At 37.5% G+C, this 72,089-nt stretch overlaps 1 protein-coding gene across 1 annotated transcript; it reads left to right on the plus strand.

Annotated features, from left to right (window-relative positions):
- The first annotated feature begins 9,544 nt into the window (after positions 1–9,544).
- On the plus strand, positions 9,545–54,527 carry LOC131050858 (uncharacterized). The gene is made up of 4 exons (XM_057985157.2): positions 9,545–9,717; positions 52,587–52,746; positions 52,829–53,035; positions 53,734–54,527. The coding sequence occupies exons 1-4, from the start codon at positions 9,545–9,547 to the stop codon at positions 53,758–53,760; spliced, it is 567 nt and encodes a 188-aa protein (XP_057841140.2). The 3' UTR covers positions 53,761–54,527.
- The last annotated feature ends 17,562 nt before the right edge of the window (positions 54,528–72,089 follow it).

The following is a 72,089-nucleotide window of genomic DNA, read 5'->3' on the forward strand; positions in this document are numbered from 1 at the left end:
TGGTTATTGTATGAGGATATGTTCAAATTATTTTGGCACGTTTGTTTTTGTCCAGGGAAGGAGCAAAGTAGATTGCATCTAATGCACAACGTGTGTTGAGTTACAAAGTCCGATGGAGTGATGATCATGGAGCGGATGGATTTTTCTTGAAGAATGTGAAGAGATTGTCATGATTTCTAACGGTCAAGATTGTACCATCTTGTTTGTAATCTCGATGATGATAATAGGTTTTTGTTGTGTTACCGACCTAATTGATTTGTATTTAAGATCGATGAAGTTGTTTGTAAATATTGTTGGCAAGATTGATTGAAACCAGTTGAGTATGTAGTTGCCTAACCGGTGAATGGATCTGCACTTTGAGTGAAGGTGGATTGAAGCTTAGAAGGATCTGATCAAGCAAATGTAGTGCTACTCAGACAGATCAAGAAAACTTGTTGCTTTCTAACAATTATAGCAGAAGTGAAATCCATTAATCGAGTAAGCTCTAACAAGCTTGGTTACTCATTAAATCCTCTAACAAGGTGGTCCATTATCTTGGATTCTTAAATCCTCCAGCAAGGTTACTCCTAATAGGGTATTGTGCTTTTCATCAAGGTATATTTGTAAATCCCTTAACAGGATGATTCCTAACCGGAATTAGTTCTTAACATGACTTATTGTAAAGCTTTAACGGGCTTGGCTCCTAATAGGGCGAACTTCAGAAGAGTTCAGATAGCTATCCTTGTGAGTCTCATCTCACCATGGTTTTTACCTGTTTGGGTTTTCCACGTATAAACATTTGTGTCAAGTGGTGAATGCTTTTGTGGTTGTGATCTTATTTGTTGATTTGGTTAACTTCTGATAAGGCATGATAAGTAGAAGCATTGAGAGATGAATATGTTTGGTTATGATTAAGCATTGTTGATGTTTACAAGATTGAAGTTTTTTACTATTAAGTTGTCATAATAGTTAAACTAGTTGATGTTAAGTATTCTTATGAATATTGATCTTGACTAAGATATGTTTACTTTGTTTGAGTGAGTTTGAGTTTGGGAACTTTGTATCAGCTTTTCAATATACTAATTTACCCCCCCCCCCTCTCAGTATTCTACCGGGTACTTGTTCTTTCATCATACCATCAATTGCATCATTTATTATTTTAAAATAAAACTTGACCTATGTGATGGGTAGTTGGGTCTAATACTCTCACACCCTTTTCTGTCTTGGCTCTTCTCCCAACCTACCTTCTTTGTTGAGTCCCAGGTCTTTGCCAGCCCAAGCTACCACCCATATGATATAAGAAGTCATGAAGAACTTCTTTGTTTGCAACATTGTGGTTAACTATTAATGAATATTATCAGAGATAATCTGTGTCCAATCAAAATATTCTTTCCCTATTAAGATCATGTGCATGTAGTAGAAAATCCACAGATAGAAATGTCGGTAGTCTGGTTTACTGAAAGCATGGCTTGACATGATTACTAAATCCTTTGGTGCATTCATAAAGCCTTCCCTCAGGATGTCCGCTTCCTTAAGGCCTATCTTTCTAGGTTCCTCCAACCAAGCATCATTGATATGACATTTATAATTGGAGGAATTCTTATTAAATATGGAGGTTGCCTATTCTTTTGTAGTTTAGTGGACTTTATCCATATATGGGATCCCAAAAGTCATCCCAATCATCCTGGGTGAGAGATCTATTATCACATTTCCTATGACATCAACACATTTTTTGGTCTCCTGATTATAATGTTGAGTTATTGTTAGGATAAGCTCAGGAGATTGTAGGGCTTGTGGAAAGATCGTAGCCTCTACCAAACTAGATCTCTTGAACCGTCTGTAAGGTGCATCTAGATTAGGTCGGGCCACTTCCTTTTTTATTTCTTCAATTTCTATATGACCTATCTCGGTATCGGTCACCCATTATATCTCATTATCTAGCTTCGTTACCAAGGTTTGACCCTGGTACTGGTACTTCATTATGGGTGGGTTTTTCTCCAACTTTATCTCTTCTCTGGTCTTCTTTCAGTTGGATGTAGATGGTTCCATAAGCTTGCTTCAACCTGCAACAAAAGATATTTAATCAACTACCTGATATTTGACAAAGTATGAGAGATTTCGGAACTTCATGGTTCTGAGGTTTCAAGGTCTAAAAGAACCCATTACAAGTGATTTCAAGATTTCGGGGTTCCTGGATCCCGAGGTTAAAAATGTGGGGACAAAGACCTACTTCGGGGTTTCGAAATACTGAAATGGTATAAGGCATCAAAAGGGTTTTTTCAGAACTCCAGGGTTCTGGGGTAGGAAAACCTTCACAAGACTAGATTTCGGAACTCTGAGGTTCCAGGGAGCTCATAACATTTCTTAAGACAGTTTCTGGGATTCCAGGATCCTGAGGTGTATAAGGCAAAATGGGTTTCGAGATTCCAAGGTTTCGAGATCCTGGATCTTGAATTTTTTATGGTAAATGAAATTTTAGGATTTCGGGGTTTTGAAATCTTGAAGGATTCAAACTCTTTCAAAAGGAGACTTTGGGGTTCCGAAGTAGGGCAAAAAGGAAGTTTTAGGGTTTCGAGAACTCGAGGTCCTAGAACTTCAAAAAAAGGTCGAAAACCTAAGGATCGATGAAAAAAATCAATTTTATTGGAAGCATAAAATCTAACCTAAACTCTTAACTACGAAAGAAAGAAACACATAAAAAAATAAAAACAAGACAAAGAAATGAAAGACCAACCTCGAAAAGGAAGGACGATGAAAAATGTGCACCGCAGGAAGCTAGATCATTGAAGGAGAGTAGAGAAATCAGAAATGACTGAGTGTACAAATGAGACGAAATGACCCATTTAACACTATTTATACCCCCCTTTAGGCAACCCTACAATCTCCTCAATGCAAACGACCTTGAGGTTTCAGGATCCCAAAACTCTAAAGTCTGACAGACAGAACACAAAGAAGCTCGGGATTCCAAGGATCCAGGATACCGAGGCTCTGGAAAAAAAAGAGAACACCTCCTCAGGACTCTGGATTTCTAGGATTCAAAGGTGAGGCACAAAACAAAGGGAACCCAAGATTTCTAAACCTTCAAATCCCAAGACTCAAACCGCAAAACAAACAAACAGACTTCAAAATTTCAAGATTCCAGAATCCCGAGGTCTGACAAACAACAAAACACGAAGAAACCCAGGAACTCGGACATTCGAGATCCCAAGGCTTCAAGAACAAAGACCAAAGAAGGCCCAACAAGACTTTGGGATTCCGGGATTCAGAGGTCTTGACAAAAAGAGGAAAAACAAAACAAAGCTTTAGGAGTCCAGAATCTTGGAGTTCCGGAAAACAACAAAAAAAGAAAAAGAGAAGGAAAGGGCTTTAGGGTTTCAGGATTCTGAGATCCTGAAGAAAGACAACAGGAAACAAAAGGGCACTCTGGGGTTTCGGGGTTCTGAAATCCCAAAGTAGCATCACAAACATAAAAGAAAAAGGAAAGAAAGAAAAAAGAAAAAGAAAAAGTGGGACCTGCATTTTCAAGGCAAAGAAAATGATGGGGCTAGATATGCAAGGCATAATATGTCCTACTGAAATCATTCTTAGTTGAAAGTGAAGAGATTTATCTTTTTTGGGCATTTTTTTCACTTAAAATAGATGCCAACATTAGTCTTCTTGAAATGGCCTTTCCAGTTGGTCAAGATTGTTTCTCAATGGAAGCCAAACCCTTTTTAACATTTTCAACAATATCTCTCTCTAGGTGTGAACCTTTCCTCTTTTTCAGTGTTAAATCTACAACTAACAATTGTAATGGATATTTTATTTCATTACTAAGAAGTATAATTGATAACAGTTGGGCTTGGTCAAGTGTATCAAGATTATTGGAATGAAAAATTATTTCCTTTGTAGTTCTATTCATTGACCTCTTAGTAGTATGTCTAGATTGTTCAATATAAAATTTCAATTTCTCCATATCCATTCAAGTAAATGATCTAAATTTCTTTTTTTTTTTTTCTTCACCTCTTTAGCTATATTTATATGCTCATCCATGGTAGAAGGAAGTGATATTGTCCCCTATCCAACATCCACTATTTGCACTTGGGCCTCCTCCCTAACATCAACTATGTGTTCTTTAGCCTCATTTTCTCTAGTACTTAAATTTGGCTCGATTTCTACTTCAACTTTTTATATGTTGAGCCCCTACACATAAAATTCATATATATACACTTGAGAAGAATTTAGAATATTTAACTACTTGTTAGTATATTTTTAAGCACCTCCATAACAAATTGTTAACAATAATGTACATGTAATAGCTAGTAAATGACCACAATATATCTCTAGATGCAAACCTTAATTATTGTTTGAACATGAAGAGCTTATCTAGTAACAATAACATGAACTCAAAAGTTTATGCAGTGATCACACATATAAAATTTTACATACATGGACTCAATCTAAATATCTAAGACTATATAAATCAAGCAATAAATAAATTTTCTCCCCTCAAGAGAAATTGTATCATGTTATAAGTAGTAAAATTAAACATTTGATAGGGATATAGAAGAAACCTATATATATTTAGAAGCTTGGACCTTAAATTTGTACATAGGACATGTAATATTCAAGTTCACATATAGGGATCTATAGAGAGTGTATACCTAGAGGTGAGAAAAAGAAGTTAGAGAGGGAATGAGGGAGGGAGCACGAAAGGTAGGGGGAAGATATAAGGAGGGAGGGAGGGAAGGAGGACCTAGAGATGGATAGAGAGAGGGACCTGTTGACGTGCATTTTGACACACCCACCAACAGTCAGGTAGTTTATGCAAACACTCACCACCTCTCTTGAAAAGTAACAAGTTTAGAATAACTCACTACCCCAAGGTCTCTGCAGTCAGGTCTTGACGGTGATGGATAGCTGAATGGTTGATGTGGTTATACCTGTAAAGGGGCCTGTTGGTTAGAACTAAATCTCGTTGGTCTACGAACGATTGCACTTCCTCTTTTTTTTTGTATTTTATGATTTAAGATTCTGTGGGGAAATAAAATGCGAAGCGTAAGGGAAACAAAAAAAAAAAAACAATAAAAACCAATACAATGAAAACTTAATAAACTATTCAATTAGTTCCCTGCAATTCGAGCAATTATCAGATATTATCCAAGTTAGCATTCAACAACGAACTTCCATAAAACCTGCAAAATCATCAATTTCACAAATCTGTGGACATAGAATCATCAACAATATGGCCTATCACAGTAATTCCCATACACCACTGACGTGCGCAATATGGTTCATATCATAATAGACAAAAAGATTACCACGTTGCTAACTCAAAATAATAGACGTTACCGATTACATGGAACAATTTGGTAGAATATAGATGTAAATCAGGCAATCTACAAGCTTCTTTTCATATTAATCTCCATGAATGTATAACAAAAATAACTCAAACTTCTTAACAATTTGCAAAAATCTCTAAAAATCTCTAAGTGGGCCACAAATCATCAATTTGGGGACCCTTACAAATGAATTCAACTTCTCAATTTATAGAAGTTTTTTCACCCTATTATTTAGGAAATAACTCTACCCTAAATTAAGAACTAAAATTAGGAGTCGCAGTTAACTTGCAAGTTTCTGCCTGGACACTCCACTTAACAACTACAAAATGGATGCTACATGAGCATTCCGAAGACCATGATAGGTGAGCCACATTTTCGTAACCATGCAGGATTTCTTTCAAAATTGGGACTTGAGTAGGAGGAGCAGTTTTAAAATAAAAAAAAAAGCTTTTCTATCTTTAGCAATTCTGTGCCTACCCTTTATTTCTTGGTAAATGCCTTATAATTTTCAATTATACATGCAACTGCTTGGACTGGCAGATTGGCTACATTCTTAATTCTAAATTTATATTTCTTCAAAGACTCATCTGCATGTGCTCCTTGTTCCTCTAACTCCTTTACTATATCTGCCACCTCTTGACACTAAGTAATTAGTTGTGTGTATCTATCCATAAGGGCAGCATCGAACTGGGCAGCAGGTCCTAAGTTTTGTGCCTCATATGCATCCCATTGATTCAAAACTTGTTGCTAGTCCATTATTCCAGTATCAGCTATTCTCAGGCCAAAAGGCCCTAGTATATTCATTACAAAATTCTCATATGACAAAATCTCTCTAAGAAGAGGGTCCCGAATATTAGTCATCTCCTTGACATACTGCTGATACATCTCTACTTTCAGCTCTAGAATGTATATGTAGGATTGTAAATTCTCACAACTATCCCCTCCTAAGATGTCTTCTTGTACTATCAGCTCTTCTCCTAACCGTAGTATCCTTTTCAAAATTCGGAGTTGTTTATTAAAGGTGTTCTCCTTCGGCTCCCATTGTGTGGAACGGGTTGCCAAAGCTCCACCCGCCTGTACCGCTTTATGGTATATTTCTATTGTATTTTATAGAAACAATCTAATCTTGGCTGCATTCACTTGAGTCCACGATTTGGCGGCTGCAGCTACTCGTCTCACCTTCAATAGTGCCTTTACATCTCCTTCTAGCAATGATTAGGTTGAAGGTAGGTCGTCTATCCTACACAAGTCCAAAGGTTTACACATTTCTACCAAGAGGTGTTTATACTGCCCAAGTTGCGCTTTAAGTTCCACATTTGAGCTATGCTCCTTTTCCATGCACCCTCTGACAACGCTTGTGGCTAGTTCCAAGGTATCTAACTCTCCCCACTTGGTCTTCTTACCTAGGTTTATCTGTGATACTTGGTATTTGGGAGAAGCTTGTCCCTCAGCCTACGATGGAACCGCCACATCTGTAATCACTTCACCAGAACTAGTTTTTGATAGGTGATGAACCGTCTTTAACTTCTTAACCTTTGGTGGTTCTTCAGTGATTGCTTGTTGTAGAGTAACCTTGCGGAGCTCTGCTTTTCTCTTTTTCTTTCCAAAGGTGAACTCTAACCATTTGGGTATATCTTCAGCCTTATCATCTTGATGTGTTACAATATCTGCAGTTATAACATGCACCTTTGCCTGCTCCTCTGCTTCATCTCTTGCTTTAGCTCCCATTTGGCCAGGATCTTGGAATGATGAAATTTGGCGGGCTAAGTTAGCTTGGAGAGCTTGTTATTTGTGTAACTCTCCCATCTTACCATTGACCTCCTCATTGAATGCCATTTCTTCATCACCTAGCTCCATCTCTGCTTGCCCAGCTTCTATATCTTTAAGCAGGTCTTCTTGGTCTTAAGAGTTAGAATCAATCTTTCATTCAGGATGTCCTCTACTTCACCTCCTTCTTGTTCACTCCCTAGAGGCTATTGTTGGTTGAGATCCTCTTCCTCCTGGTTAGAGTCAGACTCGACGTTTCTAATTTTCACTTCCTCAGTAGTGGATGTAAAACCTTGCACTTCGGGTTGCCCTATAGATACATTAACTAATGGTGGTGTGGGAGCAGTGGTGCCCAAAGCACTTATTGTACCTTTGGAAGGTGGCTGAGTAGGTACCTCCTCAGTGGCTTCTAGGTTCTCTTCCTGTTCTTGAGTATCCTCTCCTTCAGTGTGGCCTATAGCAGTCCTTGGTGGGAGAACTCTGGCAAGTGGAACCGCGCCTAGCCCATTGGTCACCCCTAGGTCTGCAGCCTTCTTCAGTATTTCAGACTCCATCTTTTCTTGGAGTTTCTTCAACAAGTCCTCAGTGCTTTCTTGAGGCTTTTCTTCCTCACCTGGGTCAGTGGAGGTATTCTACCTTGAAGCCAACCTTGTCTTTCGGGCATATTCTTTATGGCCTCTTGACCGAGGTACCCCCGAGGTGGATTCCTTTTGCTTTGTTTTTGATGCACTGGGCCTTACCCTCTGGCTTAACCATTGTTTAGTCCTATTGATGACTACCTGGGAGACCTTATCCATATCTCTATCCTCGCTTGTAGACCATTTTACTGGGGAGAGGGGCCTCTTGTCTATTCCTGATTCCTTATAAATTGGATCGAGTAACTCTCCATCATCCCTCAGGTCCTTAGGGAGATTAGTCTCAATACCAAAGTCTCTAACCTGTGGCACAAACAACCTATTATAGTTCTTCTCCCTGACCTCAAAACTACCCTGCAAGTTGGCCCAAAAGTCTTCCAAGTTGGGCCTATGCCCCTCATATGCCTTAGGCATAGCTTGCTTAAGTTTCCCATAGGGATCATAAAATTCCCTAGTATGATTATATTCTTCCAGGTTCAAATCCTTAAGCTCTTCCTCGGCCAACTTTGCCACTTGTATTTTAGAACAGGTGAAATAACCAATGGACATCGAGAAGTCAATACCTATTTTGTGTTTTGAAGATAGCAGTGACTAGAGACTAAGGAGTTGTCTTACATACTCCAACATGATTACCCTATCGTTACAATAACGAGGCAGCAACATTGGATTCCCTGTGAATCCACTAACTCTGATGTAAGTGGAGCATGGGTTTTGGATGAACCAACATGCCCACTCCCGGATGATAGCCATGGCTTATGGGCTTATTCGATATCTTGCATCTGCAGTCAACTTAATGATTATAGGGAAGATGAAGGCATCATTAACCCTCTTGAAGTGTGTCTTTTCATTGGTTAGAGTGAGCTGGGAATAATATTCCCATATCTTCTTCTATCCCTCCTTCTCTCCTAACTGCCCTTCTACATGTAGGCCTGGAAATTTTCTGGCTCTGGCAGCTACCCAAATGACATAGGACGTGAAAAAGAACTTCTAGGTATGTTGCACCTCCTTCATCTGCTTACAAATATTGTCAGACAGGATTTGTGGCCAATCAAAATATTGCTTCCCTACCAATATGGTACTCATAAACTGGAACATCCAGGGATGGAAATGCTTGCATTCAGGCTTGCCAAAGGCCCTGCTGAGCATAATAATCAAGTCCCTTTGAGGCTCTTTGAAGTCCGCCCTCAGGACCTCTATAGCTTTGAGCCCTGTTTTTCTCTCCTCTTCCAACCAGTTGGTATTCATGTGTCTTTTGCTGGCTGATACCTTCTCGTTCCATGTTTTCAAGGCCTCTTCTTCCGTTAGTAAGAATGCCTCTTCCCTAGTTGGGATTCCGAAAATGAACCCCAGCATATCTAGCAACAAGTCAATAACAGTCTTTCCCTGTGCATCAATGCATTTTCTGGTCCCTGGATTGTAGAATGGAGCGATGGTCATTATAAATTCTGGTGCTTGTAGCGACTGTGGGAATACAATAGCTTCCACAAGACCAGACCTCTTGATCCTTTGGTGCAGAGCATCTAGGTTGGGTTTATCCAATTGGGTTCCAATATCCCCAATTTCTATGTGACCCACTTCAGTGTCCATGACCCATTTGATTTGATCATCCAACTTCGAAACATAGACCTGTCCCTGATATTGGTATTTCATAGTGGCTGGAAGTCTCTCAATTTCTTTACCTCTCTTGTTGGTGGATGAGTCCATCTAACCACTGGAACCTGCAGGCAAAACACAAATTTTATTCCTCAGTACTAAACATAAATATTGATCCACTTCAGGACTTCGGGGTCCTGAGGTAAGCACAAAGGAAGAAGGCTCGAAACTCCGGGAATCTGGGGTGAAATGGACAGCGAAACCCAGAACTCCGGGGATCTGGGGTGGAACGGAAAGCGAAAACCTGGAACTCCGGGGATCCAGGGTGAAATGAACAGCGAAACCCAGAACTCTAGGGATCCAGGGTTCCGAGGTGGAACAGAAAGCAAAAACTCGGAACTCTGGGGATCCGGGGTTCTGGGGTGAAATGGACGATGAAACCCAAAACTCCGGGGATCCGGGGTGGAACGGAAAGCAAAAACCCAGAACTCCGGGGATTTGGGGTTCCGGGGTGGAATGAAAGCGAAACCTCGAACTCCGGGGATCTGAGGTGGAATGAAAGCGAAACCCGGAACTCTGGGGATCCGGGGTTTTGGGTTTCGAACGGAAGCGAAACTCGAAACTCTGGGGATCTGGGGTTCTAGGGGGGAAAGCAAGGGCACGCGCAAAAACTAAACACAAAAAGAAAACAAAAACACGAAAAGACATCTAATCTAGAAAAAAACAAGGAGAGAAAATTCACCAACCTGGTGAATCGAAAATTGAACAAACACCAAGAGAGAGAGAGCTCGGGAGTTTGGAGGTTCGCGACTTGGAGCTAGGGAGGAGAAGTTCTGAATGCACAAATGAACTCAAAAAGTTCATTATCTCCTATATATAGCCCCCCAAAAACCCTTCTGTTCGAAAATCATTAACACGACCCCGGGACTCTGGGGTCCCGAGGTTTCGAGGTCGACAGAAAGGAAAATAAAACTACCTCGGGACTCTAGGAGTCTGGAGTTCCGAGGTAAAACCAAAAAGGGACCTCGGGACTCCGAGACTTCGAAGTTTTGAGGTAAAACCAAAAAGGGACCTCGAGACTCCGGAGTTCCGAGGCAAAACCAAAAAGGGACCTTGGGACTCCGGGACTCCGGAGTTTCGAGGTAAAACCAAAAAGGGACCTTGGGACTCTGGGACTCCGGAGTTCCGAGGCAAAACCAAAAAGGGACCTCAGGACTCCGGGACTCTGGAGTTCCGAGGTAAAACCAAAAAGGGACCTTGGGACTCCGGAGTTCCGAGGTCGACACCAAAAAAGAAAAAAAAGGGGGTCCATATTTTGACTCAAGAAAACCTAGGGAAACAGATATGTTAGGCATAATAGGACCTTAGTAAGAGATGTATAGAGAGATACATGGAGAGAAAGAGGCAAAGATAAAGGTTCTTGAAAAATAGTAGAAAATGAAGGAGAGAGAGGGAGAGAATATTAGGTAAGGAGGGAGGGATGGATGACCTAGAGAGGGATATAGAGAGGGACCTAATTGGTAAGAGATAGATAGAGAGTTAGGTGGAGAGAGAGACAAAGATAGAGGTGCTCAAAAAGTAATAGTTCAAAGGTAGGAGAGAGTGAGATAATCTTAGTAGGGAGGGAGGGAGGACCTAGAGAGGGATATAGAGAGGGACCTAATTGGTAAGAGATAGAGAGAGGGGGAGGGAGAATTACATTAAGAGAGAGACAAAGATAGAGGTTCTCAAAAAAGAGTAGAAAAGGAAGGAGAGGGAGAAAGATAGGTACACCTGGAGGGAGTACCTAGAGAGAAATATAGAGAGGGACCTTGGTGTGCATGTGAGAGAGAGAAAGAGAGAGTTAGAGAGAGAGAGAGTTAGTTGGAGATAGATATATAAAGATAGAAGTGATTAAAACAATAGAAAAGGAAGGAGAGAGAGAGGGAGGGAGGGGGGACGTAGAGAGATATAGAGAGGGACCTTGGTAAGAGATAAAGAGAGTTAGGTTGAGAGAGAGACAAAGATAAAGGTTCTCAAAAAATAAATAGAGGGAGAGACCTAGGTGTAGATGTCTAAAATTGGTCAACGCTTGCGGAGTCATACTTTAACATTGGCGCATTGCCTTATTTTAGGGTTTTTGCATCACATTAACATTTCTCCTATGTCGCGCACTTGGTTTTTATCATTTGCGAGCATCAAGTCCTTGTTCTGCATTCTTTATTCATCTCGCTTTTGAATTTGGTCTTGTCGATAACAATCTTTAGTCATGATTTTGATCGATCTTATCCTGTCGCATCAATGTGCGTGTTCATTTTTCGTCATTTTGGACATCATCAATCCTAATTAGGGTTTTGTCCTCTTTTCAATCTTGTCATCTTGCGATCGATTCGTCATCAATCCTTGTCCTCTGGTCAATCTTGTCATTTTGTGATCAATTTCTCATCAATCTTGTCATCTTGTGATCGATTTGTCATCGATCATTGGCATTTTCAATCTTGTCATTTTGTGATCGATTTGTCATCAATCGTTGTCATTTTCAATCTTGTCATTTTGTGATCAATTTGTCATCGATCATCATCCTTCTCAATCATGTCAATTTGGATCAATTAGTCATTGTTCCTCATCAATTGGCACATTTATCAATCAAATCACTTATCAGCATTGGTCCTTTGTCAGTCAGAATCATGATCAAATCAAATCGATATCAATTATCTTTTGTCAAGACCTAATTGTTGTCCTTTCATTTTCTAGGGTTTCATGATTTATTCATTTAACCTTGTTTGTCATTTCTCCTTCTAGGTTAAATAGTTTATTTATCCTAAGTCTTCTTGTCACAATTAAATGTTTATTTAATTGGCTAATTAATTCCACCTCTTCTTGTGAATTAATTAATGAAGGAAAAATTGTTAATAATTCACTTATTTTTCTAATTTCATCAATTTCTAATTTCTCCTAATTCCTAATTTTCTAATTTTCATCAATTTCTAATTCATCTAATTTTCTATTTTCTCTAACATTTCTCCTAATTTCATGGGAAAGACATAGAAAATTTGTCATAATTTGTCATAATTGTCAATCAATCCATTTTGACATAGTAATTTGTCATAATTGTCAATCAATCAATTTTGCATTGAAAGTGTCAATTTGTCATAATTTGTCATATTTGTCATTCTTGATTTGAAATTTCCATTCGAATCAAATTCGTGCTAATCTTGTCTTTTCTCCAATTTGTCTATAAATTGGATGAATTTCTTCAATCAAAAGGTCGAATCAATCACGCTTCTAGTACCCTTATGTTGTCATCTCGTCTTGTCAATCTTGCTTTCACATTAGGCTTATGCACTTGAAGGTGAGATCCACAAAACAAAGCAATTTGAAGGAGAAAGAAGGACAATAGAGCCACATGAAGGAGACATCTGCATTTGGTTTGCTTAGATCTCATTTTGAATGTCTTGTCTTCATGTTTTCATTGAATGTAATTAGGATTTATCATTGCAATTTAGTTTTCGTGATTGAGCTAGGCTAATGTTTATATTGCTTTGATGATTTCCACATTTCCTATCTACACTAGGTAGTGAGAGTTAGAACTTCTAGAGAAAGGGAGAGACATATTAAAAGAGACAGAGAGGTAGATATCTTAATAGAGAGATAGAGACATATCAAGATAGATAAATAGGTAAAGATCTAGTTTAAGAGGGATCTTAGGAGGGAGAGAGAGATAGATAGGGATATAAAGGGTTTGGTAAGAGATGGAGAGAGATAAATATAGAGGTGAGAAAAAGAGTAGAAAAGGAAGCAAAGAGAGATAGCTTGAGATAGAGAAGGTTGGAGAGAGGAAGAGGGACAGGTAGGGAGGGAAAGAGGGAGAGGTAGAGGTAAAGAGAGTGGGTGAGAGAGAGGGATAGGTGGGAAGTGATCTCTAGGTAGAGGGTGGGGATTATAGCAAAAAATAAGGAACGACTTAAATTAAATGACATCCTACTACATGAAATAAATGCACACAATATATATTGTATACACCTAAAAATGGTCTGAAGATAGTTAATTAAATACACAGTTATTTGATTAATTCCCCTTCCCAATTAATTGAATTCACAAGCAATTTAATTAATTTATCTATTCATCTACTAAGTAAATAAATCTACATGATTTATTTATATAGTTCATTTCATGTCCCCTTTGATTAATTAATTTTAAATAAATTAATGTCCCCCCATATAAATCAATTATTCTAATCCCTAATTAAGATTAACAAACTCAAGTTTGTTGAGATTAATTACCATTTTCCAATTATTTGAATTTCTAAATTCAAATGAGCACATGGCTCCTAACTTTTAACCACCTAACCTAACCATCCCCTAACTTAACCCATTCCATCTAATCCTGGGTCTAACTAACCCTATCCTATCTTGCACATCCTAACCTCCCATGGTGTGGATATTCTCTCCTTGAGACACATGGCACTTTTGCCACATGTCTCCTCCCTTGGACACTTGCCCTCTCACAAGAAAGGCTCCTTGACACTTGTCACCACAGAGATGACAAGTGTCCCTTCCTCCATCCTCTTCTCCAACTTCCTCAATCTTGGCCCTTGATATCTTCATATCAGATCTGGATCGTCGATTCCTGCCACCTCAGCTTTGGCCTTGGAATTCCTATAAATATCCCCCATTTTGGAGCAATAAGGATCCCATCTCATATCAATTTAGGAATTGTTACTATAGGCATATCCATTCCTTGCATTCATTACTATAGGCAATTTGTATTTCAATTATCTAGTAATTAGCTTTTGGATTAATCATAGCATGTTAATCTAGTTTCTTAAATCATGCATTTCATATCATCTCCATAGTCAATCATGATCAAATAGCTACTCAACTCTTGAGTTGCCACTTTGGAGGTCATTTCTCTGCTAAGAGCCCATCAATCCAACACCTTCAAGGTCATAGAGGAAAATGGAACATTTCAAGGAAGGCTTATGGTTTGCATTTCTAATCTAGTTTTCAATTAAGCTTTTCAATTACATTTTATTGTCTCATTATATGTGTATGCCTCCTATATACTACATTTTTAGCATCACATATATAAGCACAAATCAATTGACCTAGATTAAATGACAATTTTGTTTCCACTAAGAGTTTAATTTTTTTGAATAATATTAAATAGAAAATAAAAGATGCATACCTTGTTTTTGTCTATAATATATTTATATTATTTCTTCACACAATATTTGTGCCCTTTCTACTAAATGCTTTCGTGCACTCTTATTTTTTGTTATCCTTCAATTTCTCATCTCCTTATTTGTAAAACATGACTTGACAATTCCTCTCTTGAAGATTTTCTCCTCCAAAGTTTTCCTTATAGAAAAAAAAAAGTGAATTTCTCTTGCTATATTGATTTTAAAAAATAAAAGAATAATTTCCTATTTATATGCACATGGAAATTAAAAAGGTCGGCTAAACCTTCGAACAAAGGTCAACTATTAAAAAATCTAATATTTTTTAATTGGGAAACCTTCATTCGAAGGTTGTCATTATCCATGTTGTTTGCACCATATTAGGGTCTTCACTTGAATATTCCTTCATTTGAAGGTACCTTCATACGAAGGGGTACCCTTCATTCAAAGGTACCTTCAAACGAAGGGGTCTTTGAGCAAAGCCCCTAAATTTTCACTTTCCGCCCTCCACTTGCAACTTTCTTCAATTTTTTGGCTTTGAAATAGTTTGAAGGTCCACATAGAATCAACTTGACAAACCAAGTTATAGAATGATAGTCATTGAAACAAGATTTTTGACAAGTATGATTTTAATATATTTGGTTTTATTATGTATTTGTTTTTAGTTTCAATGAACATAGATTTTTCACCAAATGTCAAGTTCTCTATTCTACACATGCGGAAAAATAGTAAATTAGTGAAAAAACTCTAGAAAATATCTAGGCACTAAGTATTGATGTCCTTGTTCCAACAATAAAAAAATTTGAACTTCGACACATACAAAACAAGTTATACTGGATATCATTCACCTATGTCTAAATTATAATTTGTTTGACTTCAAAATTCAATTAAAAAAATTATTGAAGAAAAACATCATAAAACCTAATGCAAGCGCTAGATATTAATGTTAACAATCTAAATTCAAAAGAATCAAAATTTTATCCTTTGTAGAAAAAAGTTGTGTGTGACATCATACACGTCACTTTTTAAAAATGTTGTTTACTATTAAAAACTAGTTATCAAAGGAGACACAAAACAATTACAATTTAGTTCCTTTTTTTTAAAATACATTTAGACTACAAACAAAATCTCACAAATCAGTAGTTTGCATCATCTTAAAATTCCTAATAGTTTAGCTATTATAGGTGTGAAAGTGAAGATTTAGTTCAAAATGTTAATTTCAATATCAAGTTTGGCCAAAAAGTGTAACCCGCTATTGTGAGATCACCAATTGACACCAATTGACTGTATCATTTTCAATACTTTCTCTTCTCTTTGTTGTTGTTACCAAAGTTTTAGGATGTATATTTAGAATTCCACTAATGTTTTTTGACATTCTTTTATTAAAATTTGTTTTATATAGCTCATTGTGTCACTTTCTTATATTTAGATCGACTCTTTTTTTTTCCAATAGGCTTAATAATACTTGCAACAATAGATATAACTTATTTAAGTGATTCATTTCTCTTTTTTGGTTTCACAAAAATGCGTAACTTTTTCATTTTTTTTTTTTAATTTCTACATTCTCATCAATTGCATCATGAGTTGACATTGAAATGCTAGCCTTTTCTATTGAAAAAAATCATTTATATAATCTATTTGCATGGGTTATTATTTGTCTCCAAGAAATCTTACCAAGAAGATTATCAAAGACGTCACTTTCAACTTTTAAACTATAATTTTCATTTTCACTAAAACATGGGATTTCATTCTCACTTTTTGTTCATATATAATTTCTTGAGGAATATAATTGATATCACTATTGGAATATCCAACTTCTTTAAAAAAGCAATATCCGTTGAACACACACCAGATGTTGAGAGGGGGGGGGGGTTGAATCAACATAGACTAAAATCTCAGACTCCAATATTACATCAACAAGCTTATTCCAAACATTCACATTAAAGAATATTAAATGCTAGCATCATAAAACATTCACACATGAACACCGATACTTCATACATGGAAAACCCAAACAAAGAAAAATCACGGTGAGCATCAACTCACATAATCAATCCACTATATAGAAATGTTTTACAAAAGGGAGCTCATTGCTTTAGACTTGTAGACCAAGGCTAACTACTTTGGACCATTCTGCATATCTCTTCTGAAGTTCTTATTCATCCCGCATTCAACAACTTTGTGCCCATATCCATTGCAAGCATAGCAATATCCATTAAAAGTTCTGACATTTTTATTTATATTCATTCTGCTTCTACATTCACTAGCCTTGTGCCCAAACTTGTTGCAATAATGATAATTTCCATTGAAAGAATAATTCCCTATTTGATTTCTACACTCATTTTTTGTGTGCCCTACTCCATTACATGAAAACAATTTCCTTTGAAAGATAAATATCTGGAAGAAACATGAATAGGACTCTGGTCCAACACAGACATTTTGAAACTCTGGTTAGGCATGAAATTCTTCTTATCATCAGTAGCATTCTTCATTTCATTCCCTTTTTCTTCATTGATCTTTGAGCATTCACCAAACTCTTCATTACTCTGAAACTACAAGACAAATTTATGAATCTCCTTTCCACCTTTCAATCTTATGCCATTACTAATCTAATCTTTAGCATCTTTGAGTTCCTTTTTCAAATTCATCACTTCTTCTTCCAATTTCGAACACTCTTTTGTCTTCTTATCTATCTTTGTTTCATATTCATCAATAGCCTTCTTTCCTTTATCTAATAAACCCCTTAATAATAAAATCTTCTCAACTGCCTTCTTATATTTGTCTCTGCGCTCATCCAGATTAGTCAATGCAGATCTCAATTCTCCTTCCATATCGACAACTCCTTCAACATCATCCCAATCACCTTGTGTTAGGATAACCGGTGGACAATTGAGGGGGGGGTGAATCAGTTGTCAATAGATTATAAAACTTTAAGCACACAAAACCTTTTACCGGAATGCATAAACCAAATACCGAAATAGAAGATATAATAATTAAGCATAAACATAAATCACAAAACAATTACCAACCATCCATAACACATAACACCATGATTTGTACGTGGAAAACTCGATAAAGGACAAAACCATGGTGGGAAGCCTATCCACAGTTAGATAATACTTCTACAACAAGTATGTGATTACAATAAGAGGGGCCAACAACCTAGAGCGTAGTGCTCATCACAAAAGGAGCCTCACTGACTACAAAATAAATCTAGACTACAATCCAGAAAGATGAATGAACTACAAGAATAGCATCTCCTATGCCTAAGTACAGTTTTGGCTAAGCTTAATACCAAAGGTCTTAAACCTCTTTTACAAACCCAATTCAATCACTAATGATCGACCAAAACCTTTGCATACGATTACAAATTTATTCACACACAAATAATCCCATAACCTTAACCCCACATACCATGATCTACAAAGAGATCTTACATCATATTTATACCAACCCAGGACTTAAACAATTAGGTCGGCCACCTAAAAGATAATACAATAGATCTGTTACATAATCTCGCAAACCAATGATAAACCAATTCGGCCCAAGACCGAAACAACATAAACCAAACAATAAATCCAACATGTGACACATCAGGAGCATCATCCAACACATTACATAAACCGGTCCATAACCTAACAGAATAACACCAGACCCAAAATAGGTCGTCGTAAGCCAAATAAAACACGATGATCAACTAGAACACGAACATGATAACCATCAACATCTTGATAACCTTCTAGAAGCCACACCAGCACCACTTATTAGATTCACCAAAAGATCTTCATCAAAGAGCTGCTGGTAGAACCCTTACCGGTAACCAAAAGGCTTACTAGAACATATGATAGCATCCAGATCATCAAATATATAACCAATTGAATGTGATACACATCAAGAACACATGAATAACCAATCCAAACCAATTCCAACAACCGGACCAAAACCAGAGACAAATCTCTAGATCAACATGATAATCCAACCACTCTACCAGAAGCTGATAGACAACAAAACAGCTAGTGTTGACATCAATAACAAACATCAATGCAACACATAATCAATTCCTCCAAATTGCCAACAATCTCCCCCTTTGGCATTTATGGCAACACTAGATGTGAAAAACATCCAAGTGCCAAGAAGTGCCAAACAAGTCTACCCCAATGGAAGACATCCAACAATCTCCCCAAAATGATATGACAATGAAGTTCTGAACCAACAAACCAAACCCCCCCTGTGAATGATATCTTTGTTAAGCTCTATTTTTCACATAAATATCTCTCCCCCTTTGACATCAATGCCAGAAATTTGACATAAACATTAAAGAAAAGTCATAAAACCTCTAAACCACACAACTGGCTACTTCCCCTGAGTAGTAGCTCCACCACATCAATCCATAAATGAATTATAGTACTAATAAATGCATAACAACTAATACCAGTCATCATCACTCAAGTCTACCGGAGGGGAAAAAACTCCCAATCTGTCTCTGAAGTACTCAAATGATTCCTTAGGCAAAGGTTTAGTGAAGATATCTGCAATCTTTTGTTTAGTGTTCACATAAACTAGTCTGACTTCATTTGCTTCCACCTTCTCCTTCAAAAAATTATACTTGATAGAAATGTGCTTAGTCTTAGAATGAAATACCAGATTCTTTGATATGTCAATAGCAATAGAGTTATCACAGTGAATAACTACTGGTTCATTACAATCCACCCTTATATCCTTCAACATTTGCTTCATCCATAGAACTTGTGTACAGTTAGTAGCAACAACAACATACTCAACTGCAACAGTAGATAAAGAAGTACATGATTGTTTCTTGTTGATCCATAAAACAAGTTTCTTTACAAGAAAGAAAGCTCCACCGGATGTGCTCTTCCGGTCATCAACATCTCCAGTCCAGTAAGCATTTGTATATGCACATAGTGTAAATTCATCATTTTTAGGATACCACAAACCATACTCAGTTGTTCCTTGCAAATACCTGCAAATCCTTTTTGCCGCACTCTCATGATTCTTTCTAGGATCACTCTGATATCTTGATACAATACAAAATGCATTCATTATATCCAATCTAGTCTGAGTCAAATATAACAAACCTCTAATCATAGATTTATACCTTGTAGCATTTATCAGAGTTGATGCATCATTCTTTGTCAATTTCTCACTTGTAACCATAGGGGTACCAACCAATTTGGAATTTTCCATACCAAATTTCTTCAACAACTCTCTAGCATACTTAGTTTGATAGATGAAAATACCTTTATCATTCTGAGGAATCTGCAAACCTAATAAAAATTTCATCTCCTCAATCATAGACATCTCAAATTCATTCTTTCTATTTTTTAGAGAATTCCTTACATAACTTGTCCTCACCTCCAAATATGATATCATCAATAAAGATTCCAACAATCAGTATGTCATCATCGGTAATCTTATAATATAAGTTACTGTCAGCATTACATTTAGTGAAACCAAGCTTCGAAAGATATTTGTCCAATCTAGCATACCAAGCTCTAGGGGCTTGTTTCAATCCATATAAAGCTTTCCTTAACCTGCAAACCATGTTTTTGTCATCTAAAAGTGAAAATCCATCTAGTTGCTCAATGTAAACTTCCTCTTAAAGATCTCCATTCAAAAATGCACACTTAACATCCATCTGATAAACCTTGTATTTCTTATGGGCAACATAAGCAAGAAATAATCTCACAGCTTCAATCCTAGCTACCAAAGCAAAAGTCTCATCATATTCAATTCCTTCCTTCTGAGAATATCCTTTACATACCAATCTAGCCTTATTCCTCACAACTTGTCCATCCTCATTCAATTTATTCCTAAAAACCCATATAGTTCCAATAACATTCTTATTTTTAGGTCGGGGAACTAAAGTCCATGTGTTGTTCTTCTCAATCTAATCTAATTCCTCTTCCATAGCTTTCATCCAACATCCATCTTTACAAGATTCAATAACTGATGTTAGGTCAACTTGAGAATTTAAACATAAGCCAACCTTCTTCTTGTCATTACTCCTTTGTTATTGTCTTCAATGATCTGATCTTTTGAATGATTAAACCTTACATACCTAGGAGTCTTCTGACTTTCTGTTCCTCTTCTCTGATCGACAATTACTATTGAATTTCCTGATACTGCCGAGGTAACTGGTTCAACATTCTGTTCCAGTACAGGTGCTATCGGTTCAGTTATGATCATTTCCACTTCTGGTTCTCTCTCATAAGTTCTAATTTGACCTTTGTACAACTCATCCACCTTAACATTATCACTTTCCACAATTCTCTGCAATCTTTTGTTATAACATCTATATGCTTTGCTTTCATTAGAATAACCAAGAAATATCCCTTCATCACATCTAGGATGAAACATTCCAATGGAATCATCTCTTTTAATATAGCTTTTACTGCCAAAGAATATGAAATACTTAATTGTAGGTGTATGACCAAACCATAACTCATAAGGTGTCTTACCGGTGTCTCCTTTGATATGAACTCTATTAAATGTGTATACCACCATGCTCACAGCTTCTCTCCAATAGATATGAGACAAATTAGCTTCCATCATCATAGTTCTGGCGACATCCAAGATAGTTCTAATCTTTCTTTCCACAACACCATTCTGTTGAGGTGTCCGAGGAGCAGACATATGTCTCCTTATCCCATGCTTCTCACAATAACTGTTAAATTCACCGGATGTAAATTCACCACCCTGATCTGACCTTAAGCATTTAATCTTCAACCATGTCTTTGTCTCAACTTTAGCTTTAAAGATCTTAAACTTTTCAAAAGCTTCAGATTTTTCCCTTAGAAAAGTAACCCACATCATTCTAGAATAGTCATCAATGATTAACATGAAATATCTCACCCTGAAAAATATTTATTCTAGTAGGACCACACAAATCAGTATGAATAAGATCAATAACATCATTAGATTTTTCTTGTATACTCTTAAAAGAAGTTCTAACTTGCTTTCCCATTTGACATTCTTTACATACCGAATTATAGGGCTTCACAATCTTAGTTATATCTCTAACAACCTTAGTTGAACTAATCTTTATAATGCAATCAAAATTCACATGACACAACCTCTTATGCCATAACCAACTCTCATCAACTTGTGCAATCAAACATGTACTCTCACCGAAGTTCAAATGAAAGATGTTACCTTTAGTCTGTGTACCGGTTGCAATCACCAATCCAAATCTGTTAATGATTTTGCATTTTTCGTCCTTGAACTGTAATTGAAATCCCTTATCCACCAACTATCCTACACTCAAAAGATTATGCCTTAAACCTTCAGCATAATAAATATTATCAGTGTTATGCTTACCATCCAATGATATAGTTCCTCTTCCTCTGATCATACATGCTTTGTCATCTCCAAATCTAACCAGTCCACCATCAAATTCTTGCAAAGATAAAAACTTCCTTTTATCTCTAGTCATATGATGTGAACATCCACTATCTATCACCCTTTCATCCCTGTCTTCAATTTTAGTTGCAAGGGCCTTTTCCTCATTTTGAACAACAGGTGCCAAAGCATCTTCCTTGATAGCCAAAAATACCCATTCCTTTCCACTACCGGATACACTAGCTGAATCTTGTGCCGATTTATCATGAGAATTAGTCACACCTTCCTCATCCACATAGTAACATGATTTGTCTTTGTTTCTCTTGTACTTATGCTTGTTCTAATAATCATTGTTAGGCCTAAAAGATTTTCTACCTTTCTTTTCAAATGTTGAATTCCTTTCAGTACATCTAGATGCAAAATGACCTATCTTATTACATGCAAAACATTTAAAAGGTGATTTTCCTTCATACTTACTTCATGTTGGACCTTTAGGTATTCTTCTAGCAAATAGGGCTTCAAGTTTCTCAAACTCATCATCTTCTTTCTTCATTTCCTCCAGTTCCTTCGCATATAAAGCTTTCCAATCACTCTTGTCGATTGATGATGCAGATGTGTGAAAAACAAATTCAATCTTTGCAGCTCCTTGAGGACCAAATTCTTCAAGCTCAAAAGCAGATAATTTTCCAACCAAAGTATCCATGTTAAGAGAAATGTTAGCCATTGTTCTCAGCTCATTAATTGTAGTAGCCTTTATCTTGTAAGTCGGTGGCAAAGCTCTCAATACTTTAGAAACAATCTCATCTTCGCTCAAAGATCCACCACAACACTAAATTCCCATAACAATTTTATTAACTCTTTCCATAAAATCAATAATCTTTTCATCTTTAGATTCTCATACCTTACCTGGTAACCATCAAGTTTAGCAATTTTAACAGTAGGGTCACCTTCATTTAGAGCCTCCAACTTATCCCATATAGCCTTCGTAGATGATTGGTCAATTAATCCCATAATTTGTTGATCAGAAAGTACACTTAAGAGTGCTTCTCTAGCTCTACAATCATTCTCAATGTCCTTATCCAAGGTTGTTGGAGAAGGATTGCCAGATGTAGGATTATGAGGAGTATAGCCTTTCTCCGTGACCTCCCAAATCTCTTTCCCAATACATCTCAAATGGGTTTTCATCTGAATCTTTCATACTATTGGCATTCTACACTTTTATGAGAATAGTTGATGTTGTCATTGATGGCAACCATCTGGCAACCAACTGACAGATACTGGCACCGACAATAGATTTCTACATACACTGACAGACACTTCACCGACATTGACAACAATGCATATCGGCACTCAGGCCGACATGGAATAAACTTTTGTTTATTGTATTTTAATATAAATATCTTTTGTAAGCCGACATGGTAGATTGTAATAGACTCATATATGTATAAGATCTTATAGGTCATTTTAAATATGGCATGAGAGATAGAGAAGAGAGAGATATGATGTATAATTTTGTATAAGGTGATATAATTGACAACGAAGGTTTTGGTTATTGTCTGAGCTTAAACTGGTACTGAACCTGGCATATGAGATGTTGTTTTGAGCAGTACATTGTATTGGATTTGATAATCCATTTTGTAGTCAGTGTGACTCTTTTTGAGCAGTGAGCTCTAGGGTGTTGGCCTCCCTGCATGTGCAAGCCCCTCATTGTAAGTAGTATTTATTCATTGGCTAGTGAGTAAATATTGTGGGTCACAAATCCCACCAAGTTTTTTCCCACACTGGGTTTCCTCGTTAAATATCTTGTGTTATGGTGTGTTTCTATGTTGTATCTATTATTTTTGTTTATTGCAATAATTCTTATTTACCGGTACACTGTTTTGGGATGCAAAGTTTTAAATAAGTTTAAATATTTTGCTAACTAGTTAGACACTGATTCACCCCCCCCCCTCTCAGTGTCTTTGGGACTGTCATTGAATCTAAGAATTGGTATCAGAGCCTGGTCCTCTATTTTCAAAAGCCTAATAGCTTGAGGAAGATTTTGACACCGGTACAGATGGAGAACTTAAGAAAATAGTTGGAAGGAGCTCTTGAAGATTATGATGCAGAAAAATTGAAGAATATCAAACTTGAAGATGATCTGAGGATTGCACAGGAATTCATTAAAGGACTTCAGGAGAACTTTGCTATAGCACAAAATAAAGGAAAAGAACTTCATGAGAAGATGCAGAATGATGATGATGAAAAAGAAACTCTTAGAGACATTGCAAACAAGTTGAGACAAGAAAACAATAATATGAAGAATGAAATGCAAGATATGACTATGAGATTATGTAAAGATATTGAAGATAGGAAGAAGAATGAAGAAGACTTGACTAGGAGACTTAATGTTGCTGGAAATGAAAATTTGAGACTTAGTCATGAAAATGATATGTTGAAGACAAATCCGATTCACACGTAACATGATAAAACTGAGCTTATGAGACAAGTTGGAATTATGGAAAATGAGTTGGCTACTGCAAATAAACACAAAGAAAAATTCAATAAAAGTTCAGAGGAGCTTGATGACATGCTGAAAAGTCAGAAGCCTAATGGAGATACTAATGGACTTGGATTTGAACATGGAGAAAGTTTTGGTACTGCAAACAATCAAGATCAGAACAAACTGGTAAGACAACCTAATGCTTATAAATTTAATGGCAAATGTTTCAATTGCAACAAATATAGTCACAGAGAAAATCAGTGTAGATTTAGAAATAATCAGAATATGAACTCACCCACCGGTCAATGTTCCAAATGAAACAAAGTTGGTCATAATTCAAAAAACTGCAGAATGAATGTGAAATGCTATGTTTGTGGAAGATTTGGACATTTATCTAATCAATGTAGATCACAAACCAGTCAAGGATATGGAAAGGCTATTCAGAGGAATAATGTAACTTGTTATGCTTGTAAAAAGATTGGACATATTGCTAAATTATGTAGAAGCAAGAATGCACCAACAAACAATATGAGATCTAGCTTGAAGGGAAAAGAGAAGGTAGAAAAAGTAAAGCAAGAATTTTCTAAACAGTGGATTAAGAAAAGAGATCAGAGAACTGATGAAATGATCTTTGCACCGGTAGAACAGAGTAACTCTCCACTGACAGGAGACTCTTCATCTAACTGAGGAATAATCCCTTAGGGGTATGGTAGCGAATTGAAAAACATGCATTCTACCCTCGGTTAATGGTGAGAATATACATTTGTTCTTTACCGACAGGTGTGTTAAGTTTTCACTTAACCAATGAGCATTTAATGATGTTTTAGAGAACATTTTGGCTATAAAGCACCGAGAAACCCTCATTTCAAACTCACCGAGCATTCAAACTTTCTATGAGCATGAAATCGAGCAAAGACATTCAAGGCGAATCTGAGAAGTGTTTTTCAAGCATTTAGCAAACATCCAGATAAGAGGTATTTTTCATAATGGCTGCTTCATCTTCTGTTCCTGAATTTTTTCTAAACCCTACCATTGTGGAGAATGTGAAATGCCCTAGGCCCGTATTCAAAATAATTCCTGAGATTGCGAAGCAAGATGACTCTGTAGGAGCTTTTTCAAAAATACCTAAGGGTGTAGAATTTGCAGAAGACTCTAGGATTTACATACATTGCAATATAGAAGACCTAGGATATGAGGAGTTAATAAAAATGTTTAACAAGGTCATTTGTGATGAACATGAATTGTTAAACCCGAACATAAGATTGTGGAAACTTTAGGTTTTGTGGAGATACTGAATATCCCTCAATTTCCAGAGGAAGTGGTAAGGATTGTATTGAGTAGAGCACATGGAGAATTCTTATGGTTGGATTCTATTTGTAAGATAACCCGACAAGCAATTAGGGCAATTACTGGTTTACCCTCAAATGGTAGTAGACCTGATAAGACAAAGAAGATTCCCAAAAAAATGGTGACAAGCCTAACCGGAGCAACATCTGACAATAGATCACTTAGAGTAAATGACATTAAGGACATTAATGTGAGATATGTAAGTATGGTCCTTGGATACAAAGCCACACATGCTAACAGACTCAATTCTGTTTCCAGTCTTTATATTTATAGTGCATATGAAATGATGAACAACAATGCTAAGATACATGTGTGTGAATGGTTAAAAGATGAGCTTGTTGATAACCTGAAAAAGATTAAGGGAGACAAAAAGGGTACTTTCCGCTTTGGAAACCTTCTGGTATGTTTTATGTTATATTTCACCAAAGAGATCCCCGATACAGGACAAAAAGACTTTGGTTATGATATACCGGTAGGAAAACAACTACAAGAAGCTTTTACCGACATGGGAACTGATAGAGATAATAACATAATAGATTACTTTAAAACTTTCCTATCTAAGATGAGAGCTAGGGAAAGGATTCCTCAGAGAATAGTTGAGAAATATGACAAGCAAATCTGTTTTGTCATTAAAAGAGATGAAACTTGGATGGAAGCAGTAAGCCATAAAACTATTTGGGTTACTAAAATGGGTTATGAGGTTGATATACATATTCTATAAACATATGCAAAAGCACTGCTTGAAGCACTTAGAGAACCATTTGAGGAAATATTTGGAAGTGCTAAAACCATAGCTAATAAAGTGTCAATGGAGAAAAATAAGAAGAAAAGAGACAAATTCATTAGGGATGCATCCAAGAAAGAACATGAAATCAAAGAAAATGTCATGAATCTTAGTGGCATATTGGCTAGTGAGATAAAAGGACTTCAACCGGAGGCACATATTTCACCGCTTGACACATCTTCTGACAGTGACAATGGGAAGGCTGTTGAGTTCAAAAGAGTGGAAAGGAAAAGGAAAGCCTTACCGGTACCTTCTCCTACTTCAAAGAAAACAAGAACATTAAGGAAGAAACAACAGGCGGTTAGGGAACCAAAGAAGAAGCTTACTCCAAAGAGAAAACAGGCACCGATTACCCCTTCATTGAATGATCTACTTAATGAAGTTACACATGAGGGAAATCTGTCAAATGTGAACAAGTTATATCAATCTTTCAATAACACTGATAGGGAAACTATTGAAGAAAGCATTGTTATTCTTTATATATTTATAAGAAAGTTTTGATTGAAGTTATTGATGAGCTACCAAATGATCTCTACATGAGACTAGAAGCTAAAAGGCTATCAGTGATGGAATTAGATAAGAAATTGAAAGTTGAAGCACTCTTGGTTGTTCACCTGGTTAACTCCAAGGAAGAAATAGATGAACTTATTTATGAGGCTAGCTGATCAGTATTTTCTAGTGGACATCGGCAAGTGAGCCTGATGGCTGGAAGAGTGAAGGAAATTGCAGAAGAAACAACGGATAATTGGAATATATTCTTTGCAGAGAAAGAAAAACAAGAGGAAAAGAACAGACCCAAGAAGACATTTAAGGTTTATCAAAAGGACAAAGGTAAAGGAAAAAATGTTGGTGTTCCAAACATTAAGATTAATGACAATCTTCCACTGCCACCTTTGGATACAACACCGGTACACTCAAAAGATCCACCGGTTATTGACACTGAAGGAATAAGACATGATGATACTAATCCTGAGTTGGAGATACTTTTTACAATGAATGTGGATATCTCAAGAGGTAAACATTGTTGTGGATAAGGAAACCTCTGAAGTTAAGTCAGACAATGTTGACACTAGCAACATAGCAGAGGAACTGATACAAACTATTGAAACTGAGACATCAACACAAACAAAGAAACTGACACAGACTGAAAAACCTACTGAAGATAAAGGTACTAGCACAGGGCCACCGGAGACAGAGAAACCGACAGAGAAACAAACTGAGGCAGAGGTACACACGGAGACAGAGAAACTGGCAATCACAGAAACATTGAAACAGTCTGAGAAACCTTTAAAGGTTGAGATGCAAACACATACTGATCCACAAGAAGAAAATACAAGCGAAATGGACACATTTGATGGAAGCAAAGAGGTAATAAAAATGATTGGTCAGACATCTGGCACATCTACAAGCGAATTCAGACCTACCAATGTTACAGAGGTACTTTTGGATTTTATTAAGAAGATAACCGATTGCAATGCATTGGCCTATAAGGCAATTGATAACATACTACCCATTGTTAAGATGGTTGCACCAAATTGTAACATAGATCACATTACTGATTCTTTGGGTAAATTGGACACATTGTCCAAATTTATTGCTAATAATGCAATATCTATTGATAAGGTGAATGAGGACACAATTAAGGAGAGAGTTGAAAAAAAAGAGAAAAAGGCATTCTTTGAAGACACTATAAAGAAATGTACAAAACACTTAAATACATTATTACTGGTACTTAATTCTACAATTTTGGAGTACAAGGAGCTATACAGGGAAACATGCAAACCTCACCTTTTGACAGAAGACATTGATAAGGAGATCAAGGAGACACAAAAAGAATTGATGACATAGAAGATAATATAATTGGTTCATCTAGACATATATCAGTTTTTGAGCAAGAAATGGCAGTTTTTGAGGAGAAATTAGAGAAACTTGAGAAAGAGAAGGCAAGGATAAGGTCAAATGCCCAGGAACTTAAAAATAAACTTGGTCCTAAGTTGGACAATCTTATCACTCAGAGAATTGAAATATCTAAGGCATTAGTTCAAGGAGAGCGATCACCGAAGGAACACATGCATTATCTCACCGACATGATCCAACAGATTGAGGCAACTTTGAATGATAGCAAAAGGTTTATGCAGAGTCTGAATTTAGTTTTGGTAGATATTTTTTAGATTGTAACCAGCCGGTTATAGACTTTGAGGTGAAATTTTTGCACTCGTTTGATTATTTTTGACAACCTTTGTTATTTATGTCAAAGGGGGATTAGTGGAGAGAAAAATACTTGTACAGAGGAAATCACTTGCTCAGGGGGAGCACATCTTTTTGGAATTCAGTTTTTGGAAACAGTTTTTGGATTTTTCTCATTAGTGTTGCCATCAATGCCAAAGGGGGAGATTGTTGGCATTGTACACTCTTATGAGAATAGTTGATCATGTCATTGATGGCAACCATCTGGCAACCAACCAGAAGATACCGACACCGACAATAGATTTCTACATACACCGGCAGACACTTCACCGCCGACATCGGCAACAATGCATATCGACATGGAATAAAATTTTGTTTATTGTATTTTAATATAAATATCTTTTGTAAGCCAACATGGTACATTGTAATAGACTCATATATGTATGAGATCTTATAGGTCATTTTAATTATGGCATGAGAGATAGAGAAGAGCGAGATATGATGTATAATTTTGTATAAGGTGATATAGTTGACATCGAAGGTTTTGGTTATTGTCTAAGCTTAAACCAGTATTGAACCTGACATATGAGATGTTGTTTTGAGCAGTACATTGTATTGGATTTGATAATCCATTTTGTAGTCAGTGTGACTCTTTTTTAGCAGTGAGCTCTAGGTTGTTGGCCTCCCTGCATGTGCGGGCCCCTCATTGTAAGTAGTATTTATTCATTGGCAAGTGAGTAAATATTGTGGGTCACAAATCCCACCGAGGTTTTTCCCACACTGGGATTCCTCATTAAATATCTTGTGTTATGGTGTGTTTCTATGTTGTCTCTATTATTTATGTTTATTGCAATAATTCTTATTTACTGGAACACTGTTTTGGGATGCAAAGTTTTAAATAAGTTTAAATATTCTACTAACTGGTTAGACACTGATTCACCCCCCCCTCTCAGTGTCTTTGGGACTGTAATTGAATCTAACACATACCCTATAATTTGTCAAATCAAGCTTAGAGGTTTCTCTCTAGAAAATAGATGCAGTTGAACTATTAGGTGCTGTATATGGTGAAAATGGATAACAATAATAACAATTATTGAAAGGCTAAATGAATTCAACCACAAAACCCTAGCCTAACAATGAACAAAGATCCACCGTAACATATGAAGATTACCTAAGATAATGCAAATAACTCAAAATCACAAAGATTATACCATCACATGTCCAATAGGGTTTGGATCTCCATTCTTCCTATCTCCATTGATCTTGCTTGATATATTTGCTCTCAGATTTTTGTATGCACAAGAGCTCAACAAAGAACGGAATGTGGTTGCAAGTAGGATCGTAGTGTAGCCAAGTCTTCAAGATTAGTCATTAGGGTTTGACAATGAAGGAGGCATCTTCTTAAATAGAAGACACAATATGAAATGGAGGGATAAGATTGAGAGGTGTAAAAGGAGGTCGGCTAGGATTAGAGGGTAGGTAAAAGAAATAATAAAATAATGAAAGGGGTAGGTAGTGTAGGAATTAAGAGATGAATGACATGTGTCATGGGTAGAAAAGGTTAATGAATTAATTAAATAAATAAAGATTTATTTAATTAATAGAAGAAGTAGGATCATTAAATAAATAAGATATTTATTTAATTTAGGAAAAGGATAATTTAAATAAATAAATGTATTTATTTAAATGAGAAATAAGGCTAGAAGAGGATAAATGAATTAATTAAATAAATAAAGATTTATTTAATTAATAGAAGAATTAGGCTTAGATAATTAAATAAATAAAATATTTATTTATTTAATTAGACTGGACAATTTTAGGTGTCTACATTTTGCCCCTCTTTGAGACAATGCGGCTTGTCGCGTTGTTTCAAAGAAGATAAGATGAACTAATACAGAGTTGCCCCAGAATGGGAATGATATGCCCCCTCGAGAGATTGGATGAAAATGTCTGAAAAGATTGCAGACAATCTCTCGATAAGAAAGAAAGGCTAGAATGGATAGACCGAATAAAGTGACAGAGTCACGGGATGAAGAAGACTGACTCGGGAAATGAAGGCGAGGGCAAGGGTAGGCTATAAGATAGACCACGGGCAAAAGACATCCTCATTGTCATCTGCACCCTCACGAGATCATAGTGCAGAGCAAGAAAAGAGCAGCAACAGTTAGCAGCAATGGCTTTCGTACACAGATTCGACCGCGTTCATCGATTTCAGAGGCCAGCAGAGGTAGGAGAGCCGGTACGTACCACCAAACCTCCTCGTACTTTGACGCATTTCAATTTTGTCATTAATGCATAGTAGGTAGCAATAAATGCACTTAGGAATAGGGCACAAAAAAGTGCAAAAACGTGCAACCGCGTTTGTGTCGGTGTTAGGCGCGTCTGTGTCCGCCAGGCGTGTCTGTGTCGGTTCCAGGCGCGTTTATGTCCTGTAGGGGCGTTTATGTTCCCAAGTCACGTCTGTGAGTAATTTAGGCGCATTTGTGAGGTAGAAACGCGTTTGTGAGTTAAAAGCGCGTTTATGTGTGAAAATGCATGGTTTTGGTCTTCTAGGTCAAATCGACAGTTCTGTGATGAACATACATTGTCGATTGGATAAGCTGCTGAGAGGATACACTCAAGCAGGTCCTCTAGGAAGGCTAGGATAGATCAAGGCACTTTGTGATGAACAGTGAGTACCAAGATAGAGTACTTTGTGATGAACAGGGAGTACCCAAAGGATGAGCAGCACTTTGTGATGAACAGGGAGTGCTAAATGTGAGTAACACTTTGTGATGAACAGGGAATGTCACACATGTAGTACTTTGTGATGAACAGGGAGCACTACTAGGATAGATAGCAACACTTTGTGATGAACAGTGAGTGTCGCTAGGATAGATAACCATATGCATTGAGATAGCGAGTAGCATTTTGTGATGAACAATGAATGCCACAATGACTGACATGATTGATTGTTTGACTGCAGGAGTATCTACCTATGTTAGAGTCACGGGAGAGATTCCTGTCCACACAAAGATTGCGACCAGAGTTGTCGTTTGAGGATAGAGCGGCGATCGAGGAGATGGGCCTTAGACATGTACTATATGTGCCTGAGTTTCGGGCGAACATGGGACTGCTGACTGCGCTGGCGGAGAGATGGCACTCCGAGACATGCACATTTCATTTGCCGATGGGGGAGATGACAGTGACCCTTGAGGATGTTTACAGGATATTGCACATACCGATCGATGGAGAGTTGATCCCATACGATCGTGATGGAGACAGAGAGGCACTGAGACGGGTGTTCCAGGATCTCGGGCTAGAGATGAGAGCAGGGCACGTGGCATGGGATACCATGACTGCGACAGGGTTAGCCTTGTCAGCTGTGATCGGAGGAACCATCAGTGGGTTCTTGTGTCCAGATAGGGCGACACGGGGGTTGGCAGTTGGCTGGGGAGGAGCACTGGAGATATTGGTGACCGAGCACACTAGATATGCATGGGGTCCATGTGTCTTGGCACATCTGTATTATGAGCTGCACCAGTTCGTCTACCATGGATCAGTGGGATTGGCTTGTGGAGTGACGCTGCTACAGGTGTGGGCATACGAGCATCTGCGATCACACGGCCGATACACTTCAGAGGCAGGGGTCATGGACGGAGTTTTGTGCATCTTTATGATATGATTACTTCACAGCCTCGGATTGGTAGGTTAGAGCACTGGAGGCGTGTGATAGATGACATTGATGTAGTCATCTGGAGGCCGTACCTGGGGTGCGAGGAGTGGGAGGATGACGCAGTGGAGCTGCCTTATACCTTCAGGAGCATATATTTGATCAGGCGGATGCCTTACATACTGGAGAGATAGCTGGTGGACAGGGTATGCCGACAGTATGGCAGGATCCAGAGGATGCCACGAGGCTCGGGTATGTATGCCCGTACAGTCAGGGATCAGGCACAGTTTGGACCGCTGTTGTTATATGATCAGGCAGTTACACAGCTGGCAGAGATGGTGCCCCTACCTTGGGATATGTGGCCAGAGATTGAGGATGCAGGTATGGATGCAGAGTATTCCGCATATTGGGCAGAGCATCCATTCCCGCGATTGACAGATCCAGGGGAGCTATTGGAGGGAGAGGTAGGAGGAGATGATGATGATGATGGTGGAGGCGATGGAGGCCGTGGCCGACGGAGGCGGAGGGGAGTAGTAGGGGAGAGGAGGGTGGCACCTCGGAGGGAGGGGGGACAGGAGGGACAAGCCCAGGTGGTGAGGAGTCGCGGTGGATTGCCCCTGCAGGTACCAGCAGCACAGGGTCCTAGAGCACAGGGACCGAGATAGGGACAGGTACAGGGACAGGTGCCAGTACAGGCACAGGGACAGAGACAGGTACAGGTACAAGCACCCGCAGAGGTAGAGCCACAGGCAGAGGCAGAGGGTGGGGATCCAGAGGAGGATGAGCTGATTGAGCTCAGGGAGATCTGCCAGGGCCAGGCAGATGAGATCCAAGAGTTGGAGAGGGAGAGGGATCGTCTCAGGATCAGGCTCAGGGACACTGAGTAGGAGAGGGATCAGGCTATCCAGCGCTACATTGAGGCTGAGAAAGCTCTGAGGGCAGGGAGGCAGGCGGCAGAGGACGCAAGAGCAGGCTACGCATATGTCTTGCGAGCCGGAGAGGAGATAGGTTACTGGAGGGACCTCTACTATGGTGTAGTGCCAGCAGATCAGCGGGCGAGGAGCTTCCATAGACCATCGCGGACAGCGACAGCTATGGGAGGGAGCCGGAGGAGACAGGCATCAAGTGGTGGGGTCATGGGTCCTCCACCACCACCAGACAGGGGGGACAGGCAGGGTGATCCTGGAGCGGGTCCTTCTATAGCTCAGCGTTCGTCGAGGCCAGGCGGCTCCGAGGGAGGGAGTTCATCATAGCCATAGAGGGCTCCCTTGTATCAGTATATGTACCATTTTTGTATTGTAGACACATGTGGGTGATTTTGTAGCTATATGATTTTTGACATCATTGTATCATGACACATTTGGTTATATATGAGAGATGATTCATTTTTGCGGCAGCTATATGCATGTGTACCTTATGTGATGAGATGTTCTTATGTGATACATGTTTTATGATATGGATGCAAATATGTATATGACACAATGCAATATTTTTGTTCTTTTATGTTTTATATGCGTATGCATGATGCAAATGTGAATGTATGTAATGCAGATGAATATGATAATGCAAATGTAAATTGTGGTAACAGGTGTTGTGTGCAGGATGTGATGTAGTTGTGATATCTATATGTATGTATGAAATGCTTATATGTGGAAATGCAGGTGCAACTATATGAGATGTAAATGTTTTTGGTGTGTCATTATACTCAGTCATGTGATAGCAGGCTACGTGGACTCAGAAGGACGATGGAAGTCAATCAAGAAAGGGGGATGGAAGACAAAAGATATGAACGTGAAAGAGTTTCTTGTGCGTTATCATCATTGAGCTTTATTATGGCAAGTAGGTTATGACAATCGAGACATATGTTCGACCCAGAAAGTCATTGTACCTGTTTGCATGGAGATAAGACAGTCACAAACAAGGAATGCCCCAGTTCATACTAGACTCACAGTGTCCTCATATCATTGGACAAGCCATAGCATTACTAAGAAGACAATCCACAAACAACAAACAAAATAGGTGACGATACCCCATCCTCGCCTTTCTAGTCAAAGATATCCTGGATATAGAATCTCTAGTCAGAGACATCCTGGAAAAGCTAAAAGACATGTCACCAAAAAGATAAAATCAAAAGAAAACCAAGACTCGACACCAACATCCACTGTAGTCCTCAAGTTTAGTGTCTCTTGTCACTTGTATAAGTCATGTTTGATTGTGGTCACAATGTTCATTTTCACAAAAGGGATAGATTAACACTGAACCATAATGTTGTCTGAGTCTGTTGAAAGATTTGATTTGTTGAAGCCCATTGTTGCTGTTGTGTCTCATCTGAAACTGACTAAATCCATGAAACTGATACTTTATTGCGAAGAAGATGAAACTTTATTGCGGATCTGCGATGCAAATGTTGCTTTATTGCGGATTGTGCGCAGATAGACTGAATGAAGCTGGAAGAAACTGTACTCCTCGAAACATGTGATGTTCTTAGTTCCACACCCATCACTAGACGTAGGAATTGCCTTAGCCACAGATAGGATCTGATTTATTATGGATGGAAAGGGAGGTTTATTATGAATGGCTAACCAACCTTAGGTAGATCAATAACAAGCCATGATGGGAATGGGTAAGTTTATTGTGAATGAATAGGTTGTGAGTGTGTGCAAAGTGAAGGATGAAAGAGAATCTTGAAGGAGGGAGGAGCAATGTCTCTATGCATGGTGTTGGTGACCCAGTTTTCACCATGGTACTTCCCCAGGGCGCCACCGAAGTGGTTTTCACCATTGGACGAAATTATTTCTCTTTACTTTTTTCGATTTTTCAATTTTTTTGTGTCACAAGGCGCCTGTTTGCCAGGTTTTCACCAAGTAACGATTTTTTTGTTTTATAATTTTTTTTGTATTTTTGTATTTTTTTATTTTTTTGTATTTTTGAATTAGGATATTCCGAAGAGCTATGTGTAGAACCTGCGAAGGTGCATGCTATTGATAGGATCCTCCAAGGGTTCACCTTCTGTAGTTGAGAGCTGATATGCTCCAGATCCATAGGCTGCTGTAATGATGTAAGGACCAAGCCAGTTTGGTTCGAACTTGCCCTTCTTCTCTCTGTCTTGCTGATTCTTGGGGTTTTCTCTGAGGACTAAGTCACCTACCTCAAATGTGTGAGGCTTGACTTTGTGATTGTAACTGCGACTCATTCACTGTTGGTAAGCCTTGAGATGATTAAAAGCAGTTTGTCTTCATTCCTCCAGCAGTTCTAGTTCTTGTAAGCGAGAGACCCTGTAATCTTCATCGTTGATTATGTTTCTCAAAGAGACCCGCAAAGAAGGTAACTCGACCTCAATAGGCAAGATGGCTTCAGCGCCGTAGACAAGTGAGTAGGGTGTAGCTCCTGTAGGTGTGCAGACACTTGTGCGGTAGGCCCAAAGTGCAGGATTGAGTTGGATATGCTAGTTACAGCTAGCGTCGTCGACTGTCTTTTTGAGGATTTTAAGAATTGTTTTATTAGACGCCTCAACTTGACCATTACCTTGGGGGTAATATGGTGTGGAGAAATGATGAGAGATATGGAAGCGGTCACAGAGTTCACGAACATCCTGATTTTTGAAAGGATGCCCGTTATCAGTGATAATGGAATTGGGAATACCATATCGGCAAATGATATAGTTGAGGATGAAGGTAGAAATTTGTTTCCCAGTGACTTGTGTGAGAGGCACAGCCTCAATCCACTTTGTGAAATACTCTGTGGCTGTGATAATGAATTTATGACCATTGGAAGAAGGAGGGTGAATCTTGCCTATGAGATCGAGTCCCCACTGACAAAAGGGCCAAGGAGACGCAAGTGGTTGTAGTTCTTGTGCTGGTGCATGTATGAGGTCTCCATGAATTTGACATTGCTTACATTTCTTGACAAGCTGATATGAGTCTTTTTCCATATTGGGCCAGTAATATCCAGTCCTGATGAGTTTCTTGGCCAAGGTAGGACCACTAGCATGTGGACCACATATCCCTTCATGCACTTCACGTAATGCAATCTGAGCTTCGTCGCTTTCTAGACATCTAAGAAGAGTACTATCTAGACCTCGTCGATACAGGATATCAGCTAGAATGACATATCGAGAGGATTGGCGAATGAAAGTGCGGCGTTGGTTGTTTGATAGATCAGGAGGTAAGACATTGTCGCGAAGGTATGTGAATATGGAACCATATAACTGGGATTCAGGACCAACGACGCATATCATTTCAGTAGGAGTGAACTCATATGAAGGAACCAACAGGTTGTCTACCAAGAACTCATAGCAGGTCTCATTTTGAGGTAGATCAATTAGTGAAGCAATTGTAGCCATGGCATCTGCAGCACGATTCTGCTCTCTTGGTATCTGCTCAAAATCTATCTTTGTGAAGTGTTGTTTCAAATCACCTACCAATTGCTTGTAAGGCATTAATTTTTCATCTTTTGTTTGGTAATCATCAGTTCCTTGACGGATGACAAGTTGAGAATCCCCAAAAACACGAAGTTCTTGGATCTTCCATTGAACTGCAATTCGTAATCCAGTTGTTAATGCCTCATATTTCGCTATATTGTTAGTGCAAGGAAATGATAAGCGGTATGATTTTGGTATAGAATCACCTTGAGGAGTTATAAAGAGAATACCAGCTCCTGCCCCATGCTGTGTGTATGAGCCGTCAAAGTATAGTTGCCATGGTCTTGCCTGTGATATTGTTAAAATGGATTCATCTGGAAATTCTGAATTTAGAGGGACATCATCAATCATGGGGGCATCTGCTAATTGATCCGCGATTGCTTGTCCTTTTATTGCTTTTCTATCCACATACTCAATGTCGAATTCACTCAGGATCATTACCCACTTGGCCAGTCGCCCAGTAAGTGTTGTTTTATTGAGGAGGTATTTTAATGGATCAATTCTTGCAATCAACTTAGTCTTATGAGTGAGCATATAATGTCGTAATTTCTGTGAAGCAAAGACCACAGCGAGACATGCACGCTCGATCGGTGTGTAGTTTAACTCATATCCCACCAATGTGCGACTGATATAGTATACTGCTTTTTCCTTGCCGTCAGCTATTTGTTGTGCTAGGAGTGCCCCCAGTGCTGTTGGAGTAGCTGATATGTATAGTAGCAAAGGCTGATCTGGAACTGGTGGCATCAAAACTGGCGGATTCAAAAGATAATCTTTGAGCGTCTGAAAAGCTTGTTGACAGTTATCATCCCATTTGAACTTGATATTTTTATGTAGCAGGTGCTGGAAAGGATTACACTTATCTGCAAGTTGTGCTATGAATCTTCGTATAGACTGGAGTCTCCCTTGTAAGGATCGAAGCTGACTGATATTTCTGGGTGGTGGCATGTCCAAGATAGCCTTGACTTTTGCTGGATCGGCTTCGATTCCTCTTTTGGACACAATGAATCCTAGGAGCTTCCCGGAGGTTACTCCAAAGACACATTTCTTGGGGTTTAATCTTACCTTGTATTTTTCCAACCGATCAAAGACGACTGAAAGTATGTCCAAATGTGTATCTCTATCTATTGATTTACCCAAGAGGTCGTTAACATAATCTTCCATGGTTATGTGCATGAGATCATGAAAGATAGTGGTAATTGCTCTTTGATACGTAACACCTGCATTTTTTAGCCCAAAGGGCATGACATTCCAACAGAAAGTTCCCCACGGACAAGTGAATGCTGTTTTATGTTGATCCTCAGGTGCAATCCTGATTTGATTATAACCAGAAAATCCATCCATTAAAGATAACATTTCGTGACCTGCTGTGAGATCAACGATCAAGTCAATATTTGGTAATGGGAAGTCATCTTTCGGACAAGCTTTGTTGATGTCTCTAAAATCTGTACATATTCTGATGCTGCGATCTGGTTTACTGACAGGTACTAAATTGGAGATCCATTCAGGATAATCAATTGGGCGTATGAATCCAACATCCAATAATTTCTCCAGCTCTGCTTTGACTAGTAATGCCACTTGTGGATGCATTTTCCTTAATTTCTGTTTTTCTGGCTTTGCCCCCGGTTTGACTGTCAAATGATGCATTACCAATTCCAGATCTAGTCCAGGCATATCAGCGTATGACCATGCAAAGTTGATTTGTCGTTCTTTGAAGAAACTTATGAATTTTGACCTTTCGGATTCTGTCAATGAGTGAGCCAGAAATATGTTGTGTGGAACTTCTTCTGTACCAATATTCATTTTGATAGTCTCCTCTACCAACATGGATGATTTTTCCTCATATGATGCTGGGAGAATGTCGAGCCTTCCATCTTCAGGTGCCTCAGAGAGGTTTTCGCCCTCAGATACGTCCTTTCTATTTACTTTTTTGGGATCAGATAGCGCCACAGTGTGGTTTTCACCATAAGACCCTTGATTTGTTCTTATTTTCACATTTTTGCAACTGGAAGGTCCGACACCCTCACCAAAATATGCCACGTTGTTGAGTTCTATGGTGTATCCTGCTTTATGATCCCCAGGGGGAAGATCATCTCGTATGCCAAGATAGTCAATAATAGCTTCGTCATTTTGGAATGTGTCAAATTGTGCTGGTCCTTCATAATCCTAGTCAATGAGTTGGTGGTGAACAAGGGGAAGGCCTTTAATGTTTTCGGAGTTTGCGGGGCTAAGAGTGAAGATGTGGTTATATTCGGGTATATCAAGGCAATTGTCGAGGTCATCGATGGCACTCTCCTCATCAGTTTCGATCGCAAGCGAATCCAAATTGTCGTCACTAGTAGTGCCTTCCGGGACAGGTGTCATCATCCTATGTGATTTCGACCTAAGACCTTGAGACGAAGACTGTGCGGAATCCTTATGAGTTGTTTCTTGACCAACTCTGAACTTTTTACAAAATTGCTCTTCTTTTGTGGGTTCATCTGGCTCTCTGAATGTCTCGGTGAGCTCATAGTCACTGGAGGATTTGTCTGAACCCCATTCCCATTCGTTGGAATCTGTAGAATAGTAATCTTCTTGTTGAACTTTGGCAACTTTGATTTGTGATGCCTCTTCTGTCCTTTTAGTGTGGATCTTGGAAGTCAGAAAACCAAGTCCCTTTGAGCGTTCCCTTTTTATAGTCAATTCAGGTTGTAAGGGCTCCATGATGCCTTCTTTGCGTAACCCAAGAGGGCTTTTTCCATCATACCCGAATTTTTGTAGAATCTTGAAGCCTTTGCCATATTTCTCACAGGGTATATTGATCTGATCTTGTGTGTCCTCTTCAATGTCTTTGTAGAGCATTTTGTGTAAATCTTCCTCTCCTAGTTCGCCCCATTTTTGAAAGGTAGTAGGATCCCATTTGAGTATCATGATGGATATTTGCTTGTTAGGATGTGGCCTTCCGTATTCTTTTGGAGAGCTCATGACTTGTCCTAAATACATGGTCTGATTTAAAGTGTATTCTCCCATGCCTTTGTCTTGAAATTTGCCTTTAAGTTCACCTTGTTTTGATGTCGAAGGTTTCAATGACTCGGGGTCAATGTATGCCGAAGAAGGAACAGCTTCACGATTACTGGGAATGATGGTCTCTGTATGTGATCTCAAGTTATTGCAATATATGAACGGATTAGGGTCACCGTTAACTGTTACCTCGACTCCATTATGAGGAAACTTAATGCATTGATGGTATGTCGACGGGACTGCCCTCATTTCATGAATCCAAGGACGTCCTAGCAATATGTTGTATGTGAGATCCAGATCTAGGACTTGACAAACCACATCCTTTGTGACTGGCCCAATTCTTAGAGGTAAGGTGACTGTGCCCTTGGATGAGTGCTCTTCATCATCATATGCCTTGATGGTGATTTGATTTGTTGAATTCACAGCTTTATCAGAATATCCCAATTGTTTAATGGTGCTCAATGTACAAATGTTTAGACCTGCTCCTCCATCTATCAGGACTCGCTTTATTCGATGTTTGTGTATGAAGGCTTCAATGTGTAAAGGTGCATTATGTGGCTGACATACGGAGGCGTCATCGGCTTCTGTGAATGTAAGGGAGTGTGGAATGGAAAGGTATCCCACCATGGCTTGAAACTGGTCCACGTTCAAATCAGTAGGAACAGTAGTATCTCTCAAGATTTTGTCAAGAATAGCTTTATGAGCGGGGGATATACGTAGGAGCTCAAGGATAGAGATGAGCGCGGGTGTCTTCCCTAACTGTTCTACAAGGTCATACTCAGGTATGGTTGATGAAAAAGCGGCATTTTTAGTGGAAGCACCTGGCAAAGTAATCTTACCTCGACGGGTTGTAACATGACATTCAGAGGTATGTTCGGAAGAAGATCCAACACCTCTTAGGACAATCTTGGGTCACTGAGGAGGATTCTCAGGATTTTTGTTCTTAATAGTAATAGTAGAGATATGATTGTCCGTCGAGATGTGATTGATAGTTGAATCATAGTTGTAAGGTGCTCTAGTATAGTTGGCCTGATCATCTGTGACTTTGGCTTTTTCTTTGTCATGCTTTGGGAATGGTTCCTTAAACATCTCATGTTCTTGATTGGATGAGTGTCCCTCAATCTCAATATCACCTCTATCAATGAGATCTTGCACAATGTTCTTCAGTCGATGGCAATTACCTGTCTTGTGACCCTTGCTCTTATGAAACTCACAATACTCATCATCATGCCACCAATTTGGTTTGACCTTTGGTTCATATGGAGGAAAATCTGGAATTGTGAACACTTTGTTTGCCACAAGCTTTTTGAAGACTGATTCAAGTGGTTCTCCCAATGGGGTGTACTTCCTTCGTGGTCTAGAAGTTGTTTGAGTATTCACTTGATTGTTTGTAGAACTTGATCCTGAAAAGATGAACTTGGGTCTCACTGTATTGGCATCAACAACACCATCATTGACTGTGTTCTTGTTTTTATTCCAAAATCTTGGCTTGTCTTTTCCTTTAAAGTCATCTTTGTTTTCCTTGAATATCTTAATGACTCCTTGTTCAATTAGAACCTTTTCTGTTGCTAAGCCCTTTTCAATAACATCCTTGAAGGTGGCCAAACAAGCTTTCCTTAGATCATAGCCAATGTCCTTGTTAACGTTTTGAGTGAACATTTCTACCATTTGTTTCTGCGGAATTTCGCAAGAGCATCTGCTAGCTAGATTTGTCCATCTTTGTAAAAATGACGCAAAAGATTCTCCCTCCTTTTGCTTAGTATTACACAAAGTAGTGACTGAGATATCTGTTTCTATATTGTAAGAGAAATGCTGAATAAATGCCTCTGCTAAGTCACCCCATGACTTAAGACCAGGTGGTAATTGAGAGAACCATTCCATAGCTTGATCGCCTAAGCTTTGCGGGAACAACCTCATCAAATATGTTTCTTCTGCCGCTACCTCAATGCAAGCTGTGAAAAATTGTCGTATGTGTGCCTTGGGGTCTCCTTTTCCTCTATACTTGTCAAATTTTGGCGTCACAAAGTGTGCAGGAAATGGAGGCATTGGGATGCTCTTATCAAATGGATAAGGACATATGTCTCTCATAGTGTATGTTGGTTTTAGTGTACTCATGTCCTCCATTTTCTTTTGTAAATCTCTGATTTGTTGCTCCAAATTATTCTTAGGTGGAGATCGATTTCTTGTAGCATACCCCGTGTTTGAGACACCAATTTGAGGAGGAGCTTGTTGAATGTATGGATGATATTGATCATAGACATGTTCATATGGAGGAGGTTTATATTGATGTTGCATATAGGGAGCACTTGGTATAGCTTCATGTTGAGGAACCCCATATCTATTCTGTGCGTGTATACCATATTCTATAGGCATGTCATGTTCTATTGTGTTGCCCCCAAATTTGACATGAGGTTTCCTTGTGTCCAAATTTTGAGCATGCCTTTGAGTGTCCAATTGTTTTGGTTGATCCATAGCTTGAGCATATCTATCTGCATAAGACTTCCCTAATGGTCTTCGAAGGTAAGTATCATATGTTTGACCGTGTGTATGTGGGATTTCTGGTTTTTGAAGCAAAGTTGATGGTGATTCAGGTACCATATGTGGTCCTCTATTTCCTCCACTATTAGGTCTCCTTTGATCCATGTTGGAGTGAGTTTGTTGTGAGGATCGGTTTTCCATAAGTCGAGACATGTCAAAGTCATGAGGTATTTTAGCTCCACTTTGTGCCATCATGTGTAAGAAGTATTGTCTATCCCTCTTCATTATCTCTTCAACCAATCTATTGAAATGAGGATTCATTATGGATTCTTCTATATCTGCTGATAATATTGAAAATTTGTCCACATTGTCATTGTGTGTAGCATTTTTGTTTGTAGTGTCTGCGTTTTCCACATTTGGAATGTGTCTATAAACATCCATGTCAGGCAATGTAGTGTGCTCAGGATTGAAAAATAAATCATTGTCATACTCATAAGAACTCATGTTTGCGGACTCTTGAGCTTCTTTAGCTTTTCTCCTAGATTTTTGAAGACGGGTTTCAACCATGAACTAGGTGTTTGACCAAGATGTGAGAGACTAGATGAAAAAATGGAAAGAGTATGGAAGACCAAGAGTTGTATGGAGTGTAAATGAATCTTGAGGTGTACTTGCAATGTCCAAAGTGTAAGACCAAGTATGTAAGTAGTAGAGTAGGTGTGACTTCCAAAGAGATGATTGTTTCTCTTGATGAGGTAAGCTGACCTTGACTCTAAGTAAGACCAAATGAGACCGAAAGGTAAGAAACCTTGATGAGGGACCACTTAGCAAAGTGTAGTTGTATGTAGTATGTTGACAAAGTATGATGAGGACAAGCAAGTGACCTTTTGACTCAAGTTTGGACAAGTATGAATGTAAAATGAGATGTGAAGCAATGATGGACTATGTGAGACCCAAAGACAGGTTGAATGCTAGATGAAACCTGAAGAAACAACCTAGGAAGCTCAAGTATTCCAAAACTGATTTCCTTTATTTGCTGGACTGTAAAAATTTTCAATTCTGGACACAGACGCTTCTGTATACTTCACAGACGCGATTCACAGACACAGACGTGTCTCTGTTCGACATAGACGCTGCTAAAAACACAGACGCTATTCTGCCCTTCACAGACGCGCTTATATGACCCAGACGCGGTTAAAACAGACATAGACGCGTTTCTGTAAACTTCGTGCAATTTTTCCAATCTGTGAAGTTGTTTTGTTGTGACCAAATCCGACTGTTTGACTGTTTTTCGTGACAAGAGGACACAATGTTGATGAGGACTCAATGTTTGCAAGTGTTTTAGACTCCAAAAGTGTGTTGTTTGATGTAAAGTTATTTTGCATACACTTGAAGACACAAAAGACACAATGTTTTGTTGTTTGGTCTTGAATGTTTTGAATGTTTAACATAAGACAAGCACAATTCTTATGGCTGGCCAAGACAATAGTTGTTGATCCCACATAGGGTTTTACCCCCGAGGCTATGCTATTCAGAGCGGATACTTAGATGCTTGACCTCACTGGCTCCACCCTCGGCACTCACTTCTCGGGTCAGCCAAGCATCAGTCCCCATGAAAACTCCCCATGGCGAACTTTGTATCTCTACTAAGAACCGTATGTGTGTGGGCCGCTACCAGAGGTCCGACCTCCTACCCCAACAACTAGAAGGATTTGGGCCTCTAAAACAAAATGGTGCTAGTAAGGGCATCCGCTCGTGTGGCCATACATGCGGCACTTTCAGCTCTGTAAATACAGAAGGCTCCCAGCCGGTAGGGGTTACGCCCTACAAATGATCAAATAAATTTGATCAAACGGGTTTATGGGGAGACATAGTGTCGGTATGAACTAATCAGCACACGTTATCCATAGTTTTCACCATGAATACATTTGATTATAGTGGTTCGGATGAGGTGGGTTTTCCTCGCTACCACTTGGGTCGTTCTCTTCTCACTAGTAGTCCTAATGACCACACGGGAAGACAGGCCCTCTAAAGATTAAACAAAAAGAGCCTATTGCTCAAGACACAAAAGACAATGATTCAATTTTAGTGCACCAATGGAAGTGTTTGCTAATCTATGAAAACAAGGCACACAACAAAATTTCAAAACCCTAGCCAAGGACCTGCAATAAAATTTGTTAGTAGTTTGGGTTGTTTCAAATGATCACCCCTTCCTGCAAGCACACAAGTTAGGTAAATTTTAGAAAACCCAAAAGACTTTGTGAAAGAGGGGCCTTCAACAAAAACATTTTTTTTTTTTTTTGCTTCCAAAACAAGCTGCACAAACTTAGTTAGCTAGATCTGCAAGGGTTAGTCCAAAAATAAACCAGATCTGAAACCCTAGGTGCAAAATCCGAAAACCGAATCAAAGAAAGTTTGAAATTCCGAAACAGTAAAAACACAGACGCTGTTATACCAGACACAGATGCGTCTTTATGACACAGACGCGGTTCTGTGATGCACAGACGCGGCCAAAACACACAGACGCCCTTCTCGGACACAGACGCGATCAGAAATAACGCAGACGCGATTATGTAACACAGACGCCCTTCTTGGACACAGACACGATTAGAAATAACTCAGACGCGATTATGTAACACAGACGCCCCTGTCTGAGACCTGCAAAACAAAATTTGTTGAAAACACAGACGCGATTCCCGCCTCCGCAGACGCTCCTGAAACTCAGAGACGCGATCCGAACACTCGCAGACACGGAAATACCTAAAATGTCGTAAAAAAAATAAAAATATCCGATCTGCAACTTCAAAAACGCAAAGTCTGCAACAAAAAGGTTAAATGCAAAGGGACAAGAGTCCCACCGGGCGTGCCAAAATGTATATGGTGAAAATGGATAACAATAATAACAATTATTGAAAGGCTAAATGAATTCAACCACAAAACCCTAGCCTAACAATGAACAAAGATCCACCATAACATATGAAGATTACCTAAGACAATGCAAATAACTCAAAATCACAAAGATTATACCATCACATGTCCAATAGGGTTTGGATCTCCATTCTTCCTATCTCCATTGATCTTGCTTGATATATTTGCTCTCAGATTTTTGTATGCACAAGAGCTCAACAAAGAACGAAATGTGGTTGCAAGTAGGATCGTAGTGTAGCCAAGTCTTCAAGATTAGTCATTAGGGTTTGACAATGAAGGAGGCATCTTCTTAAATAGAAGACACAATATGAAATGGAGGGATAAGATTGAGAGGTGTAAAAGGAGGTCAGCTAGGATTAGAGGGTAGGTAAAAGAAATAATAAAATAATGAAAGGGGTAGGTAGTGTAGGAATTAAGAGATGAATGACATGTGTCATGGGTAGAAAAGGTTAATGAATTAATTAAATAAATAAAGATTTATTTAATTAATAGAAGAAGTAGGATCAGTAAATAAAGAAGATATTTATTTAATTTAGGAAAAGGATAATTTAAATAAATAAATGTATTTATTTAAATGAGAAATAAGGCTAGAAGAGGATAAATGAATTAATTAAATAAATAAAGATTTATTTAATTAATAGAAGAATTAGGCTTAGATAATTAAATAAATAAAATATTTATTTAATTAGACTGGACAATTTTAGGTGTCTACAGGTGCCATGGATCTTCCTCAAGCGATTAAGCTTCTGTAGAGAGGACCAAAATTTGATACCAATTGTTAGGATAACCGTTGGACAACTGAGAGGGGGGGGTCAATCAGTTGTCAATAGATTATAAAAATTTAAGCATACAAAACCTTTTACCGAAATGCATAAACCAAATACAGGAATAACAGATGTAACAATTAAGCATAAACATAAATCACAGAACAATTACCAACCATCCATAACACATAACACCATGATTTGTATGTGGAAAACTCGGTAAAGGGAAAAACCACGGTGGGAAGCCTACCCACAGTCAGATAATACTTTTGCAACAAGTATGTGATTACAATAAGAGAGGCCTGCACATGCAGGAAGGCCAACAGCCTAGAGCGCACTGCTCATCACAAAAGGAGCCTCACTGACTACAAAATAAATCCAGACTACAATCTGAAAAGATGAATGAACTACAAGAATAACATCTCCTATGCCTGAGTATAGTTCCAGTTAAGCTCAATACCAGAGGTCTTAAACCTCTTTTACAAACCCAATTCGATCAGCTATGATCGACCAAAACCTCTGCATATGATTACAACTTTATTCGAATGCAAATAATCCCATAGCCTTAATCCCACATACCATGATCTACAAAGAGATCTTACATCATATTTATACCAACCCGAGACTTAAACAATTAGGTTGGCCACCTAAAAGATAATACAATAGATCCGTTACATAATCCTGCAAACCAATGATAAACCAAGTTGGCCTAAGACCGAAACAACATAAACCAAACAAGAAATTCAACGGTGACACATCGGGAGAATCATCCAACACATTACATTAACCGGTCCATAACCTAACATAATAACACCAGACCCAAAATAGGTCATCGTAAGCCAAATGAAACACCACGATCAACTAGAACATGAACATGATAACCTTCAGCATCCTGATAACCTTCTAGAAGCCGCACCAACACCAATTATCAGATTCACCAAAAAATATTCATCAAAGTGATGTCAGTAGAATCCTTATCAGTAACCAAAAGGCTTACTAGAACATATGATAGCATCCAGATCATCAAATCCCGAACCAACTGAATACGATACACATCAGGAACACATGAATAACCAATCCAAACCAATTCCAATAGCCAGACCAAAACCAAAGACAAATCTCCAAATCAACATGATAATCCAGCTACTCTACCGCAAGCTGGTAGACAACAACACAACTAGTGTTGACATCAATGACAAACATCAATGCAACACATAATCAATTCCTCCAAATTGCCAACACCTTGATCTAAAGAATCCATATCATTCAACTCTTCCTTAAACATAGCATTCAAGACTCCAGATCTACCTCAAGCGGTTAAGCTTACTCAAGTGAAACCTTGCTCTAATACAATTATTAAACACACATCGGATGCTGAGAGGGGGGGGGGTGAATCAACATAGACTAAAATCTCAGACTCCAATCTTACATCAACAAGCTTATTCCAAACATTCAGATTAAAGAGTATTAAATGATAGCATCATAAAACATTCACACATGAACACCAATATTTTATACGTGGAAAACCCAAACTAGGAAAAACCACGATGAGTGCCAACACACAAAGTCAATCCACTATATAGAAATGTTTTACCAAAGGGAGCTCATTGCTCTAGACTTGTAGACCAAGGCTAATTGCTCTTGGGGCAAGATACGAAAAGGGACTTGCACACTGAAGCTAACTGCAATAGGGCAAGATATATAAATATAGCTTATAGAGAAAGAATTGGATGGACAAAGGCATCTCGATATGCTGATTATAGTCTCTGTTATAGCACAAATTTTGACCTTAATCAAATATCTAGACCACCAGATCTCTAGATCACTGCTTCTATATCAACTGACACTTATACACAACAAACCCTTCTAATACAGTAACTCTAATCACATCGACATCCTTACATCAAGTCACACACACTCACTACTAAATTCCACACTTGCATATCACACCTAATTTTCTTTTCAACAAATCATCACATATATACCAAAACAAAACAAAACATCCTCACCAAGTCAGCCAAAAGAAAGATTGTAACATGTAAGCACATTTTCGACCCAAGATATACAACCAGACCAAAATGTGAAACACAGAACATAATCTGGACCAAACCAAATCAAATGTGCAACAACAGACCAAAATAATACTCCGCATGCAATCACCAAACCAAAAATATATGTTACACTTAACTTTGATAACATAACCCAATCATATGTACCAATCCCATCATTTCACAATTACAAAAGTCTAGACCAAAACAAGCAACAACTGGACCACAAAGATCAAGATTCCAACTATCCTCTCCATAAAAAGCAAGATGATATCAATTGAATCAATTGCCAATGCAACCTGTCCACATCCAAACCAAGGAACCAATCATACTAACCTCCAATCCAAAAACATAACTGCAAACATTCCAACACTGTAGCTTAACTCTGTTAATGTCCGGACCAGAACCCATCGAGACCATACTGTTTGACATTAATGACAATAAAGCATATATTTGTAACAATATCAATATCATCAAAATGTGGGTTTGAAATCATATTTGATTTTGTTTCTTTAATTATATTTTCCATATCATCGAGAGGTGGATTTGAAGACATACTTGGATTTGTACATAGTCACATTTTTCATATCATTGTAGACACATAAAAATTTTCAATACAATGTCCTCATACATTATCATAATTGTTCTATTGATTAAATGAATATCATTTAATATTTCTCTAATTTTAATCAATTGATTAAACTCTTCTTTCATAAACCCATTTTAATAATAAATTCATTCTTATGAATTCCTAAACCTCGTCACTTCATGAACACATATCCATTAATCCTTTCACAAACTCTCTCTATTTATCCCCTTCCACAATACCAATTTCATTCACTCAATGAATGTGGGATAACATTTATCTCCAACTACCTTTATTTTGCCCCACATTCCTCCCATAATAAACTTTCTTCATGAGGATATCTATAAATTTGTTTGCCCCTCTCATTTGGCCTTCTCTCTCTCGCTTCTTGAAGTTTAGGCGATATACTATCATTTTGATTTCAACATACTTATTCTATCTCGTTCTTCCATAGCCTCTTGTGCAAATTGCTTAAAAATCTGAGAGCAAAGGCAAGATCTTGGTTGATAGAGAAACAATGGAGTTAGATAGCTTGTGAATGCATTTAGTTTTGTTTAATTTGCATTGTTATTTGTTTGTATTCACTTAGAGAACGCTCCATTGCATGATGTTGGATTACATTTCTTGAGTTTTTGGCTCCTAGTTGGGCTCTTGAGACCAAGAAACAATTTTATATCCCTCATCTACAATCATTAAAAGGTAGATTTGAAGGCATATTGCATTTGTTTCTATAGTCATATTTTCTTCCCTATTCACCTCTTGTACATTTCATCATCTACATTCATCCGATCTTTCATGGTCTCTTGAATGTTCCTTGCTTTAATAGCCATGGAACTAGATGCTTCAATATTCTTCATTTCTTTAATAATTGTTCTTCTATCTCTTTGTTGTTTTACCTCATTTTGTTTATTTGCTTCAATTTCTTCATGTGTCATAAGCTTGGACTATGTTTCTTTTTTTGATGTTGTTTAGATCCCATAATTACCAAACCCTCTTAATAAAAAATAAATGATATTTAATCTATTTTCCACTTGATACCTCTAAAATTTTGAAGTAGAAAATTTTATTTAACAATTGATCCTTTGTTCCATAAATTCTGAAGTACATATTCATGTGAATAATAAAATCCCTCCTTTTTCATTTCTCTTCAAAATAATCCACAATGTATTTGATTTCACTTCAGAAATTTTCTAATAGTTGATTCCTTCCAAAATTGAATAGAATATGACATGTCAAAACATTGCATAAGACTATAGGAAAATTTGTTGTCTATCATACAAAGTTGAAGAGAAAGTTGCAGATACACAACTCTAAGTCATTTTTACTAAAAAAAATTAAGGGTACCCATTTCCAAAACAAGTACCCATTATGTTTAATTTGAAAACATAACAAGTACTGGAGTTTTAGAAATGGGTACTCGTTATGTTTAGTAACAGATACCCATTACTCAAATTTGGAAATCTTGACCCATGTTTTGCTTTAAGTTTCGACTCAGGAAAGACATGGGAAGTCGACCCTTAGTCTTGGACTTGCAAGTATAAGGTCATGTCAATGTCAATAGAAAAGAGTGACTTTAGACATATGATAGATGACCTTTTTTGTAGAATTCTTTTATGAAATCAAAACCCATTATAAATAATAGTGTCTAGATTCCAAATATATAATTGTTTAAAGATTGGATTATTTTTTCTATATTTCAATTAATCTATAATGAAATTGCCTCATAAACTTGAAATAATAGAGTTTCTTATTTTTAATAACTTATACATTTTTTGAAAAAAAAAATGACATCAATCTATATACAATTCTTTTCAAAATGATTTTTTTTTTTAGAAAAATATAAGTTTAGGTCTAATTATGGTGGTTGTACGTGAGGGATTTTCAAAACAACAATTAGAGTCAATTAAAAAAAATAGAAAATAATTATAAAAAAATCTTCATCAATCTTTAGTGTCTTACACATCTTTTCCCAAGACGATCCAACAAAATACTTTAATTTAGGTCAATATATGGTGATTGTACATGTGCATGGTATGGTCATGAAAAAGTGACTTTTAAACAATGGTTTTAGACATGCTTATTGAAAATCAATTTGTATCACCTAAATATTAACATAAATTACATATTTAAAAAATAGACTCAGAGTACTATATTTCATAGTATTGAACTTTTTTAAGATTCAATCTTTAAGTGCTTAAAATTTCTAGATCAATTGTAACAAATTTTGAAAATCAAGAAAAACACTTTCACTTTTTGACCAAAAAGTGGACTCAACGTCTTGCACCTACCCAAGAGTCATACGATTCAATTACTTAATAGCACAATTCAAAGGAGAATGTACATGTAAATTTTGGAGGAAACCAACTAGTATTTGGATGTGGTCTATACTATGACATAGAGAGTCCCTACCATGGTTGGACATTCATGTTGATGGGTTCCACAATTTTATAAAGGGCCCATAAATATTGTAATTCTCTACAATTGTATACTAAAGTGTTTTGTTTCTCTCTGTCCATTATAATCTTCCTCATGCTTTTGTTGTGACTCTATGTTATTGTAATATATTGTCTGTTTGACTCATCTAATATAAATTCAATAATTAGACCAAATATAGGTCCTCATAAATAAAAGTCTTCCAAGATAAAAATTCTAAGTTTTTTGACTTCCTTAAATATGATGTTTTCTCTTTCTTTATTATATGGATGGGTTTAGCTTTATCCAAACTCCTCTTCTTGTTTTGTTCTATGTTGTATAAATCTGTCTCAAAACAAATAAACATAATTAATTCATCTTAAACCCACCTTATTAACTAGTTGTCTAGATCCTCATCAAAACTTTTCCATTTATTTTATTTCTATTCTCATCATACTAACCTAATTATCTTCCTATTGAATTCAATTTTAAGAATGAATAATAGTGTCTTAATTCACTTACCCATACAAAATTGGTGACATCCATTGAAATAAATTCATGTTGTCTTATGATCCAACTAAAATCCATTACCTTTGTATAACCTCATAATTCATTGGTGTGATGTGTACCTCTTGATCAATCCCAAATCCCTGGTTGACTAACACTTTGTAGATATTTGACTCTAATTAATCATATAATTAAACTAGTCTCCTTCTAAAGAACTCACTATTACATGACACTTTTCACACTACAAAAATATCACATATTGGCTTAACGTGTGAAGGCCCATAGAGATGACACAAACGATTATGTGGAGACAATGCTTAGGACAATTGCAAGAGAGAATACCCTCTACAAAGATGACTTCTAATGACCTCCATGAAAGATAAAGGTTCGATAGAGGTTTTCAATGACAACAAGGTTCCACGGGGAGGGCTTTGGGATCTATTTTCATGGAGCGAGAGGTCCCATTAATTAAAAAAATTATAGAGGTTTTCAATGACAATAAGGTTCCACGGGGAGGGCTTTGGGATCTATTTTCATGGAGCGAGAGGTCCCATTAATTAAAAAAATTATGTAACATGATTATTTGGAATCTTTCCCTAAAAAATAACAACCCCTACTTTTTAGGACTGCATATTTATTGCCCCAACTTGGTAATTTTTTTCCTACTTGTCAATTAGCTAATATTTTAGATTCCCACAAAAAAAGAAAAGGAAAAAAGGAAAATGTTGTTTATTTATTATTATTTTTATTGGTAACATTTTTCATGAGATCAACAACGACCCTAAGTTTCGAAGTTTAAACTTTTAAAGTGAATTGCACCACTTAATCATGAAACCACTAGTTTTAAATATTCCCCAAAAATCTCAACAACACTCACTGGTTTTTTTTAAGAAATCATGCGGCTAAACTGGTTCCAAAATGAGATTATAAAACTCGTGTTATTGACTTTTTCAAAAAATTTGGAAAAATCAAAGTCGCAACTAATTCTACTAATCACAATCAACGATCTGTAATTCTTGACAAATTTCTGACAAATTTCGTATTATTGACTCTTCGTGCCATGTTGGAGCTAGTTTAACCACGGCCTTCCATAAGATCTTACCCTAACTGTTAAAAATTAAGAGAATTAGAATTGGCATTATTAATTGAATAGAAAAAAACATATAATAATAATAAATAAACTAGACTAAATTGTGACCTTACAGGCCTAGCCCGTACTAGGCATTGTAGAATTCTTACAACTTTGAGTCCTAATCCAGTTCATTGGAGGGCAGAAAAAGGAGAGGGTATGAGTCAACACAATCTTCCTGCACATCAACTGGTCGATTTTGACTGGAAACTTAAGGTATGCATATATGCTTTAAATACCCTTTTTCATTTTCTATGCCCTGTTATAATTTCCTTGTGATTGTTCATTTCTTTTTCAGTATGCAGTTTCAAGTAGTTCCCTGGCTACCATGACAAAACCTCTCCTTCGATTGGAATTGTGCATCTCAAATGCTCCCCAGGTTATAAACGAACCAAACTCCATTCCAGATCATCAACCTGCAGTAGAGAACCCATTGGTTCTTGTAAGCGAGTACAACAAAGTTCAGCTTGACAATTTAATATCCGAAATGGAGGAAATAGAAAAAGTAAGTTTGTTTTTATGTTTCTATCTTTAAAATTCTTCATCCGAGTCGTGTTTTGTAAAAAAAATCATTTAGCCCATCTGCAAATTTTCTGAAAACATTGGCCAAGTTTTCAAATAAAATGTACTTCATCGCTTTACCTTTAGGGTTTTCATTACCCAAACCTTGTATGGGCTTGGCTGAGACTGAACTATATGCTACCCTTTTACCCTTTTATGAAGTTTAGATAAAAGAGTTTATGGACACAATTATGTGAAGAGAGGAACAATATCCATATTTTTGGATCTCCTTCAAGGTCCTATCATCTGAATGTGCATGGTGAAGGATTACATTTGCCTCCTTATATAAGTAATTATGTTGCACTTGTATGAGGACAAGAAATGCATTGTTCCAAAAAATAGTTAAATTAAATACGGCATTAATCACTCTCTTTCCTCTTCTTGCCTGCCCCCAACTCACTAGATATGCGAGCAGATTTATGATATTTATGGAACAAGATTCACCAAAATACTCATATAAGAAGACTTGAGACTTAAATCTTACGTTTTTTTTGGCTTTCAGAAGCAGTCTATATATTTTTTGAGGCCTCAAAATCTATATTTTTTTCATCAATTCAATCTCTTTTTTATAACTTCCTATAGTTTAAAGGGTATCCATGATTATATCCAGTCTCTGAATCCATGAATTTACTGCTATTGCAGGCACTTGATGAATCCCCGGCTAAGTGATGGGGACTAACTGCAGTTTTAGTTGATGGGATAACAGTTTGTCATCAATTCCGTTTTTATTGGTGAAATCAGATCTCGCTTCAGGGCTTGGTTCCTGTTTCAACTAAATGGGAAGGGAAGATCACATGAAAACTGTATGTTAAGCACATTAAGAAATTCCACCAGTTTAATTATTGGCAAGCATTTCAAGAATTTGTAACTGTACCCCCATTTATTTATTCTGTCAAAAAATAAACTAAAAAATTGGTGCAGGGGCACAAGCCTAAGAATTCATCATTTCCTCTTTCATTATTTCATGTTTTGGTTTCAAGGTGTTGTAAAGGATCTGAGAATCCTATGTTCATGTTTTTGTTTTGAAAATGAAGTCCTAATAGTCCATTTTGTAAGACCTAGTGGCCTAGGGTGCTTTATAAACCCCATGGTCAACTATGGTCAAAGGGACTTGGGATGTGTAGATTTAGTGAGTTATGTGTATTTTGGTCTATTTAGGTCCAAGATAATATGTTTAGGCTCCTAGGTCTATGTTTGAAGTTAATTTGTTGGCAAATTGTAAAATTGTCAAAAATTGACAAAATGTTGCCAACTTGGTGAACAACTTTTTGAAAAGTTGTTAAAATCGGTTCCCAACGTTCACAACCACTTTGTTTCAGTTGGAACATGTTGGGATGGCTATATAATGCCTCAACAAACTCATTTGAAGTTGTTGTGGGTGGATATTTGTAATTTGACATTTTGAAGCAATAAAAAATACTACATTTTCCTGCAAATTTGCTGTTCTTTCGGTTGGTACGGAATTTCATGACCTCCAAACTAAAAAATTCTTTCATGGGAGTGGGGTGAAATACCTTTCTTTTGAATCCAACCAGAGGTCTGGAGGTGGAGTATTGAGGGAGAAAAGTTGTAACAGATCCAAACAGCCTGTGAAAGTGCCCTTTCCTAGGGTTTCAACTTCAATTTCCCATTTCTTCAAAATTCACCATGGGAAAATTCTAATACTTGGTGAAATGGAGGATTTGGGAGTGTACTTTAAGATTCAAAAGGTTTCAAAAGTGGAGGAAGCAGTTTGGGTAAGATTTTGGTTAATTTGGCCAAGCATCTCCATGTGACTAGCTGTGGGAATTGAACAAAATTCATGAACAATCCCCATAACTTTAGTTTTAATGCAACCCAGGAGTTATGACTTGGTAATTGGTGATGATTTGGATACCCCAAGGTGCTCCAATAGTTTATTTTGTGAAATTGCTTGTTTGAGGGATAGTTCCTTTGTAAGGTGCTCAAATTAGCCCTTATTAGCCTAGATGCAGGTTTATTAGAAATGGTATTTGCAAGAGGTTCCAGAACTTGTCCTTTGGTAGAAAGTGCTGCCCCAAGTTGGTGTTCAATAAAATCAAACAATATTGGCCTGTCCTTTGGAGTTTTTGGGTGGGAAGTCAAAAAGTGAGTTTTGAAGGCTAATAGGTCTAAGTAGCCAATTTGCACTTTGTGACTTTTGGGACTTGAACAACCAAATCAGAGGGTTGTTTGACATCATTTGAGTTTGTAGGAACCTATCAAACCTGTCTTGAGCCTTTGTTGGCCTATAAAACCATTTGGAGGGTTTGTGAGCAATTTGAGCCATTTTGAGCACTTTTGCCTGTGGGGTTTGAAACCAAATATTGATAACCTTGCACATTGTCCCATTGTAGGGTTATGGGGATGAAAATAGGTGACTTGGGATGTTGAATTGATGCTCATTAAGGTGTGAGGCTTGGTTGGAGTGAATCCTTGAATGGAGGGTTTTGTTGTTTGGTTGAGCAAGTGAGCAACTTGGAGCATTTTCAAGTTGTTTGAACCAAACCTCTACATCAATAATCATATTGGGTGTTCTTTGATTTCGAATTAATTTTTTCTCATCTATATACTGTTCAAAGAACTGGCTTACATGTCAGTGTTTTGAATGAGGTCTCCAACAATATATATGGGTATCAATAATAAGTACAACAGACTAACAACCTGCGATACAATTTTAATATTCAGTTATAAAGCTGGTAGTTGTATGCATCTGATTTCTGCTTTGACTATCTAAATTTAAGGTTTTAGATTTCATCTTTGTATTGTTAACATTCTGGGTTTCAATTTTTTATCACTGTGTTTTTTTTTTATGTAAAAAATCAATACACATCATTTGTAGCTTTTGTCCATAACTTTCAACATGCTTTCCTTTTTCTTATGAATAATCATTATACTTAATAATCTTAAGCAAAACAAGTGAGTGCCATGCATACATAGTATTCATGGCAATGTTCTTGAAGTAAAATTACTTATACTGAAAAAATCAAGACTGAAATTTTAATTTAAATATTTTATACCAAATCATGTTATTTTTATTGGACTTTTGGGCATTTCATTCTGGTTGTAGTTGTATTTGACTTCGAAAAAATTAGTAGGTATGTACTGTTCTAAAATTTCGTGAAAGTCTCAAAAAAACCAACGATTGTATTCCCTTGCTTTTGTTCCAAGGAGATATGCCCTTTTTAAAGATTTCTTTGCATATCTGATATAATTGACCATCATTCGCATCTCACTCAGCAGATAAGAATTTACAATTTCAATCAGCAAAGACAATAATTAGGCTATATTACAAACCGTAATTATCACTAGGAGTCACTTCTTATGGTAAATGTTGGCGATTTTTGTGCCAACCTTAACATGGAGCAAAAAAAAATGTTCTCTTGGGATAAGGTTCCGCGAGATAAGAGAACAAGAGAAAGGGTTTTCCTTATCCCGCGTGTTCCCGCGGAATAAGAATAACGATAAGCATTAAGCTTATCTCGTGGAGTTAGAGAGACATCAACAGCGGCCCGCGGGATAAGAAATTTAGTAAGGATGGCCCCATCGCATGATCACTTTATCCATTATGAGTCCCACGTGCTTGAATTCTTCACTTAAGTGCCGGTCCCAATATCTTAGTTGTGCGGGATAAGCAAATCATATAGATGTGTGAGCGGGTGCTATCCCGCAAGTATATTCACAGTGGGTCTTGCTTGCACGGGATGAGAATAAGACCTATTTACAGAGGAAGTGTTGCCCCGCATTACAAAGAGGAGCATCGCCAAGGCTTGCGGGATAAGGCCTACAAGGCAACACAGCGAAGGAAAGGCTTTTCCTTATCTCACGCGTACCCACGGGGATAAGGAAAAGGCTGCGGGATAAGGATGGTCGAAGGATACCAACGAAAGGCTTATCCCGCGAGGTGAAGCTGAGAGAAGAATGATGTTGCGGGATAAGAAACATAAAGGCGGATGTGTGTTTCCACTTATCCTGCAGGGTGAAACGGTCAACAAGAAAGGGCCATGGGATAAAGAGAATAGGAGAAATAAGCGAAAAGGCTCATCCCGCGTAGCGACGACATTCAGACTATCAAAGAGACCCTTATCCCGCGGATGAAAACAAAGACAAGGGAGATGTCGCGGGATAAGCAAACAGGGAAAACTAAAGAGGGCTTATCCCGCGGGGTAAAAATAGACCCACAGATTCCATACGGGATAAGAACTCACAGTTGTTTAGCGGTCAAGCACAGCTAAGAAAATGTGGACTCGGGGTGCCATGTTAGACATCAGTGGTCGTTGGATCTTCATAAAGGCTCGATCTGACGACCATGTTTTAATCACCGATTGGGCCTGTTTATGTGGGGAGATCTTGTGCGTCCATCTTTACGCAAATCTCCCTGATCGACGGTGGACATTTGATTTTTTTGCAGTGGCCGTTGAGTTTTGAATGTTCTGCAGGGATGGTTGTCAACCCGATGGCCAAGGTCCTCATTTTTGCTCAATCGGGGCCCCAAATCGGATCAGATTTTCTTCCAGCCACCGGATTTCAACGCCATAACTCTAGAGGTGACCCCTGTAGGCCGTTTCTTGATGCCACTCATGCCTCTTCAGTGCATTATGAAGACTCTTGGGTCTGACAGAGATTTCTCAGACGCCATCCCATGCGGATTTCTCCTCATTTTTCAGGAAATGATTGTCCCTCCTAAGCCTCTGCAGCCAATTTCAGACAAAACCATGCTCATTCATTACGGCTCAGAGACCTTTTTGTGCCTGCAGACGCTATCCAGAACATTAGATGCGGGGTTTTCCCTGATTTGCAGGGTTTTCGGTCTTCTAGAGGCAGAGGATGCCTTCAGAGGGCAGTTTCAGCATGCCATCAGATCATCCTCGATCTGATCTTCTTCTCCCCTCTTAGTTTTTTGTAACCTAACCCGGGTAGGGTTAGGGTTTCCATTAGTGGTTCAATTCTGAGTTATGCCTCAACTATAAAGGCAAAATTGTAACATATTGTTGGGATCTTCTCTCCTTTTTTCTCTTATAGTAATCTATGATTTTTGCAAGTGTAAAAATCACCTTGCCTCTGCATAAATAGAATTTGCTCGCCTTATCTAGTTTCAGTTTATGCAAATCGTGTATGTCTTTTACCTGTTTGTGTGAATGCATCTTTTCTTGCTTTCTCAGCATCTGTGATAGTGTTGACTCCTCTTAGAGTGGCATCTGAGAATATTGTTCATTCCTCTGCCATCTTTAAGAATTCCAACCTTGACTCAGTTCTAGAAAGCTAGACTTAGATAGGAATTAGTGTATCTTTTGGGCAGTTTTATTGATGTTTTTTGTAGTTACAGGTGGGGGTGAATCAACTTTCAGTCTAGGTGCAAGCCTTATTTCCCTTTTTTCATGCAACCCTTCTCTCTCTCCCATTTTCCCTTAGAAAGCAGTAGTGTTAGATTATTTGTGTTGGGTTGGTCCAACACCTGCATCAAATTGGAAAGGAAGCCGGCCTTCTTTGGAGACTCAACCTCACTTCTGCAAGTCCCACACTTGGGAGGTTGTTTCCATGTTTCACAAGGTTGGTGGTGAAGCTTGATCATCAAGGGTGCAAACTTTTGTGACAACAGTAAATTAGTAACAATTGGAAATCTTAGTGCAAGTTGTACCCTACTTGTCTGAATTTTGGTAATTTTTCTAATGTGTATACTTTTCTGCATCAAAATGGTGGACTACCATTGCTATCTATCACACAACAGTACTTAAAATACGGAATCAGTGATTAGAATGCCATTCCTGACAAATATCTTTTGTCTTCAAAAAATAAACATCATGTAAACTCAGATACATTATAAAAGTAGCCTCTCTGTAATTAATGCGAATAAAATCTCTAGGTGATTTATTCTGATCAGATACAAATTGATAATTCTAACAAGTTCCAAAGTCTCAATGAGCAAATTGAATAATGCATATATTAAGCAGGTATAAAAGTAAAACAATTTAAATTAAACAAATTGTTTGATGGCCATATTTTGATTCACTGATTCAATCAAACAGGACCAGAACATGAAACTTCCATGAGACGATTCATCCTCATGAAATTTGCTTTTGAATTGTTTTTGGAAAAACAATAAACATCCACTACTATAATGTTTGAAAACTACCTTTAACTCAACACAACTTATTTCCATTGTTTAAATACGTAAGGGCTTTTGTACTTTCCTCATCATCTTAACTGTAGCGCCTCAATGTATTACTAGTGTGTATTTGTATTTTTCATAATTCTGTGCCCTAGAGGAAACTTAGTCTTAAGAATTTTTACTTGTAAAATAACTCTTCAGTATTCAACGTAGATTTCCACTGTGAAGAAGGGAAAATCATAAATATAAAATGATATATGGATGCTAACGGTTGGTGTACATGGGTCTTTTCTATGACACGTACACATTAAGACTTTGCTTTAATTTTTTCTATAAGTTAGATTTCATTATATGATGCAAATAAGTCATTTAAATGTGGATAATCCATGAATATCTATATCTTCATTCAGACCTTAACCAGTCTAAGTTGAGAGTATTCTAAGCTTCAGTTAACTATATGCATGGATGACTTCCTAGTTTAGTTCACTAAGTTAAAGTGGGGGAATCTTTTCTATTTTGGAGGTTTGATTCCTTGTAACTCCAAGCTCTACCTCTATCCCATTCATGCAATTAATGGACAGGATTATACAATAGTTTAGGGTTTATTAATGAAGTCTTCAGCAGAGAAAACTTCTTTCAGTTTGTGTATGGAAGGATAATGGGCAAGGTGGATTATGGAGAAATTGACTGAGTTGCATGTCAAATCTAATATGAACCCTTTAGATCCGATTCTAATCTTAAAATTGTGTTTTCTCCTCCAATGTAGCTCCGATTGGGGTGTAACTGGACCCGGTCTTGTGGTTTTGGGACATTTTGGACACAACTGTGAAATCCATAGTTGCAAAGCACACTACAGGAATACCAAATTTTCAAACATCCTCCTCATTTGACTGCTCTTGTAACTTGGTATGAAAATGTTCAAATTGAATCCTCCAATATGCTCTTTTGCTCAAGTTACTTTTTTTCTCCTTGAATGGTGATTACAACGATCATCATCTTACAACATAAAGGTACAAAATATTGCTGATTAAGTTGATACAGTTCCAGATTATATAAAGAAGAACCTTGACAGCCTCTAACTCTTTCGGATAAAGCAGTTATGGCTTCTAGAAGTTTGCCAATTGGAAACTGCTAAGAAGAGGTATGAAGATCTGCTCCTACATACTGATCCAGGAAGGATTACTGAAAAGTACTTCTATGTTGTCAAAGATTTCTGGATCAGTTTTCTATAATAATTGACAAATCCAGTAAAATTCCTCCTTATGACTAACATGCGAGCAAATTATGAAAGGGTCTCCGAAATAGTGCTCATTGGTGATGAGTACCCAAGAACAAAACAATGACAGACATGCTCCACAAGCTGACTGGAGAAATAATGGTTTTGTAAATATCAGTTTTTGTGGGGGGCTTCGAGCGCTTGTTGAACAGGGTCTAACCTCCATCTTAATATCTGTTTTGACACTCAACCTCTTGGCAAAAACAAATATCATCCATTTGTATTCCAATTCATTGCCATTATAGGTGACAACGTGGCATTACACCTTTTACAAAATTTTAAAGACATCTTGCCCCAACCAAAGTACAAAGTCAAAATTCATATAATTAATCAACATTTCAGAAATCATCTAGTCAATTTTCTTTGTATCAAAACATTTTGTAGCATGTATAAAACAGATTTATAATTTACAAGGTTTCATATTATCCCAGACAGGGATTTTTTGGTTCATTGCCTTCCAGATGTGAGTGCATGCACCTGTATCATATCGTAACATTGTTATGTGCAAAGTTACACTGGAATCATTTTCAAAGAAAAATAGTAACAATCAAAGGGAGGCCGATACCTGTCTTCGGCTTGATCATCTGGTTGTCTCTCTTTTGGATGCTATTGATTCTCCAGTGATGGGGTCACTTCTTGTTTCCTACCGGTTTTTCACTCCGGTAAAAATCTTTCTAGTTGCTAGTTCGTCTTTTTTTCCAATCTCACAGCTCTATTTTCCTCAATGGTTGACTTATAATAGATCCGGACCCTTCCCATGCTTATCTAATCAAAACAATCAAAAGGAGCTACCACATACAAGGCTGACATAAAGAAACTGAAATAGTCCATATTGAAATTGTAAGGATTCCATTTGCTGCAGTCTTGATTGCGTATTGTACACTGCAAAGCCACAAATTTGAACTTTTGCAATGGGGATAAATTTTGATGATGCAGGTGCGCCATTGTTAACCATTTTTATCAGAGGTTCTGTAAATAATCTGCATTTTAATTTTTTCTTAAATTGATATATAATTCTTATAGATCACAGGCTGCCACTTTTGTCATCTCTCCTGTATATAACATTTGTGGGGATGTCAAAAGTTCCCACATCCCCCAATAATGTTTTCAACCAAGCTTTGATTTGAGTGCCTCCCATCTCTTTCAACGATGACTTGAATTTTTTGATTGACATTTGCAGATTTAATTTTTTCTTGCGTCCTCCGCTAACTTTAGTTCTTACAAGAGGTAGAATCATCTTTCTTCAAATTTTAACGATGACACATTGCATAACCAGTGAGACTTTTCACAATTACATTAGAACATTAAAAAAGGGGCTCAGGCAATTTCAGAGACTTTCCATAATAGCTAAACATTGGTACTAAATCATAGTAGAGATGTTTAAATTAAGTTCAAATTCAAACAATTGTTGAAATCCTTACCTGTTAAAATTTCTGAGTATGCTCTCATGTTAGGAATCAAGAAAAAGCTTATGGAATGTTCTCAAATCTATATAAAAGAGCGGAGGCAATATCAAAGACTTTCAACCATTGGATAAAGACTCAGCAAAATTTGGCAAACTGATTCCTAACACTGGATATATAATTTAGAAAGAACAAACCTGCCTCATTGTTGAAAATGAAAGGAATAAAGGCAGTGGAAGAGCTTCCTACACTAATTCTTATATGTATAAATTTTAATATTTAAGATTGTAGAAAGTATAAATGTACGTGAACATAAAATATACAATATATCATAACACAAGATGTATATTGGGAGAATCTTTTCAAGAGAAAAACCTCAAACAATGATAGGAATAAAGTAATAAAGGCAGTGGAAGAGCTTCCTACACTAATTCTTATATGTATAAATTTTAATATTTAAGATTGTAGAAAGTATAAATGTATGGGAACATAAAATATACAATATATCATAACACAAGATGTATATTGGGAGAATCTTTTCAAGAGAAAAACTTCACTCCAAAGTAGTCTAATGTATTGTTCAATAAATCAATGGATTACAATGCATGTGAAGAGGCTCTGTAATAATTTAGAAATATAAAGTGATTTCAGTAGCATACCAATTCTGCAAGTTAACTATAAAAATACAACTCCAAGTACCAAATGAAGAGGCAAGAGTTCAAACTAGAAAATATAGATGGTTTGGGAAAACTATTAGCGACACCATAGGAGGTATGACACCCAAAAAAAATACTATTTGAATTCAATTGCCTCTCTTGGTAAAATATCCTCCCAACTATTTTTATTAATATTACTTATGACATGTAAATGCCACAAATTGGCATATTTGACCACCCAAACTTGGGCACCCCAAATTTCCCTCATTCAACCTACTCAAATATGCCTCATGACAAGTGCCCATACTTGTCATAATCTTGGTCAAGATTCCAATCTAACCTCCCTCTTGTATGCTCTTATACATCATAAATGTTATATATAACTCCTTTCATGTCGACCATACACACACCACAAGATGTTGACACATGGCCAAACCATGCCTCCTCAAATTGGGACGCCTACCTCTTCATGTGAGGACAAAACTCACTAAATGGAAAAGTCTTCTAAGCCTCCAAATAAAATGCCAATTCTCTTAAAAGAAAAAAAAAATCACTAGAAGATGAAACAATCAATGCATGCAAAATACTTAAAAATAAACATAAGTAATGAAAGATTGAGACTCCTTTTCTCAAGATTCTTTCACTTGTCAAAAACATTGCAAGAGAAAAAGGGAAACACATAACACTAAAATCTAATTGCTGGGGGTCAAGAGGTTCATAGACTCACTGCATCACTTGAACTTTTTTGTGTATAGTAAAATCTAATTGCTAGGGGTCAAGAGGTTCATAGACTCACTGCATCACTTGAACTTTTTTGTGTTCATAGATTTTGTTAAATAATTTACAACATTCATCAAAGTGTCAACCTTCTTCAACATCACCCTCCCATCCCCTACCATGTCACAAACAAAATGATTGTACTAGACATTAATATGGTTTATCTTATCATGGAAACTCAAGTTTTTTGCCAAATATATGGTACTCTAACTATCACATAGAGCATAGTAGTCCTTGCATCTAGCCCGACATCAAACCAAAACTTCTTAAGCCAAATGGATTCTTTATAAGCACAAATTCCTTATATATACTCTATTTCTATAGTGGAAAAGTGAAAAAATTGTCGTTTACTCATTTAATTAGTGGCACCACCAAACATTGTGAAAATGTATCCATTGGTGGATCTTCTACTATCAATATCATTAGCTCAATCTGAATTCACATATCCATGAATACATAACAACATAAATAATACTTAGAAGTGCCTCAAAAACATCTAAAGATCACATTCACCACATCTCAATATACCCATCCTAGATTAGCCATAAGCCGACAAAGGATTCCCATTGCTTAGGCAATGTTTGGTCTTGTATAGACCATATCATATATCAAAATATAAATAGGATTAACATAAAAAAACCTACTCATATCCTCCATTTCACTAGGATATTTTGTACACTACTCAAATGATAACTTTGTCCCTATCATAACAAGAATGCATAATGGTCGACAAGTTGTCATGTTGAATCTCCCTAACAATGAATTCAAATACTTACTCTAGCATATCCAAATCTTTCTATTATCTCTATCTCTTCTAATCATCATCCCCAATATATACCTAGCTGAACCTAATCTCAAATTGTATTGAAAGATAAGACTTAAAATCCCAAATCAAATTCTTCCCATTAGCAAAAAATAATTTACATCAACATACAACATAATAATGAGAATATGATCACCATCTATCTTGTAATCGATGTAATGATCCGATTTGGATCTTATAAATAATAACATTAATAAAAAAACATCAAATTTTTAGTATCACATACTAGGAGATTGCTTAAGGCCATGCATATATATCTTCAACTCACAAACCAGATGTTTCAAACTTTTCTCAATGTAATCCTCTAGTTGTGACATAAATTTCTTCCTTGAAATTGTCATGAAGGAGAGTTGTCTTCACATCCATTTACTCAACCTCAATATCACACACTAATATAAGTGATAAAATAAACATATGAATTTCACCATAATCAATTCCCTCATCTTGTGAATAATCTTTCACAACCAATCTTGCCTTGTACTTCTCAACACTACCATTTGGACTAGTTTTTTTCTTGATCACCCATTGACATCTAATAGGTTTATGTTCATTAGCAAAAGGTACTAGATCCTAGGTGTTTTTTTTAAGTTACCAACTCTTCTTCTATGGCCTCTTTCCAGGTATCTGAATCATCCATTCATTATTAGTAGTCAAAGGTAAAATACATTTTGAATTAAGGGGTGAATAACTCTTTGGCTACTATCTGTGCTAAGTGGACTTCCTCAAGTTTAAGGTGGAGGTTCTACCTCCTTTTCTAAAACATATTAACTATATAATATCTCATTTTCAAGTCTTTGTGGCCTTTAAGTTCAATGTTCTTAGTTCGTGGATTTTGCTAAACCATAATTTTGTCTTTATCCTTTTCTAGTTATAATATAGTGGGAGAAGGCTTAGCTTCTTTGAAGATAACACTTCTCTTTATAAAAGTTTCCTTATTGCAAAATCCCAAAGCTTATACTTGTTCACACCAATACCATAGCTGGTGAAAATACACTTAGCAACCTTGTTCTACAACATTGATCCTTCTCCCTAGGCACGTGAGCACATGTCTCACAACCATAGACTCTTTGATACCTTAATGAATTTTTTTTTCTTCTTACAATGCTTTCATAGGTGCATTATCATCAAGATCTATTGTAGGAGACTTATTAACCAAGTATCAAGTTGTGGTAACTATTTTTGCCTAAAAAAATATTATAAATGAGCCTCACTTAACATACTCCTACCCTGGTTTTAATTTTATTCATCATTAAAGAGAATAGATGGCTCGCTCCGCCCCTAATGACTCTCCTGCCTGAGAGAATTTGAAAGCTCTTGATGTTGCTACCGCTACCAATAGGGTTGCGTCTGCTGCTGGGTCCGCCTTGCTAGCTCCTTCTGCTGAGGGTGGATCGAGCCCCCCCTCCTGTGGGTGCCGCAGTTGGTGCCACCATGGATGTTGGTGCTAGGGGTATTTCTACTGTTGTTGTTGGCGATGACACTAGGGGTGTGGATGTTGTGGCTTTTGGTGTTGTTGGTGTCATGGTCCCTCCTAGACCTCCTTGACCTCCTTTTGCTAGTGGGTGAAGCTTTGCTTGCGTGGCCAGATTTGCTGGTCACCCTCCTAAGGGAATTCATTCTTTTCCTTGTGCCAATTCCTCTCCCGTGGTGGTTTGTGGACAGGATGTTGTGGATAATATTGGTTTCTACCAATGTTGTGCGTTGGTGTGCAGATTTGCTAGGTTTTGGCCTTCTCTACTAGACCTCCATCGTTGGGTGAGTGACTCCTGGAAGCCTTTGGTTGCTCATAGCCTTGAGCTTTTTCCTTGTGCTAAAGGTATTTTTATTGCTTCTTTTGCTTCTTCTTCAATCGAGACTTGGTGTTGGGCACATTGTGGGCTTGGGGAGCTCACTCTCTCTCTATCAAGCCCCGAACAACTTCTTTCAATCCCCTTATTGAACCACTTAATGTGCATCCAGTATGGGTTTGCCTTTCTAATCTTCCCCTTCATTTCTGGGAGCATTCTTGTTATGAGGCCATTGGTAACTCTATTGGTCGTTTCTTGAAGGTTGATGATGCCACATTTTCCATGGGGCACTCTACCTTTGCTCACATTTTAATTGACATTGACATTTCTTTGCCTCTCCCTAGGGATGTGGTTCTTATGGTTGGGGATAGGCCTTGGACTCAATCGTTGGATTATGAGGGCCTCCCCTTTCGCTACCGAAAACGCTTCTCAATGGGTCATTTAGTTTCAGATTGTTCTCTTCCATGCCACAAAGTTGTTGCTACATGGTGGAAGGATGCCACTGCTGATCATTTGACTGTCAATGCTTCAGATTGAGATTCTGTTGGCTCCTCTCAGGATGATGATGTCTCCTCTTAGGATGAAGTTGTGCCTCTTACTGTTGTTGAAGCTTCTATTGACTATCTCGTCACTACTGTTGTGGCCCCCTCCATCCCTAAGGCTCCCAGTCTTGTTGCTTGTGTTGTACAGCTCCTATCTACTCCTACCGAATCTGCTCTTGATGTTGTTATATTGCAGCAGCTTGTTGTCGTTGCTGACAAGAACTCTGTGGGGTCCTCCCTGCTTGATCCTTCTTTTGATTGTTGTAATGACATTATTTCTTGGACCGTGGTTTGTCGCAGGCAGAAGGGGAAGTTCCCCCAACTCCCCAAACCCCTCTTTGTCAAGGCTTAGGTGTGTCTCCCCACCCTTGAGCTAGGTTTTGGATTGTTGTAGGTTCAATAGGTTTTTATGTTGACGTGTCTGACCTTGGTTTGTTTGGGGTTCACACCCCTGTTTTGTAGTCTCTCTTTGTTGCGTGCGGGCTATTCTATAAAGGGTCAACACCCTTGTTTTGCTTCTTTCTTAATCAAAAACATACTCCTACCTCTCTCCATCAACTTCGTGTTCATCTTTTTGAAACTCCATTCTATTGAGGGTATATAGAATTACCTTGTGCCTTTCTATTATTCTATGATCTTAAAGAATCTAGCAAAATATATTGAACAAAATTCACCACCATTGTTAGTTTTCCAACACTAAATATTTTACCAATTTGATTTTTCACATGAGCCTTAAACTCTTTAAATTAGCTAATGGCTTGAAATTTGCTTCTAATTAAATAAACTCAATGTCTTACTATAATCATCAATGAAAGATACATAATACATAGATTCAAAAATTGAAGGAACACTTATAAGACTAAAGACATAAAAATGTATCAAGTCCAATGTTCAAAATATTTATGAAAACTAAAATTGAAGTAAACATAGTTTTGTTTTTCATAAATGCAATGTTCACAAAAATTGAAGATACGGAGCCACAATCATTCAACTGCCAACAACCCTTTCTTTTTATGGATTTAAGACCCTTCTCACCTATGCAACCAAGTCTCTAGTGTTATAAGAATGTTTTCTTTGTAGGAATTTTGCTTCTAAACAACTCGTACACTTAGGTATCCAAAAAAACATGGTATCTAAAAACCATGAAGATTGAAAGTAGATGAACACCTTTCATTGCTATTGATTTCAATGGTCAAGGTGAAGACTACAAATCTTTCACTATAGTAGAGGAACAATTGCATTGAACTATGTATGTATCAAGTTGCAATAGAGTGCCAATTCAAACACCCTTGGCAATCACCATAACTCCTCTAACCATGTTGCACCATTCACTCAAAATTAATTTGCACACTTGCATCATTCAATTTATTTATAAATAGAAGGTTCTATGCCAAACTAGGGATATTCAACTCAGATTGATCCCATTCATTTATCCATCAAGGAATCTAGTAAAATTTCTTACACAACAAATCTTTAGATGATAATCATCACCTAAGTACATCTTCCCACCATCATATTCTTCATACTTAGTAAACTAGCCCCAATGTGAGGTCATATGAAAAGATGCACCAAAACCAATAATGTGTTGTGGCTTCCAATATATGTGTAGCCAAGGTTGCATCAAAGGCATTACCATCATCCTATGAGGATCTATTAGATTTATTATCAAAATCATTCTTTCTATTTTTTTTCTCTCTGTACAATCCTTTTAAAATATTCTAGGTTTATCATAGTTCTAATATAATGCCTTATACTTATCAAGAGATTTAGATCTCCCTTGGGATTTGGATCTTGACCTTTCAGTATTTCTATTCTTCTTATTACCTTTTTCTTTTGATCCTCCACAAATTGCAAGGGCCTCCATTGTCATTTCATGAGTATTCCTTTGCGTCTCTTTAGAAATTAATGATTCAACTACGTTATACATATTAAAATTAATAGTAGTGCTTTCAATGTCCATCACAAAGGTGGTCCAATGAATAAAGAAAAGAACACAATAGAGTCACAAAATGATCATTCTCCTCGATTTTCACTCTAATAGAGCTTAGATAGGAAACTAGCATATTGAAGGAATTCAAATGATTTGTTATAGATCCACCATCCTTCATTATAAGAGAATACAACTTCTTTCTTAGGATTAACTTATTTACTAGGGATTTAGCTTGATAAATTTCACCAAGATTTTTTCATAGTTTTTTAGCAATTGTCTCTTAATTAACATCGAGAAAAAATGAACCTACTAAACAAAGTCTCATAAGCTCCCTAGCCTTTATACCCATCAAGTCATAGTATTCTTGTTTCATACCCAATGGCTTTGCACCAAATATTGCAATCCCTAGATCTTTGTCCATGAGCATATCCCCCATCTTATGTTTCCACAACTCAAAATAACAACCATTAAACTTCTCCATTTCAATTCTTGACGTTTTTTCCATCTCTTCCTATGATAAGATAAAAAATCCTCCATGTAAAGCTCCCATTCAATCTAATGTAAGTACAAAAAAACCTCTACCCAAGAATTGCAATTAAAGATGATGAAGCTTTGATGCTAATTAAAAGGAAGCAAAGAATCTATAAAATCTTCCTACACCAATCGAATGAGGAGATTAATGTGCAAATTTTAATTTTTACAACTACAAACATTTGAAATGCATATGAATATTAAATAAATAATATATCATAACACAAGGTGTACATAAGAAAAACTATTCTAAGAGAAAAATCCACACTCCAAAGTAGCTTAGTGAGTTATTCAATAAATCAATGGATTATAATACACTTGAAAATCAAGTCTTCACATGGAGCATCAATGACATACACTAGCAACATAACAATACTTACAAATTAACCATACAAACAATTCCAAGCACCAAATAAATAGGAAAAAATTCTAACTAAAAACCATAAATGATCTGGGAAAACCATTAGCAATATCATAAGGGGTGTGACACCCAAACCAAAACACCAAATTCAAACACCCTCCTTGGTGAAATATCCTTGAAATATTTTATTCTGCATTCTTATTTCCTTTCAATCTTTGTGACCCATGATACATGCCTCAACTAGAAAAACTAAATGCCTTATGGACATCAAATCCCTATATTCTCTTGGGACTTATTCCCTAGTTCCAATTCCTCCTCAACTTCTATGTAACCTTCCAAGGAATTCCACAATGCAAAACTCAAACTCAACCCCAAAATTAGTACATAGTCCAAGTCTAATGTTCACTTTGATGCCTATGACTTGCCAACTTCCCAGTGCCTAGTCCCTTTTGATGCTCATGACCCATCGAAATATATGTGGATTTTATCTTTGAACAAACAAGTCTAAACTTCAACTCAAACCTGGAACCTTTGTAAGTTGTCATTCCTAGTTTTGACCCAAAACCTAATTCCTACCAAGACATAACAAAGAAACCTTTGGAAGTTGTCATTCCTAGTTTTGACCCAAAACCTAATTCCTAACAAGACATAACAAATAAATAAATATTTGTGGCATGGAAAACAGGAAGGTCAGTTTATCTCACGAGTCAAGGCATGCATTTCTCATTTTTTGAGTTGTTTATGAATAATCTTGGGGATACATTCATGAGGTAGTGGATTCAAACTTGGCCACATGACACCCTATCAAATAAATGAATCTCAAATTAATGGAAGGTTAGAAATATCCACTATTTCAAGTAAAGGACAACAAAAACTAAAATGTGTTGGCATTATGTGAACTGGTATGAAGACATAATGATATTGTATGTTGTCATTGATGTCAATAGGTGACATGATGTGAACCGGCACATGTGATAGGTAAGAAGAGTGAACCGACATATGTATGAACCGGTTTATATGCCAAAGTGAAGCAGGATATTTGTTCAAGATGAACCGGCATGTAGTTATGGGAACCGGCACATGGAAGCATTGTGTGACTACCGGTTGGTAGGTAGTTTCCACTTCAGGATTTCCGGTTGGAGTACCTCAAGCCTGTGTGACTCAATCGATGATCTTTGTGTGATGAGTTAACAGTATAACGGAGAACAGGTCGTGTTGCCATGTAAGCTCTGTGCGCGTGAAGGATCTTGCATGAAGAAGACTATTCCTATCTACCTCGGGAATGTGCGAAGTTTGTTAAACGATGATAACGCGTGATGGGTTATCAGCCACCATGAAATCGGTGGATAATGGACGATGGAGAATGTCTTGAGATCGATTCAAGAGTGTTGTATTTAATACAATAAGATTCAACGGTCAGGATGGAACCGTTTGAATTGCTTAACCTAACAGGTTTAGGGTTTAGGGTTTTTTCTACCGACCTGTCTGTTTCCTATAAGGTCGATGTTGTGTTTCTTTCTAAGGTTGTTGGCAAAAGTTGTATGTGTGTATCCAAGGAAAGTGATACATGATTCTTGCTAGACCAAAGGAGAGGAGATATACCTGCAAAGTGAATGTGCAGAAGTAGAAGAGGAGCCAAAACGGATTTGCATTAGCATTGAGTGTTGTTACCAGATCATTGTAATTCCTGTTGATCTCTAACCATTTCAACAGTTGTGAAATCGCTTAACAGGGTAGCCTTAATTGGGCTTGATACAAATCCCCTAACAGGGTAGCTTTAACCGGCTTGATTCAAATCCCTTAATAGGGTAACTCGAAGTTAATGAGTTCTGAGAAGCTATAGAGCTCTGGAGATCCTTTAGCTATTGAGTTCTTGAAATCCTCTAACAAGGTAACCCTATCGGGTTTAACCCTTAACCGGGTATTATAGCCATCCCTTAACCGGGTGATCCCTAACAGGATCGGTTCCTAGCAGAACCTATTGTAATGTCTTTAACTGGACAAGGCTCCTAACAGAGCGGACTTCTAAAGAGTTCAAAAAGCAGCTTGTGGGTATTCATCCCCACCGTGGTTTTTCCCAGTTGGGTTTCCACGTGAAAAACAAGTGTGTCATGTGTGATGCTTTTATCTTTTTATGTTTTGTTATTTCCTATTAAGCATATGATGGTTCTGTGTTTTATGCCAGTCAGTAAAACATGTTGAACTAGTTATAGTGAAGATCTGATAATAGATCACATGTTCATGCATAAGGGTAAAATGGTAGTGTTGTTTTGAGTTAAGTGAAAAAGCTAAGTGATCAACCGGTTAATGCTTGTCTTAGACACTCTTGGCTTTACCGGTTGTAGTCTGTGTTGAACCGGTATCACTGTTTACCAGTCATCTGAAGTATCTGTTGTCGAACCGGTTTAAGATTTTGTTTTTGTCTGTACTGATTCACCCCCCCTCTCAGTACCGGTTTGGTACTATTCATTCATCATTGAGTTATCAAAATGAAACTAAGTACAATAAATACAATGCTTACTATATAACCACAAAATATTCAAGTTCCCAACATGCAAACCAATAGTTGGATATCTTTGAATCCCCAACAGTGATATAACTAGCAATTGCACCTTGGTGTGCAATGGGTATGCTGAAAGAGGTGTGGAAGGTCAATTTGAAAAAAAAAAAGTCTATTCTTTCATACATTTGTGTAGTGCTTGAGGTCAATTGATGGGCAATCTAGCAAATGATGCTATTTGTGAAACAAAGCTTTCGATGAGAAAGTGATAGCTTCAAATGAATTATGCATCCACTTAAAAGGATC

This window comes from Cryptomeria japonica, chromosome 1 (assembly GCF_030272615.1).
Source record: "Cryptomeria japonica chromosome 1, Sugi_1.0, whole genome shotgun sequence".
NCBI lineage: Eukaryota > Viridiplantae > Streptophyta > Pinopsida > Cupressales > Cupressaceae > Cryptomeria > Cryptomeria japonica.

Excerpts from the sequence above, each read along its gene's own strand:
- LOC131050858 (XM_057985157.2), top strand. The coding sequence starts at position 9,545 with ATGGACAGCGAAACCCAGAACTCCGGGGATCTGGGGTGGAACGGAAAG. Across the intron at positions 9,718-52,586 it reads TGGGGATCCGGGGTTCTGGG|ACTAAATTGTGACCTTACAG; the intron begins GTGAAATGGACG and ends TAAATAAACTAG. Across the intron at positions 52,747-52,828 it reads ATTTTGACTGGAAACTTAAG|TATGCAGTTTCAAGTAGTTC; the intron begins GTATGCATATAT and ends TTTCTTTTTCAG.